This window comes from Calypte anna, chromosome Z (assembly GCF_003957555.1).
Source record: "Calypte anna isolate BGI_N300 chromosome Z, bCalAnn1_v1.p, whole genome shotgun sequence".
In the NCBI taxonomy this organism is placed as follows: domain Eukaryota; kingdom Metazoa; phylum Chordata; class Aves; order Apodiformes; family Trochilidae; genus Calypte; species Calypte anna.
This window is the reverse complement of record NC_044274.1, coordinates 38,579,625-38,645,357: the sequence shown is the minus strand read 5'-3', so window position 1 is coordinate 38,645,357 and position 65,733 is coordinate 38,579,625. Positions and strand designations below refer to the sequence as shown.

The 65,733-nt window shown below is 36.0% G+C and overlaps 1 protein-coding gene across 1 annotated transcript; it reads right to left on the bottom strand.

Annotated features, from left to right (window-relative positions):
* Window positions 1-7,707: 7,707 nt before the first annotated feature.
* TMC1 (transmembrane channel like 1) lies at window positions 7,708-60,042 on the bottom strand. The gene is made up of 20 exons (XM_030467671.1): window positions 60,003-60,042; window positions 53,579-53,644; window positions 53,087-53,450; window positions 49,304-49,444; window positions 40,373-40,463; window positions 39,033-39,114; window positions 35,628-35,734; window positions 34,413-34,511; window positions 28,423-28,565; window positions 26,295-26,439; window positions 24,350-24,544; window positions 17,529-17,708; window positions 17,143-17,295; window positions 15,451-15,579; window positions 15,119-15,186; window positions 12,575-12,814; window positions 10,725-10,850; window positions 9,147-9,225; window positions 8,920-9,055; window positions 7,708-7,976 (listed from the first exon to the last, which is right to left on the bottom strand). The coding sequence occupies exons 1-20, from the start codon at window positions 60,040-60,042 to the stop codon at window positions 7,708-7,710; spliced, it is 2,853 nt and encodes a 950-aa protein (XP_030323531.1).
* Between the last annotated feature and the right edge of the window lie 5,691 nt (window positions 60,043-65,733).

Genomic DNA, 65,733 nt, shown 5'->3' with positions numbered 1-65,733 from the left:
AGAGAAGTTCATCTGGGGAAAGGAAATACAGTCTGAGAATACCCATCTTCATGATGCTAATTCAGCACATAAGAAGCATTGGCTGTACCCGAGAGCTATAAACTGGCAACAATAATAGACCTTTACAATTGTGTAAGAGATTTCAGAAGCTTTCTGCCTTAGTTGTTTATAGGCAATAACAAGGCTTTTAAAGTATTTGGAAAAATGTCCTCAATGTTTTAATGTTTTTTACCACCTTTATGCAAAGTATCTGGAGCCATGGCTCAAAAAAAAAAAACAAAAAAGTGGGGAAAAAAGGAAATAAAAAACATCAGATACATTTGCTTTATCTTTATTGCAAAAAAGAAAATGGAAGGTTTTGGGTATTGGTGTTTTGTTGGAGATTTCGCCTTCATAATTTGAAAACCTTGTAAAGTATTTTAGATTTTTTTTCCTCCTACAATTCCTATGTAACACTTTTTTCTCATTCATTTATTAATTTTTCCACTTCTTTAAAGTAGTTTGAACTAGTGGAAAAATCACTCATCCTCTATCAGAGATGTAAATTTGTGGTTTTAATGCTCTATTAGCCATTTGACTATCTTTTGGTTAGCACATTTTATAAAAGTAGCTTTTAGTTGGTGAAGTCAAACACTTGGAGAAGCACAGATGAAGTTTTGTATTCAGAAAGATCAAAATTTTAAATTAGCAGTTTCATGAGTAAGAATTTATACTGACTGCAAACCATTTGCTTTAAGGATTAGGCAGTTTAAATATCTCCAATATAACTGGTTTGTTTCCTGCTCCCTTATTTTGAAACAATAGGTGGCAACTATTGTTGACTATAGATTGCATATTGGATTTATTTATTTTTTTTATGTAATTCAGAGAAAGAGAGAAAAAAGTATCCTGGTTCTATTTTTTTGTAAGTTCTTTACAATGGATTAAAAATTTGAGATACTAAAAGTTCTCCCCACAGTTGTGGAGAGCTGGCAAAGACACAGACAAAAGCATCTAATAGTAAGTAATAAACATAATTTACTTCAAACCTCATGATAGCAATGCAAACGTGACAAGAAAGAATAGATTGAAGTTGAAAGCTGAAAACAATTTTTGGAATTGTTTTCCGGGAAATTTCTTTTCTCCTCTGTGAGAGTGTGACCTCACTTATTTGTAATTGTCTCAAAAGAGCAATTTTAAGGTGAATAGCACTGGCAAGGGTGGAGGACCAGGCTGGGTAGAACAGAGCAGGGGGTGACACCTTGGGAAGAGATAAGAACTACTGGGTGGAGACTGCTCCCCTTTTCTGAGGGGCAGCCTGCAATGCTGGGACGTCCCTCCAGGCACAATTACCCTGGTCAGGGTAGAGGAAACCACCTTGATTGTACTGATGCTGATGTATCTGGCTGAGGGGGCTGGTACGGAGCGGGGAGTACCGCCAGGAAGGAGATAAGAGCTGATGAGTGGGTGGGAGACTGCACCCCTCTGCAGAAGCTCCCCCCATCCAGGCATCCTGCCTGCAATGGCTCTAATGCCAATGCCCCTGGCTTCTGTGGCAGCTGACTGACAGCTGCCCCTTTGGAACAAAAAGAACTCGGGGGTATATATGGCTGTCCATGTTGTGGCTGTTTTGTTGTCTCTTCACCCACTGCCATGTTGCATCAGACCCTGTCCAGGGTCAGCAACATCTTGAAGAAATTTGATGGACAGCTGGGCACCTGGTGGTGACTCTCACTCTCTCTCTCTCTAATTATTTCTTCCCACTTTTTTCCCACTTTTCTCTCTCTTTTATATCTTCTTTTCCTCTCTCCCTCTTTTGCCTGGCTCTATCTTTTTGCTTGTGTCAGTTGTCAAATACAGTCTGCTTGCACCTGGCCCTTCTGTGGTTGGACTTTGTTTCGCGGATTCAAAACAAAAATAAATTTTAATGTTACCCTAACATTCTCCGATTTCAGAATGAAATAATCAATAGTTTTCAAAATGTACGTAACTATGGCATTAGCTTCCCAGGTTGCAATGTGCAAATACATAAAATATCTTCCAATATAAAATCAAGGTCAAAAAAAAGGTCTCAAATAAAGTGTGAAATAATCTATTTCATTATTTTGCTAGCAGTTCAGCAGATGTGGTTCACAGGTTTCTATGATTGCACACTACAGCTGAGTTGTTATGTCCCAAAGGAAAGAAAAAATTTCTGATGTGAAATACAAGCTCGCTTCTTCAGATCTTAATGCTAAGCATCATAAAAGAATCAGACCCATGAAGTGCAGGTCAGTAAATTCAGGTAGAATGAATGTTCTCTTCCAGACATACAGGGAACTGATATTTACTCCTACCTTATATTATTATTAACACAAAACATCTTTCAGCTTTTTACACTAACCTAAGATCTTCTAATAGTGTAGATACAAGCAAATACATAGTGGCAATGTTCATGACCAAAGATGACGGATTTTTTTACCATGAGGACAGTTAAACATTAGTAAGTTTTAAGTCTCATCTCCACAGGGTGCTGAGACATCTCATATAAACTATAGTATTAGAAGAGCTGAACCAGATGATCCTCAAGGTCCCTTCCAACCTGATACCCCATGATTCTAGGATACTAGTAATACACCTGGGTCTTAACCTTACCAGCATTTCCATTTGCAAGTTGTCAATAGGATATGTAATTCCTCCCACTGTGTTTAAGCAATAAGATAAAACCTAACTGCCATAAAAATATCTTGGTCTTGTGCCTTTTATTAACTACTGGTCATGGTGGTCCTCAGATATATCAAAATCTTTCAAAAGTACTTTGTACTACTTATTACACTCCAAAAGGCTGGAAATGTGAAGATTCTTGTTGGATCCCAAAATGACAAAATAAAGATAACACATTATCAGGTGCAACTACACAATTTTATTGAACATAGGCAGAACAGGTGGTCAATAAAACTATAGTTGTTAGCCTCATCCTATAGAGAGAGACAGAAGAGAAAGGACAAAGTGAAAATACAGAATCACCCAAGAATAGAGGGAGAGAAAGAAGGGGGAGAGTTGGGGGAGGGGAGGGCAATCCCATCCTTGGGGAAGGCAAGGGATTAGTGTCTCTCTTCCTCTTATGCTGTTCATTTCTTGGTGCTCCTCAGACACTAGCCAATTGTTGCCTGTAGAATGGCCACTTCCCTTGTAGTTTGCAAGATTTGCCATCAGCTGCATCAGCAGAATTAATAGGTTTTGGCTCGGTGTTTTCCCTTATTTCTCTCTCCTAATTAACAGTCTCTCCTCCTGTCAAGGAGCTGTTTTTTCTCAAACTTTATTACTTCCTCTGTTGTTAAGGAAGTTTTATGGCCTCCCTCCTCCCTCCTTTCAAGGCCTTTGGACTCTTTGAGGAAAATACATAACTCACCCTGCCCTGTACAGAGTGAGAGAGATAAGAGCACCACCACCTGAGGATTCCATGCATTCTTCTTCCTGGGATGGCAGGCCAGTCCTATGGAGAGCTCCAGGAAACATTTCTTTCCCCCACCCACTTCCTCCCCTGTTGTATGCTATTTGTTGGGGGAAATAGTCCTTCCAGTTGCCAGTTATTGTGTGAGGCAAAGCCTCACTGGAACCTTACACCAGTATGCTAATGTAATGAAGTACACTTCTTTTACACAAAACAAAGTAGCATTAAATGCTCAGACAAACGTAATGAAGAATGAAAATTTTGAAGAGAAAAGTGTGGGACATGGTAAGGTGCACTGAACATTGATTTCACTGAAAGTAATTGTACAACAGAGCTCCGAGGTTCCCTAGCACTACTTTCAGGTTTAGCAACATAGAAGAATGAGAATGGTATATGTGACACCAATGTAAACAAAATATATTCTGTTTTTGTAAGCAAGATCACTTGCCATTATTTGAAGCAGAGAAAGTGTTATTCCTGCTGTCAGAAGTATTTGTTACCTGCTCAGCACTGCACAAGACTCAGAGGAGCAGATGTATGGGTAAGTGGATGAAGGTTGCTTGAGGTGCTTTTCAAAAAAAGCAGAGGCAAAAATTTTAACTTGAACGGCTCAAAATATAGGAGGGGTAGAGAAATGTTGTACAGAAAGGGAATGTGACTCAAAATATGATAATACAAAGCTATTGTAACAATCTCAGAATTGATTTTACCAAATAAGCATCATGTTTTCTTAAAGACAGAATTACTACAAAACATTTCAAGGTATAATAAAACACCTTGACTGCCAAGTCACAGAATCACAGAACTGCAGAATCACAGAATGCTAGGTTTTGGAAGAGAGCTCTGAAGATTATCTCGTCCAGCTTCCTGATAGGGAAAGATCATCTGGAGCTGATCACGTCGGGATTTGTCTATGTTATGTTATGGATAACACGGCAGGCAATTAAACAGAAGAACTAAGCCAGAAAGCATTGAAAGCACAATGAAACTTCATGAGTTTCATGAAACACAGTCCTGAAAGACCTTTACTTTAAAGTTCGAAAGACTAAGGGAAATATTTCAGTCACAGTAGTCTGATGTTGATCACAGGCATGAGCAGCATCTAATCTTGTCATTGTTATTCATGTTGTCTATATACTTTCTCATCACTGCATACACAGGTGCACCCACTTATTGTTGAAAATCAACACAGCATCTAGATCCAACAGAAAGTTCCTCAGAATTATTTCAGCTGTTGGATTCTTTGCTGTGTCTCTTATTCTTGATGTAAAGAAATCCCACAATGTGATATATTAAGCCTGCAGATAATGAAAAAGCCTTTAATACCCCAAAAAAAAAAATTCATTCTTCAGGGAACAAGGAATCTTTATTAAGATCTGTGTATGTAGCATTAATGTAAACACTTTGAAAATATGAAATATGTCTCTTGAATCAGTATTTTTTCTACTCTTTAACAAATACATCAAACATATTCTCAATTAACAGATTTTTACCCCAAACTTAACTGGTTTCTGTTTTTTATCATGCCTGACAGGCACCTAAAGATAAGACCGCTATTTAGAAGGTCTCCTGGTACGCTGTCAAGGCAAAGTTAATAAATTTAGCAAGGACTAAAGGATTACAATAATTTAAAGAGAAGTTGCTGGGATGGCTAATCTTTGCCAGTGTGTACCAGTGATTTATGAAAAGAGAGAACCTCTATTTTTTTTTTGCTGTATAAAAAATCAAAGAGAAAAGGAGAAGATGCAAGGAAAAGATGCTGTCTTTCTCTCCCCCCCCCCCCCCACCTCACCTTCTCTTGCCACTTTGGCTTCAGCTATGGGACAAAACCAGCAGAGGGAAAAAAAAGTGTAGAACATCAGCCAAGCAGGAACAGTGGATCCTACGCCACCACCCCTACACCCACCAGAGACCAGGGCCAGTGGACTGTGATAAAACTAAATTGCTCTCTTGTTTTTTCTTTCTTTTTCTTAGCAATTCTCTCCCCAGAGTGACTAATTTATGAAATATCTCTCCTCTTGTAAACTTTTCTTTTAAAGGTGGTGCTACTGTCTCCTTTCCCAGAAACAAATCTTTATATTTTGCTTAAAACATAAAGCCTGTTATTTTTGTAAATTCGTGTTATTCAATGTTTATGAATAGTGGCTGATTTTTCCTCTCAATCAAAACATAAAATAATAGCTTGAATCATAACAAGAATAAACCCTTTTCTGCATTTCAGGGAATCAAAAGCATCAAAACCATCATCAGCATGAAAACCAGTTTACAACTCGAATTTATTCCAACACCCCTTGAAAAATTAAGGCAAGTCACCATGACATAAGGCATTTTTAAAATCAGTGTCTTAGTATTTTCTACAAAAAATCTTCCTTTTTCCAAGAAATATCCAGCATTTTTCTTTGTGAAATGTTAACACTGAGTTAAGCCTCCATGCAACTTGGTGTTTTCCAACAGACCAATATTGGCTTGTTGGAAAATTTTTGTCTTAAAGCACGGAAGCCCCAGAGTATTTCATCCCATGTTTAAGTTCAATAAGGCTACCGACAATCTTAAAAGTTTCTGGGATCAGTTTGAAAGCTATTCATGCTAGAAGAAGAGTTCAGATTAAGACCATTGGGATTAATGTACTTTTTCCACCTGTCTGAAGTCTGAAGTTCATAAATTAGAAATCCTATCTGAGGCAGAAGAAACAACTTACACTGCACTTGGCTGTACTTTCTCTAACCAAAAATACAAAACTTGCTTCACCCCAGAAGCAGACATGTCTTGGGATCTAGTTTAAACTCATTTGATTTCTCACTTAATAACGATACCTTCTCAGTCTTTATGCCAGAAAGACCCTCCTTTATAGTTACTGCAACACATTTATGTCTTTATTTGGTTATCAGATCTTAGTGATTACATGCAAAACAGCCATACTGGTGCTCACTAAAGGTCTGATTGATGTAACATTATCTCAAGCTGATAGCAGCTGCTTGTAGAAGCAGCACAAGAGTCAAGTATAAAGTGACCTTTGCCTTGGTTCATCCTCCCAGGTTTTGGCTACCAATTTAAAGACTGCTTAAACTGGAAATTGGATTGGGATCATTGAGTTTTATGAGAATGCTGTTTTTCTTGGTCATCTTTTTTTTCAACTAGTTGCACAGTTAACTATGCAGAAGTTATTTTGTGATATCACAGACTTTTTTTTTTACTGAGGTATGGTTAATGTTTTTCTACTGCACAAAATGGACATATATTATCACAGAAAGCCCCCAGTGGAATGACATTTGATTTTTAAAAGGTGGTCACTTGGCTAATTTTGTTGTTGTTAATCTTGTGAGACTTACGATAGTTATCAAAGCCCAAATTCTGAAGGAGGAAATAAAATCCAAACATAGGAAAATAAATCTGTTTCTATGGAATGAACAACATCATCTCACACATGGTCTTTCATATATCCTGTGTTTCCTCAAGGCCAAGGAAACTAAAGACTCATTCCACCCTACACTGTTAAGAGGTCAGTACAAGTATACAACTATATATCTACAGAGAAGATAATATAGTACATAGTATCATGCAATAATAAGTGCCTCTGGGCCACAGCACAATCCTAGTGAGTATTTGGGGAAAATCATTGCACAGCTGTCTTACCTCTATTCCTCAAACATGGCTTTTTCTTCACCCCTTTGATTTTTCAAATTTAATTTTAATCTTCCAGAATGTGATAAAAGTATTATTAGTTAAATATTGTAGTGTAATAAGAGTTAAATTTTCTTCACAGCAGCACACAGAATAGTATTTTTTTACCTTTGTAATACTTTCCCAAAGGCTTTAGATGTAATCATCCAGCTTTTGAAAACACCTTAGTTGTCCCATGTACTATCTGAAATCTTTGAGTAAGCATACCTGATCTTCAGAAGACAAGCTATGTGCAGTGTTTAAATAGAACTGAGACAACTCTCATAGAATTTATACAAAACTGTTTTCAGTGAACTATGCTTCTAAGAAAAAGGAAAATATGTTAAGGCACACTATCAGGCTTCTGAGAAAACAATCAACTGACTGCAAAATGTTTTTCATTCTTCTATTAAATGTCTTCCAGTAAGTATCCCTAAGTTTAGTAACCTAGAAGTACAGAAGACATACACAATGTTTTCTTCTGAAGCCTCCCATCCTGCAAAAACTCGTGGACAGAGATAACTTCTATACACATGAAGATTTACAATGAGTACAGCAGGGTTCTGCACTTTCAGGAGTGTACACGGGGTTAGTACCACTCTTCCTCCATCATATCACAATGTGCCTGAGGCTTCTTATCTGTAGTTTGGAGGGCCCCTGGGCACTCCTGGCTGTGTCCCTGGGAATCGTGGGTTTCCAGGTGCATAGCCTGGCACTCCATACCCCCTGGGAGCTGGTGGCCTTGTCACAGCTATGGATGGGGGAGGGAGGTTTCCTCCTCTGTTTTGGGGGAGATAGTGTCCATTTGGGGCAGAACCTGGATGCCGGAGTGACTGAGAGGAGCTGACTTCTTGTTGCTGGCCTGTCTTCTTCACTTCATTGTCATTCTGTACTTTCTTGTTGTCTGAAATGTGTTTTGAAAAAAGAATTTAAAATAAACATGTAAAACAGAATCTCCCTGAGAGGTAAATCCTGCAGCTACCTGCCTACTCCAGATTGCAGTGGGAAGTGTGGAGCTTCCTTTGCCAATAGCCTGAAATTAGGGATAGTACACCTTCAGAATCTTTGCACCCTATTTTCCCTTCCATCCTTCCTGCAAGACCCTGAATGGAGAAAAGTTAAGGATTTTCCCAAGTAGATATCAACTATAAAGCGTGATGAAGGCAGAAATTTCAAAGTCAAGCAGAAAGGGTTTGAGGCTATAGACATGCATTGCCCAAAGACAATCATGTGTAATATCAGTTTCTCTGCTAGCTGTGGACCTGTAATGTCTGTAATGCATGCATGGATGACAGGGAAAGCAGTGTCCAGCAAAAGGTAAACAGCCTGCAAAATGCAACAGGACAGACTGAAACTTGCCTGATCAACATAGGCTTTCTGGTAAGGGTTGTTACTGTTCTGTTGTCTGACTATACATACTCCTAGTGAACCCAACACAGACGACAGAATTTTCCTGAGCAGTCGAGGATCAATTGAACAGTAGAATGCAAGATTTGGAACCAACAGGTTTGTGATAGGTAAGAAAGATCACTGACATGCAGACTGGTCTGCAAGTGGGTTTTTTTTCAGGACTAAGGTCTTTCAATTCATAAAAGGTCTATTAGACGTTTTTTTTCACTTGGGTGAAAAATTCACTTTAGCCTTGTCCATTGTGGAATAATATCACAGTATTTCTTAAAAGAGACCAAGAAAGAAAACAAAAATGGACTGGAGGTTAGGCTGATGCTTGTGATTCAGTGTTGTAAGTATCAGGAGATAATGGCAAAGGAAGCAATCAGGGCAATGGAGAAGAGTGTGGTCTGGCATATATTAATTCCTTATCCTGAGGTGTTCAAAACAGCCCTTACCTTGGTTTGCAGAGGATCCAGCTTGTTTGACTTCTTTTTCCTTTGGCTGTGATGATTCTGTCTCAAATGGATTTTCGTCTTGCTCATTTGACTTCTGAGCCCTTTGTTTATTCCTCCTTTTATTTTCTTCTGCTTGCTAATGAAGAGAGAAAGGGCATCTTTCAGTGACCCGAAGAGTTTCTCTAGTATTTTGTAAAGCAAAAAAATGATAATTCTCTATTCCTTACACTTTGTAGCTTCTTCTTAAGTTCCAAGTTAGCTTCCTTGTAGGATTTGGATGTAGCGTTGAGATAATAAATACTCAGGCTAAATTTAAAGAAAAAAATATATTTCTTGTTAGAAATATAAAGACTGTTAAACATTCGTATAGCAACCACTGAAGTTGTGAAAATATATAATCTGTATCTTTTCCTCATTTATCATGCCTCATCAGTAGTTGTATTTTGATGAAGAAAGATGCACTTCCCTGCAGTATGTAAGGAAGAAGGTAATGTTATATCAAGGGAAAAATAGCCAAAAGGAATTATTCTATAAATACTCTACATTCAACCTTATAGTAGTCAAGGAAGATGTTCAATAAATCTGCACCTCACAATATATTCTAAAGAATAACTTATTCAAGTTAATTAGGTTGTATGTTGTATCCTAAAAAAAGAATAAATCACACATAAAAATGTGAACTAACACAATAGTTCTCTTACTAAACAAAAACATAGCTGCCTAATGTAATTTTCTTTTTTTCAGTGTACTGCATTATTTTTGTGAAAACTTAGTGAAATTGGTATTTCTCACCATCCTGAAAAAAAGTTAGAGAAATTCTGATATGAAGCCCTTTATTGATGCAAGTAGTAAATAATCTGAATGTGCTGTTATCTCTTTTCTAGATTTTTCTTTATACTTTCCTTCTATTTTTTTCTTCTCTTTGTTTATGTTTAGTAACTTTTAGTATCTTTGATTTTTGCCTTGGAACTGAACACATATTTCAGAGGACAGCCTCAATACTTTGTTTTTCTAGCCAAAAGTTAAAATAGGATATGGTGTTAACCTTGAAAAGTTTTCATCTCAGAATTTCATGTGCTCATGTAAATATGTTCCATATTTATTTGAAGGTCTACAATGCAGAGTTACACTTCAGTTCATCTCATAGCATTAACTTCTGCTTCAGCAGTATGCTACATAATCCAACACATGTACACAACAATTCAAAATGCCTTTATAAAGCAGTATTCTATACAGTCTCTGGGAAAGTCATTATTTGTAACTAGGTATTGACTTAATGAAGTCTCCACTAGTTCTGTTTCATAAAGTCTCCCACACCCTGTTTCACATTCCTGTCCCAACAGCACATCATACATTCTTTGTCAAAAAAAGGCAAAGGTGAAGATCAGACTCACTGAAAGTTATTGAGAACTAACTCTGCTTCGTGATGATCAAGTTTCTATTAAACTTGCCAAGGATTTACGATGTGATATTCTGCCTGCTCAACAAGCTGATCAAAGCTATAGCACTTCAGATCCCTTATACACTTTTGCATTTTAATAACTTTTCCATTACCATGGCAAAAATTATATTTTTTAAAAGCAATAATAAAAAAAGAAAAAAAAATGCCATTGAATTAAAGACTAATTACCCTTTGTGCAAAGACACTTTAGATATGATAAAAGAAAAAGCTCATGAATTCTTCTAGTCCCTCACCATAGGGCAATCTGTACTGTGTTTAATTCAGTATTCAGAAAGTAAAGGTTCAGAGTGAAATAAAATAGGCCTTAGATTAAGCATGCTTTAAGTTAATATTCTATACCTACACCATCAGCAATATAAAAGGTAGGATGAGTCCAGGGTTAGAGGCATAACCAAATACCTTCCCAAACCATGAAGGGAAATCATGTTCCAGAGTTTCTGATATGACTTCAAACATTCTAGTCTTCCCACTGTTAAACAGAAAAGTTGACAATATATCATGTACAAATGTTACATTAATGTCAATTCAGTAGTATGGATATATAGTCTGGTTACATCCCCACAAACCCAAGAAAGGGACAATAAACTACTTGTTAACAGTATTTAAAATTTGCTACCTTAAAAGGAATATGATTTAAAATAGCATTTTGTATTTTAAGGGGGGGGGGGAGTAGATATCAATACTTTTATTGTATTCTAAGATATTTTGTCTGCAGTTACCACCAAGACTGTTCCCCATAGAATCAGTGTAGCAGATTTTGAATTCATATAGCTGATCAAAGAGTGAAATGTAATTTGTGCTCTATGAAGTGCTGGTGAAAAATTCAAATCCCATCTTTTTTGATAACAAAAAAATGCCCTGCTTGCAATTAGTTTCTGTTCAGCACTGTTGAGTCTAATTGCCCTTTCTGTTTGCTGTGTGCCAATGATATAGAAGACAGTAGCTGTGTGCTAGGATATTTTTACTATTTTTAAAGCAATCTAATAATCTTCATGCATGATTGTCCCATGGCCAGTTAATCTAGAAAGTATTTTCTCCCTAGATCATTAAAGTTAAGCTTTTCTCACATATGTATCTTAGTAGGTTTTCCAAAAGTCTCTTCTGGCTTATTTTGCTTTTGACTGTGCTTCACAATACAGATTTTGAAGTTTCTTACATGAAATGGGTCTTCATGTGTATTGAGACTAACTAGTAGTTTTAGTTGGTTGAATTGTCGCCAAGTTGTCACCTTATATTCCAGACATTGAGGTCTTATGTCACCCCTTTTCAGTTCTTGTAATGCATTTATGACAAATAGGTCTTTTCCTTAACTGTTTGTTCTCAACCTTTACAATTTTCTCAGTAATGTAAAAAGGTTTCAGGCAGAATTCCTCTTCACACCAGTTCTTTCTCTCCACTTCACTTCCATCCATTGTAGATGCCATTTTCTCACAACAGAACTGTACTAATCAAACCTGTCACTGGAATCAGGATGTCCCTTTTACTGCTTCTACTTTACTTTGCTAATACTTTGCTCAAAACTAAAGTCCTTTAAATTTTTTCAATTTCATATATTGACTGTCTTTGTGTATTCATGATTGGTTTACACTGAATGTAAAAATACTAAAATGGCCCTGGAATTTCTAAGTAGTGTGCACAGATAGGACCAAGTGTGCTGAAATCTAAGATAGCTTAAATACATGGCACATGTTTGCACCAGCAAGGCAGGCCTAAGTTTTCAGAAGGCACTAGTGAACTAATGAAGGTTTTAAAGCCAGAAACAGGTTCAGCTTCACAGCAGAAATACAGATGCATGAAATACTGTGGCAGCTGGAGAGAGTCAGAGCAGCCCAAGACTGCACCAGCACTATATTTAGCACACCATATGTCCTACAAAGCCTATATAGCAATTTCTGGAAAGCCATTACTAATAAGCCAGAAGACCAGAGATGAGTAACAGGTTACTGCACTACTCTTTAAAAATTATTTCTGACTTAATTACAACAGCAATGACATGTTTTGTGTCTTTTATATTAGTTTTCTAGGATTCTAGTTTCAGGAATTATCCACAATGATAAATGTGACACATTTAAACATCCAGCCTCTCAGGTGTTGATACTTATTATAGAATCCCTTTTTTCTTTACTGGAACATTCAGTGTGATGAAGCAGTTCATGACATCATTAACAAAAGATGGGTGTAAAATGTAAAAACCTGAAAGGACCACAGTCAAAAGATGGTGGGATGGAGACAATGGTGTACACAGCAGGCAGTGTGGATAGAAAGAGGATGAAAAGCAGCATGGCCATATAAAAGTTATTGGATCTAGAAGCCTTGAAGACCCTCTCCTGGGGGACATTGCAACACATCACTGCCCAGCACTGAAGGTACATGGAAGTGTGGAGGCGGAACACATTGATTGCTGGCAGACATGGAGCATAAAAAGATCCCATCCTAGAAAAGAAGGAAAGAAAATAATAACCTCTTTGCTGAAGGACTTCAGCTTTCCTAAGTATGCCACCCATAACCTCTTTGCTGAAGTACTTCAGCTTTCCTAAATATGCCACCCATTCCCTATGATATCTGCTTTGCAAAGACACACACTGTGCACTTTGAAATTTTGCAGTCAGAAATCAAGTTAATAAAACAGACTTTTTTTTTTTTTAACTGGTTTTGTCTCTTAATTCTTAAAGAAGAAATTATATATGTAGAGAATTCACAGTAAATTCAAAGTTACAAAGACATTTTTGTCAGCAAATTAAATAATCACCTGATGAAATGTTATCTACTCTTACTTTGGCTCTTCAGCTCAAGTATCCTGTTACTGTTGCTGCATAATAAAGGATAGCCCCAAAGCTAGGTATTACCAAATTAATCAGATTTATTCTTTCTTATTTTCCTTAATACACCAACACCATTTTAGGGAGGATATTTTTACTTAATATTGACATTTATATTACTTCAGCTGCCATGGTTAGTGCTTCATTTGAACAAATTCTTTGTTGACTCTGCTAAATACTGTTTTTCCTTACTATGTGTGGTTGCATGGTTATGACTGAAACTGTTGGGACAGTTTTATTTTTGTTGCATGTAATTTCTTGTGTCATGCTGACTGAGGAGAAATTATTTTCATTAGCCTCACCAAATGATACAGAGTGATCAGGAATTTTTTTTTTTCTTTAGTAGTTGTCCATATGAAAAGGTCTGAGTTACTTTCCTTTTCCATACTTCAGTTTGTATATACGAATTATATTAACATGTCTGCAAAGACCCACCAAGTACAGGAATATTACGATGGACTCATATTAGTATCACTCCGTCCAATTTTCATATATTTTCAATTAAAAGATAAGGGTTTGCTAGTCTACAGATGAAGGGACAGAGAACCTCGTGGCCCTGTTCCATACCCTCATCGAAACCAGTTGCAAAATACTCCTTAGTTTCAAGCATTTCTGATTCTGGGTGATTCATGGCTTTTATCATAGTATTTCAGTACAACTTTTGTTATAAGGCAGAAGAATTTTTGCCAAAGATTACTAATATGGAGGACACCTAAAAATTATTTGCATCTGACTTGATTTTTGAAAACAGAGAGAAAGAGAGTTGTCCTAACTGCATGATCTCTCGTACACAAAAATATATTCTCACCTACAACAAAGTGTAAAAATTATATGTAGGTATAGAAAATTTGTTGGAGAATAATAAAGAATCAACACACTGAACCAGTTCTCAATGTCTGTCAGGTAAAGAATGATTTCCCTACTGTCTTCCAGAGTGTTAACTATAGTAGTATAAAGTATTAGTGCTATCAATTGTGTATAAAATTTCAAGCAGGCTTTATGCTACAGCCTCATCGTTTTCAGCCTGAGAAATATTCCCTATCAGAAATTAGAATACCAGTCCAAAGGTAGATAGCAACACACCAATTGCAAACCTAAGCTGTTTTTCTAAGGTAGAGAATATGTGCCTCACATGTCAGCAGCAAGGATGGGCTCCTTCCAGCCCTAAGGCATGCCGTCCCTACAAGACTGTAAGCAGTGCCATGCCAACCTTTTGAACAAGCCCGTGGCTTGACATTCTCACAACACATAATCTTTGGACTTTACAGAAGTGGGGGCTTTCACCAAGCAAAGTCTGATCAGCAAAGTAATTTTAAAGGTGAAAAATAGCCCTTAACAGGAATTAACTTTGGTATATCGTCAGTGTTTGAAGAGGGCAGTTCCTGAGGAATACTAAGAATCTCTTACCAAGTATGCTGCCATTCTTTACTGCTCATGTTAAGTCCAAAAATGGGATGAAACATAGAGCTCTACTCTAGAGCAAAGGACTAATACTGCAGCAGTAACATGTTATGCACAGGTAAGTGTGCATTCATTTGTTTTAAGGCCTTTTTTTTTTTACAAGGCACACAAGTGGTAAGGTGATTTAAAAAGATGAATTTCAAAGCAAAACAGTACAGGCCAGATGTTTGTTCTAGTAAGCAGCAGTCAACAAAAGGATGAGATTTATCCACATAACTATTTCATGGTTTATCTTACCAGCTCATTGCAAAATTCTGATACATCTGTTCCCATAACCTTTGCCCAGAACTAGTTTTGAAGTGGTCCCACTCATTGCAGTGTACTAGAGATTGTTATTTCTTGCATTGCACTCCCATCCAATTAAAGTGATGGGTCAGGATGAGAATTTCATAATAATCTTTACAGGTACAGCTATATTTTATATTCCTGATGATGCAACATTCTTTGCCACACTTACCAGATCATACCTTGGTTAAAGATCAGTCCCAGCACATTTCCACTTATATCAAACTCAGAATATGATGGCTGAAAGAAGATATTTCCAGATATTATCATTTCCAGATATTTCCCAGCATATCCTAAAGTTAGTGAAGTCTAAAGTATAAGACAAATACTAAGGCAAAACAAATAATGAGAAAAATATAACATAATTCTGTATAGGGGTTTTGAAGGTGGTACACCTAGCCAACTGTTAACTCTGTAGGACTGAAAGGGAAATGTGTCTTACTACAAAAAAAGGTGAAGTGCTACTCTGCCAAAGACATTTAAAATAGGAAATCGTATACATACAAATCCATACTCCAAGTCCCAGCACCAGCAGTAGTTGAAAAACCTAACAAAGACAGCTCTCAAGAAATCTCCAATTAGAATAGTAACGTATGTTGTCATCGTGTCAGAGACTGTCAGTCGCACAAATTCCTGTTGGTGCAAAATTTTATGTTTAGAATATATTTAACAAATTAATACTTACAATATAATGAAATGGTGGACTAGATCCCTAATTGTGCTCACCCTGCTTTGACATGGAAAAAGACTCTGCATCTCCTCTGCATTTACTGCTTCTGAAAACTGTCTGGAGAAAACTGTCCCTTGTTTGTTAGAGGTATCCTTTTTTTTTAATTTTCAGTCATATTAACAGAGAAGACCTCCAGTGTGATTAGACTGGGAAAGGCTTCCCATGAAGTTCACTTTGGTAACAGATATCTGAACTAGTATCTTAAGCTGCTTTTGACACCTTTGACTTCAGCAAGAACAGCTTGATTTCTCATTTAAGCTGCTTTTGACACCTTTGACTTCAGCAAGAACAGCTTGATTTCTCAAGGAGCACCAACTCCCAGTGCATATTGAGAGGAAAGAAGAAAATTGTATCAGAAATCCTCATTCCTCTACTTCTATTTTAGTGACTCCCACTAAACCCTACTGTAACAAGCCTACCCCAAATGGCTCAAAAAGATATTATTATCTCTGGTTTGAAATAAGGACAAAATTAGTGCATAGATGACCTCTTGATGTTCTAAGCCTATTATTTAGCACCAGTGAAAAGAACAGAGAGGCAGTTTTTCCTGACTCTCTTTTCTCCATTGATGATTTATTTAGTCAGGAGTAGACGTATTGCAGATGATAATCTTGCTAGAGTAATAGAACAACAGCAGAAGTTGTGATTAAGTAGTTAATTCATTTCAATGCATAAAACAACAATGGGGTATAATGGAATAGAGGAAAGGAAAATGTCTGAAAATTCTTTCAAAATGATATTTTATATTACTAAGTAAATAAGTAAATAAGAAAATATGTTCAATTGAATCAAATAAAATGTTCGAGCAGATTTACCATTAAAATATAATTGTTCTTTTACAATATGTTTTGCCACAGTTGGTTAAAGATAGAGATGCCTTCTCAAAAGCACACTGCTATAAGCAATACCTTGCACATATATCTTTTCCTAAGCTACTTCTTTTTTTTTCCTCCTTTTCTGTAGGATTGTTGTAGTCAGAAAATGGTTTTGCCTGATTCTAATAGAATTATCAAATCTATTAAGAGTTGTGACTAATCCAGATTTTAAAAATTGCTAAACAGGTTTTGCAAGTGAAAGATAGGACAAAGAAGAAGAAGGTAAATGAACACAATAATGAAAAAGATGTAGGGGCTGTGCAACCTTTTCTAGTGAGAGGTGTACCTCTCCATGCAGGACGTTTAGATCTTGATGATCTTTAAGGTGCCTCCCAATCCAAACCATTCTACAATTCTCTGAGAATGCTTTCAGCTTTTTTGGCTACTTTAAGACAAAACTCCCTAGAGTGCAAAGAAAATCAAATTTTTTTTTCACAGCTTTTTAGCTCAGGAAAAACTCCCACATCAGCTTTTCCTGACATTTTTCCAACTTGATATCATTTATTAGCAGAAATAAAGAAGATTTAGATACAATATTGTGTAACAGGGTATAATCTGTTTTCAAATATGAATTCAAAGCAGTCACATTACCTGTCCTACCATTGTTTCCCAGCATGGCCCTCTGGGAACATCTGCAGGGTCCACCTGTATTGGAGGAGCAGTTGAATTTTCTGGAATAGTACCATTGTACAGACTGGCTTCCCATATTGTCATGTTATACTTGACTATCTTTTCTTCTTCCAACTAAGAAATACATAGAGACAAAAACCAACAACAACAACAACAACAAAATAATGAGCTTGTTACTAACTCTCAACCTTTTCTGCTCAAAGTTTTCCATTAGCAGCTCAGACATGGATGTGATTTACAGCACAATAAGAAAAGAATTCTTTCATTGACATGTCAGTAACTAGCTGGAAAACCTCATCCTTGTCCAGCCACATGTAAAAAATAATGAAGGAAAGTAAATAGCTTGCCTTGAGATTGATTTCATCCATTAAGGCGATAATGAAAGTGTAGAGATTGCCAAGGAAAAGAGCAAAGATTCGTCCCAGCTGCCATCTTAGAGCTATGCGAGGGTGGTAGTTTTCCAGAGAACTAATTACATCAAATAAAGTTGGACAGAACATTCCTAAAAGTGACATAACCATATTCACCTGAGAGGTGGGGAAAAAAAAAAAAAAAAGTTTACAGTGAAATGTTAGTATGTTAGTTGCAAGTTCTTTTATCATTATTGATTTGTGTAGCAGGTGTATTCCATTCCTACTTTTGATTTAGTTTTGATTTAATGAAAACCAAAATTCACTCTGGGAGTCACACGATACTTTCGCAGAGAAAGAAAGGGATTAAAAATCAGTTGTAATCTACTGAAGATATGACATATTTTATTAATTTTGCATTTCACTTAGACCTTCAAAAATAATCATATGTCAGTAATTCATTGTAGAACCTACATTTTAAACATTTTACCACTGGAGAACTTAGCAAAACCTATTTCCAGTACTGGTTTATGCTACATTTGTACCATGTTACCAATAGACACATAGATGCTTTCCTACAAAAATATTTAACTAAATTAAATTTCTCTCGGATCTTAACCAAAGTTATTTCTAGATGTCACAAAATGATAGAATATGTTGAGTTGGAAGGGACCCATAAGGATCATTGAGTCCAACTCGCTGCTCCATGCAGGACTGTCTAGAACTAAGCCATGTGACAGAGCATTATCCAGATGCCCCTTGAAATCTGCCATGACCAGTGCCCTGCAGAGCCTGTCCAGTGACCAGACACTCTCTCAGTGAAGAACCTTTTCTCCAAACTTCCCTTAACACAGCTTCATTCCATTTCCTCATGTTCTGTCAGTGTTCCTCAGAGAGAAAAAATCTGTATCTCCCTTCCTCCCATGAGGAACTTGCAGATGACCATGAAGCCACCCCTCATCCTTCTCTTCTCCAAGCTGGACAAATCCAGTGACCTTTTCAACTCCTTGGAAGTCTTGCCCCAGAGACCTTTCAACATCTTTACTGTCCTCCTCCGGACACCCTCTAATAGTTTTATGTCCACCCTATACTGAGGCACCCAAAACTGTACACAGTACTCAATTTTGGGCAGAACCAGTGCAGGGTAGAGTGAGACAATCACCTCTCTCCCTGTGCTGGCTCTGTTGTGCCCCAGGACAGAGTTGGCCCTTTTGGCTGCAAGGACACACTTTTGACTCATATTCAGCTTGCCACCAACCCAGATCCCCAGGATCTCTTTCCACAGGGCTGCTCTCCTCTCCCCAGATTTGTTCATACAACAAGGATAACCCCATTTTAGGTGGAGAATCTGGCACTTACTTTTGTTGAATTTCATGCAATTGGTGACCTCTCTAGTCAATATAAAGAGCTCATGGCCTCATTACATAAGCAAATTTAAATCAGCCCTGCTTCTTTCTCCCTGATTTTCTTAGAAGACATGAGTAAGATTAACTTATTTATCTTAGCAGTACGGAAATAGAAAATGCTTACTGAAAATAACCTGAGAAAACCAGGTAACTGTCTTGAAAAACAACATAGCTTATAAATTCTACAGACAAGAGAGGCATTCTAACATTTCTAAAAGATTGCTGAAAATTATTTAAAATCTGCTTGAACCTATTGGTTCTAATTCATTGTGTCAGCCAAAATTTGAAAAAAAAATAAAAATGAAAAGGTTTAATAGTGAGGTTATTAAATTTCAATTTAAAATAAAATGCCATTACAAATAATATGTTTTTAAGGGGCTAAAGATAAAAAAACAAGAAATGGAAAAACATTGTCTCCATCTGACTCCCAAATCTTGTGTGAAAAAGGAAAGATGTTTATTTGAGATAAAATAACTAATTACAATAATTTATTTATTCACAAAAAACGTAATTGTTCACCGAACTCTAGTCTTCCACTTGCTCTGAAACTAACATTTCTCAGTCATGCTGGAATACATTCTGATTGAACAACTATAAAATTTAAACACATATCTAACTTCCTGCTAACAAGAGATTTAGGACCACTTTTTCTTCTCAGATATAATATGGTAGCAAAAAGTATTATGCTAAAAAAAAAAAAATTCATTCACTTACAAATATATACATTCCCACTCTTAAGATGTTTCATCCATGATAACGGTGTTCTTAATAAAAATAAATAAATTGCTTTATTTTCACAGGGTTTTTTTTTTCTGTTCTTGGTTTTTAGTGCATTCTGGAGCTAATTATTGAATTTTGTAGTTGTATGCAAGTAGTAGTGCTTTCTGTGCTACTTATAGGAAATATGTAGATTATTTTGTAGGTTATATCTAACTGGGATTATTTTATTAAAATATTAAGAAGTCACTCTTACCTTACAACTCTCAAAAACAAACAATCAACCAGAAAACTTGTGGCTATTGTCTCTTGAAGCACTTGCATTTGAAATTAGGCAGAATTTATGTTTTAATCTCCTGCCATCTTTAAATTATTGCATTAACAGCTGTGTTGGGTTGCATACATTAATACTTTGAAAAAAATTTCCTCTTACGACAGCTGTGGATATTTCTGGTTTTTGGTACTTTTAGCTGGTGTTAAGTTGTTGGTGACCAAAATATTGGTTATATTTTTCTTCACAATGAACTTTGTAACCTTTTTCATCTTAAATTCTTTAAAGTATCTTACATAGTTTATAGCACATATTGTCTCAGTCACTTTAAATCAAAGAAGTTATGATCAACATGGCCCTAGATGGCAAAGCTGCAGGGGTCACCTGCAGCCACCACAACAAATCATGAATTCTAAGCATTCAAACTTATGGTGAAAGGCCGAATATTTTCTCTGTCAGCAGAATTGTTCAGTACCGTTGTGATGCTGCTGAATTTCATGTCAGCATCCTCACTGTCTCTGGTGTCGAGCATTTTCCTGTGGCAACAATTTCAAGGGCCAGATGTGTGTATAACAGGAGATGTCCTGGGTCACACCAAATTAGATACCCAGGGATGAGCAAAACCAGAGCAAACATATATGAATAATAAGTCCTAGACTCCAAATATATTGTCTGGTTACTTGTTCAGTCAGGTAATCTCTAGAGGGTTTCTCTTTGCTTTAACTTCCTTTGAACAGATGTAAATTTCAGCATTCATAGCCAAAGCTGACTTCTGTTCAACTCATTTCATGTGCCTTCATTCTTTTACTGGAACACATAAAAAATACATATTTTGCTAGAAAAGATATGTTCTTTGAGTGGTTTTATATGTAGTACTTCCTGACTTTTCAACATCCAATATTTTCTATATTAGATCACTTATCTGAAGTAACTGTATTTTTTCTCATTTACTTTCTAGCTGCATTTTTCCATGTCTGGACTCTTCATGAGAATATTTATCCCCATCTCAAGAGAATTTCTCATTCTGGAGATAAGATGAAGAGTAAAGTGAAGTATAGAAACTCATAAAGTGAAAAGTGAGAAATTATCAAAACCAAAAATACGATGTTTTACTGAGACAAAAGTAGCACACTGAGTTTTCAAAAATCAAGACCCTATGATGGGTTCTGTATTATAAAAGCATAAATATTCCATATATTTTCATGGATACCATATTATTATAATTTAAGTTTCTTGTAAGTAATTTTGCTGAACAAAGAAATCAGCCATTGAATTGTCTGTTGAATTTTAGCTACTCTAATATGGTTTGATTTCAGAAAGCATTTGATTTATATTCAGGAATTCTTATTCACTTGAAGCTCCAGTGCTGGGTCAGATTTTCTTCCACTTTTTAATTAAGGACAGTTTCAACACTCTGTGTGATTGAAAAATTGTAGAATTATATGCTAGAAGAGAGGCAGCATGCCGGCATACAGACATGGAAGACTTATGGTTGACAGCTGATGTGGTCTTATATTCACCGTCTCCTGAGTGAATCTCAAAAGCCCAGTCTGCTCATCTAAAATAGAAATTTCCCTAAGAAATGAACAACAACCAAGTCTCTGGATGACACTCTGAAAACTGTATACAAAGACTGCTGCTTACCCAAGCTTTTCAAGCTGCTGGGAATCTGGTGAAAAATACTGATACTGCAATCACATCTAAACACCAGCCCCCTAGCATAATAAATTGTGCCAAAGCAACATTAAATATTGAACACAGATTTTTTCTTGGTTAAATTTTAATTAAGAGCAACTAGTCTAGCTAAAATAAATCATAGCTTCCACTAAAATAAGTCAGAGTTTCTACCAATAATGACTGCATTAGCCAGAGATGTATCTAACTCCTTCTGCAGGAAGCACTAATAAAGATTTATTTTTGTAGTAAATACAGAACAGATTTTTTAAAATAAATAAAAATTAGAAATTATATTTCATACTAATAAAGCTGCCTGATGATTTCTACAATCAAATAGAGCATTAACAACAGTTCATTTAATTCAGACTAAATGTAATGCACATCTACAACTAGGAGCATTGAGGTAAATAGCAAAACATTTTTGGCTAAAGATCTATGGGATTTTTACAGCGTGCATGATCTAAAATTTTAAAGCTATACTTTTTTTGGCTGGAAAAAAAATAATGTGTAAAATTCTAGTTCAGAGAAATCAGTCTGTCTCCACTTAAGTTTTCTCTGCTTTTAAGTAGCTTTATTTTTAAAGACTACAGAAATCTATTTGAGAAAATAGAGTACTTCAGTACTTGAGTTCCATGGTCATATTTCCTTCTGTGCAAACTATCACAAACTATCTTCTATCAAATGAGAAAAATCAATTTTGTTTAGCAATTTTAATCCAACTCAGGCTTCCCAGGAAATCAGTGGCATTATTCTCCATTTTGCCAAAATTTCCACAGTCGTGAGGAAAATTTCACATAATTAAGAATAATTATTTATCTATGATTAACCATCAGGCCACAACCATGAATGAGGAGTATCAGTAAAGTCTGATGAAATCCCTCACCAATCCCAATATGCTTGCTTCCATTAATTTTCTGCTCTCTGTGAGTCACTAGGCAATTTTCTCCAAACTATGATCTGACAGAACTAGGTATTGCTCATATGACGAGAAAGTTTAAAAGCTTACAACATTATGACAGAGGAAGACAGCCAGGGGGAAAAGGTTTCATTCACAAAGTCACCAGTGACACTTCATGAGTTCATGAATAGATTATATGAAATGTATTTACCAAGGGCACAATAAGTATATGTAAATTTTTTAAAAACCTTTAATACATCCAATGTAATGAAAATAAATTTCTTACAGAAGGAGTTTAACATTTTTATGAAGAATGCCAATTTTTACATACTATTGCTTGAACTGTAAGAGCTTGTAAGAGTATTGTAAGAGCTGCAATGCATTGGCTCTGAGTAGTACATTAAGTGTTTATTGGGTTTTTTCCTGATCAAATCTCAGTACATTTTTAAATTATTCTAACATAAGAGAGCTTGATCTAGATAATAAGAAAAATGTTTGAATGGCTGTTACAAAGACAAATGTACCTAATTAAATATTCATATCCAATTAAAGGCAATAGTTTGTATGTCACAAATATGTTTATTACCTGCCCAAAGGAAAAAATCTTTAGCTGACTAATGGCAATATTGCTTTATCTGATCTCTTTTAGAGACACGTCTACTTCAGATCTTAGTTCAAAGTTTCCTTAGAAGTATTTTTTTGTAAAGCATATAAAAGAAAAAGTAATTGCTGTAAACATGCATATGTTTAACAACTTTCCAGATTGCAGAATAATCTAATATAGCAGCTTTCAGTAGCAAAATTCTTGTTAGTTCAGATCTGTTACCGCACCATTAAACTGAGACACAGATTAATTCCTCCTGAACTGTTTTCATCTGCTAGTCTGTTGACACATTTCCAGCTCGTGTTGCTTTAACCCAAGCAGTCATAGTGCATGGCTTTTTCTTTCCCAGCAGATCTAAATGATCTAACTTTATTAAGTAACTTAACCCAATCTCAACAACCCCAGTTTCCTGGGTTCAAGCCCTGGATTTTTTTATGTTATTTTCTCTGTCAGGTTTTGGTGTTGAAAAGTAGGGATTGATTTTCCTTTTTCCACTGTGTCTAGCAATTTTTTTGCCTTACTTTAAATCAGGCATCTACTTCATACTCCAGCTGAGGTGAACCTTAAGTAACAAACAGCTAGTTTTATAACATACACAACAGTGTATTTGCTAAGAGAGAGAAACCTGCCCAGGATTTCATACAGTAACACTGATCTCAGGGGCTTCCAGCACACTGTTTCAGCAAACATTATCGCTTTCATTAGGCATTTCTATCAGGCAGGGCTGTATCTGCTCTAGAAGAAAGCAAATTAAACAAACAAACAAAAAAATGCTACTGGGGCTATGGACTGGTCAGTTGCAACTGGAATGCATGAGTTCTGACTTAGTGATATACTGGATTTATATCCATGAAGCCCCAAATTACTCTGGGTGAGCCCCTGCAGCAGCCACTTTGCTTGACCCAGTCTCAGGAAAAAAGCAACAGGAGAGCAGGCACCTTGAGGAGATCTTCTGCGTCAAGGGAGTGGCTGAAAAACAATCCTAAGAGCACAGAGGGGTAAAGGTAAAGGTGTTGAATCAAAACTAAACACAAAGGGATATTTAGGGGAAAAAAAAGAAAAAGAGGAAAAAAAAAGATCATTTTAATTAAGCAGGAAGAAAAGATACAAGATCAGCTCTTTTCTTAGGCATTTACCACACACACTGTTGAATATTTAAATTTTCAGGAAAAAGAAAAAAGAACATGCATAGTACAAGAACAGAGTTTCAAACCACATCTATTTTAGAAATGTAATAGCACGAACTTCATTTCTTTCCCACCACCCGTAGTTCTCCAGGCCTTCCAGGGCAAATTTCTGGGATCTTCTGACAACAAAAAAGATGAGGTAACCACTCCCAGCAAGAGTGCAGAGGGCTAAGAAATTAGCAAGAACCCTCAGGAATCGGGTCAAGTGAATATTTTCCTCTTTTCGGCTTTCCTGCTCCTCCAGTATCGATTCCTGCACTTGTTAAAAAGAAAATAATTTTAGGAATACTTTGATGGTCAAGACTCCACATTACTTCATCAGTTGTTATAAGTCAGTTTAACAAACTACAAAGATTTAAAGATGTAATTACAAAGATGTAATTAATTACAAAGATGTAAATGCACCCCTGGGCACCGTTTTTGAGCTGAGCTTAAATTGTCTCATGAAATCTGGTTGTGACTGTGGCAGACCCTGCGTGTCTGGCTCCCAAGAGTTCAGTTTTATTCTGCTGACGGTGTCCCCACTGAGTCTTGAGATGCTTGTACTAATGTGCCAAAAAAGGATACAGCACATTCTGGGAGTTTACAAGGTGTTTGAGGCTGAATGACCCAGAATGATAAATTTGTGACCAGTTGCCAGAAACAAAATTGTCACTTTTTAAAGATGGGCATTTGTGAGAAAAGAGCAAAAAGTTTTATTCTGAAAGTCAGAAATTTGGAAGGAATTAAAACACTTTATGTGTAGGAATCCCAGAAAAGGCAAATAGGGCACAGTTAAGGCTGCAGAATAAAATGTTTGTTTCATATTTAGCCTTGGCCAGCACTGAGAGTTACTAAGATTCTTTTGTAGCTATAATATCCAGCTCCTGGTTTTCCAAATAAAAAAGCTTTTGTTCCGAAATGTCCTCTTTAAAAGGTAGTTTGGTTAGAGCTTCTCCCTCTGGTATGGAGATCAGTTTCTCAGAATGGAACCTGAGCTCCTGCATTGTAATAATTACTCTTAATAGTTCTTTTCTTCTAACTTTTATTTGTCATATAAATGAAAGGAGATTGTAACAACTTTTGAGAAAAACTCCCATGACCTCACCTAAGCCAGTACATCACCCTTTCTCTCTGAGATTCCTTAAGCATTTGCAAAGATCACAGAAAAGCTTCATGAGTTTATTTCTCAAAAATAAGTCTGTGTCTCACCTGGTTTTTATTCCTCTCCAAACAGCTTTCAGTAACTGACTTTTGTACACAGTCAGGAAAAGCTCACACAGTTTCAGTGCTTTCAGTCAGTATTTCTTCAATATTTGCTTTCCTGGGACCTTTTATTTCTATTGCTTTTGAGTGCTGTTATCTTTTGTGCCCACAGTTGGGAGAGTGGACAGAATATGGTGTTATATTTGTCATAACACCACTGCAGAAAGGAAGGGTGCTGAGTGAGACAGGGCAGCTGGTGCTTGGTCCTCCAGCTCCCATGTTGTGTTGCCAGTGTGACTTCAAGTCTAGCACCTTGCTCATTTCCACTCATCACAACTTTTCAGTATATTCCCTGCTCATTATTACACTGAAAATTAAGTATTCCTTTCAATGCTGCACTGGTGTGTTCCAGTGACCCCAGAATAGAAGCACACTTAACAGATAGAATATATTTCCCTCACTGTTTTCACAGCAGTATTTTAAAAAGAGGTTTTTCAGAGAAGCACCATAGAAATTGGAAGCCATCAGAGGTTAGAAAAAGATTATATTTATCTTAGAATATTTTCTCTAAAACCAGTACTGCAGTAACTGAGAACACAAAAAATTCCATTAAGGGTTGAGGGTTTTTTCCAAACCCAAAAAGAAAAAAATTAAGATGGCAAGGGACAAAAACCAGAAGCAGAATTGTTCAGTGCTGTCCAATTCTAGTTTAAGCTACTAGGCCCCAGGCACAGCTAATACTTGACTTGAGTTCCATCTGATTCACACCCATGTGAAAGACAAGTAAAATTACCTCCCCTTAGTGAGCTCTATTTTACCTTAAAGCTTGTTGTGATGGAGGCAAACTTGTTATCTGCTGTCTCAGGATTCCCAATCAAGTAGTCCCAGCTTGTGAACATTTTCCAGCTGAAACTAAAAGAATTATCATCCCCACCACCATCTTCATTTGCATTCTTTGCCATTCTATAAAAGCCAGAAAGAGAAGGGGAGACTTGTTATAACTAGTTCTGCTACGTGAGCACGACGTTTTAATTGTTCCTTAATTCTAATATTATTCTGAAAAACAATCTGGAAAGTTCTGCCTGAAATGAGAGAGAAGGATGAATTTTTCATATTCTGATGAGAAAGAATGAATTTATTTCATTAACACCCTGGAGCAATTCTGCAGGATAAGAAACTCAATTAAAAAGTATAAAGAAGATTTTTCAAACAGAAAGCTGCAGATTTTCTAATTTCTGTGTTTCTAAGTGTTGTCATTCATGTAATAGTAGTGGTCTTGCTTCTGCATTGGTAAAGGCAACTCATATTGTAAGGTTCACTAACACAGCAAAATAATGTTATTAATATCAATATATTTTACATACCACATTTTAAAAACTCCAGTAAAAGTACTCTTAAATCTAGGAAGAGAATAGTAAATAAGTAATATAGAAAATCCCTCTGAGCTGTCATAAAGTGACACCACAGTTGGGTGGAGTTTTTTTTAGTGTTCAGATACAGAAGGGACAGTGATTTTAGAATCATAGAATCATCATGGTTGTAAAGGACCTTCAAGATCATCAAGTCCAACTGTCAGTCATACAACACCTTAACCAACAAATCGTCCCCTGAAGCACCACAGAACTGAACAGAGTATTCCAGGTGCAGCCTCACCAGTGCCAGGCACAGGGGGACAATCACTTCCTTAGTCCTGGTGGCCACACTATTGCTGATACAAGCCAGGATGCTGTTGTCCTTCTTGGCCTTCTGGGTAGACTGATGGCTCATGTTCAGCCAGCTGTCAACCCACACTCCTAGGTCCTTTTTCCACCAGGAAATTTACATAAAACAACGTATAATTTGAGAAACAGAACATGAATCAATGTAGTGCTTGTGCAAATGAAAAACACTGGCTTCAGCACAATACAGTGGAAGGTTAACTGCATTTTTGTCTTTATTTTTGTCTATATTGTCTGCATTTTTGTCTATATTCACAAGTGTCCTTGAGTATTGACCTGTAAAGTGAAGTTTTTTCACCCTGGGGATCTTTAAAGCCACCATTATAGATAACTATTATTGTGGTAGGTAGTCACAATACTTGACTCAAGAGTATTAAGAAATGTATTCATTAGTGACCTATCTCCTTCAAAACTGTCAGAATAACCACACTTTTTTCAAATAGTGAATTTGATGATAAAATAATATTTTGGGTTTTCTAAAATACTGATCCTAAGACAAAATTCAGGTCCAGAATTTGAGACCCAAAAGACCAATTATCATCAGTTATATTGCCCAGGCCCTGTTTCACATACCCCTATGCTTTCTACTGTTAAAAGTTATGGGTTTTCATTATATGAAGCATAGTTTTCACACTGCTGGGGATTATTTTGCATTCCGCATGACATTAAACCCTTACCATTTCCAGTAGCATTAATTCTTCTACACCACTGGACAAATGTAACCTAACCCCTGTAATCTTGCTGATAATCATTTACTGCTGACTGTAAGATAACACACAGGAATTATTTGCCATCTGTTCCTGTCTTTCTTATCTTCTTCTTCAAAAATTTTAACTTACAAAAGGCATTATTAAAGGTAGAACAAGTGAATTTCCTAGATGTTACCTGACATTACATTAGATGCAGAGTATTATGAAAAGGTGGCATGACAGCTCTTGTCCCTTAGTTTCATTTTTCGCTTTGAAGTTGCAGGAAAGAAATGATTTGTGACTTCAGGATAGATTTTTCCCACTTCCACAACATGGCCACACAGTTGCTGACTAGAAAAACAGCTATATAAATACAGTATACAGTCTGAATGTACCCTACATGACTTTGACCTTGCCCTTGATCCTGCATCGTCCTGTCCTTATAATTATCATATTTTTAAAAAGATAGTATCAGTGATAAACAGAGTAACCATCTGCCTTTTTGAGTGCATTTTATTCCAGAGTCAAGGAGAACTTACGTTCGAATAACAATCATAAAGCTGTAGCCAATAGTTCCAACTCCAACAAGAAAATACGAAAGAGGCATCCTGAACTTGAGCCATCCAATAGTCCTCTGGTTGTTGTAATAACCATAAAAGAGTACAGAATACTGTGCAAAGCCCTGAAATGTCAGAAAAACAAAATATAAACTTACATCTGTTAAATATACACATGATGAAAAATTGTATCAGTAACAATGTCTTGAAACACTCATTTCAATCCAATCAAAGCAGTTGCAAGCATCAATAGAATAGGTCTCACAGGAGAGAAAAACCTGTTGTTTCATTTAAAAAGAAGATTTCAGTACAGGTTTCAAACCTCTTACCTATAAAATTCTCCATTCAGAGTTAGAACGTTTTCATTCATATGCTTTTAGTTGCAAAGACAATAACATTTTGAATCACAAAATTTGCTTTACAAATTACTTCCAGATAGAATGCCAGAATTAAAACTTACTTTTCATATTTCTATAGTTTATTTGCCTAGCATATTTAATATAAAAATCTCACAAGCCTTCTCTGTCTGACAATGTTTTCTGTTGTTCATTGCATGATTATTCAATATGCATGAATCAATAGTTAACGGTATTTTATAGACTGTTATTGAGCATTCAGGGTTTTTTAACACTAGGCTGTAAAAGATGCAATGAAAGTATGCCTTCTTTCTCAGCAATTCAAAATGTATCTCCTTGTCCAAATATCTTACTGAGAACTACCCTCTCTTCTATGGGTCTGATTGCCGATTTTGCCAAATAATTTTCTAGTTCATGGTTAACTGTAAGTAATTCCTGGTATTAAAATAACCCAAATAGTTAAAGCTTCCTGATAGTCATCGGGTTAGAGAAAGAACTGATGTCCTAGAAGGCTCTATCAGGAGCCTCTACAAGGACAGATCAGCACATGCACAGCACTGGCAAGGCTCTGGGTAGATGTAGTCATTTAAAGTCAAATAGAGTATTTGACCATGAAACTAGTGAATAGACCATGGCTTATTTTGACACTTATACAGTAAGATGAGGGTATTGTGATTTAAAAGTCCATTTACTTACTTTTTCCATTTCCGCCGCTCATTTACTTAAAATAAAAATTCTTTTTTATTTATTTAAATATTTATTTTATTTAAAAATAAAAATAAAAAACTTTCTCATATTTATAGCAGTGCAAAACATATTTTTTATTTATTGTATCTCTTAATATATATGAAATGAGTCAGTGTTATCTGGAAAACTTAATGCACAATTCTAAGCTGAAAATGAAATACTGTGTGAAATAAACATGTGATAAACAGAAATATTATTCCAATTTTTGATTTGGTAATCCACATAACTCATTTTTCACCATATCAAACTAGGTTTGAGACATGAGCTCACACAGGACAGACATTATGTACTTCTATGATAAGGGAAAGACTGTGTTGAACATATTTATTACTACTACTACTACTACTACTACTACTACTACTACTACTACTACTACTAATAATAATAATAATAATAATAATAATAATAATTTACACCAGTCAGGACACATTTCAAATTCCATAGTATGTCTTTTGCATTGCTTTGCTCATTAATACATTCTATACTTTCATTTTAGGCCAGATTTCAATGCAGCCTACTGAGGTTCTGTCGGGCCTTTTGGATCTCTCAGACTATTAAAATGCTATTTAAGTCACTGTGTTCAGCAGAGTCAGAGTTAATTTCTCACACATTTTGTGTAACTTAGCATGTTGTTGCCTGGGCTTCACCTGCTGCATTTCAACATAAGAATTAAAAAATCTTTAGCTGTGTAAAGGCAAGCATGCATAGAAGGTTTCTTTCACTCATTTCTGAGCTTAAAACAGAAGAGGGGTGAGATAAGAGTATTGGTCAAATGCTTTATCGAAATGAGCCTGAAATGTCTCATCAATTTTAAAATATACAGTGTTAAAACTGAATTCCAAGTAAAATATATCAAAATACAAACCAGTTTCTCTTTACATGTCAGTAAAATGAAAAAAATTTCAAGTCCAAAAATGCAAAAATTTAACTTGATCTAATTAATCTCTTCTTTACTGTCTTAATGATTGGTAGAGTTTAGAAATTCTTTTTGGATGAAATAATGTTTGCTGATGTGTGTTCACTTATTTGTAACTTCCTTTGGACCAAAAGAGAACTACTAGTAAATGAAAGTTACTGTTACCCATGCTGTTTTCTTACAATTGTCCTTGTCTTCAGGGGATTATTTGGCAATCTGACCTGTCTCAAGAAAATGCTTTTTGTCCTTAACTCTTTCACTAACCTATTCCGTGTTTATTACCTTTGCATTTGCTTTTTGTGTTAATTGTTACTCTGTTATTTACTATACATTCATTTTCAGGGCTATCAGATCCTGACATTGTCAGTTTTTACAGAATCACAGAATTGCCATGGTTGACAAAGACCACTAAGATCAGAGTGTCCAACCTTCAACATCTCCTCCCAACAAAGTAAGTAAAATGCATGTATCAGTCTGTATCACCATGCCCACTAGAGCACATCCTGAAGTGCCTCATCTACATGGATTTTAAATACTGTCAGGGATGGTGATGCCACCACTTACCTGTACAGTCCACTCCAGTGCCTGACTACTCTCTCAGGAAAGAAATTCTTCCTAATATCTAGTCTAAACCTCCCCTGGTGCAACTTCAGGCCATTTCCTCTGGTCCTATCATTATTCACTTGAGAGAAGAGGCCAGCACCCACCTCGCTATAACCTCCTTTCAGGTAGCTGTAGAGAGTGATAAGGTCTCCTCCCAGCCTCCTCTTCTCCAAACCAAACATTCCCAGTTCCCTCAGCCTCTCTTCACAGGAATTGCTCTCCAGACCCTTCACCAGCTTGGTTGCTGTCCTGGTTTGAGAAGGCTAGGACAGAAAACCTGCCTGGAACACCTCCAGCAGCTGCAAGACTGTTGCTGCTACTCAGCTCCTGCTGCTACCGCTCTTCCTTGTTTCCACACCAGAGAAGAACAGCATTTACCAAGACAGGTCACCTCGGCTTTCTCAAGGCTTTTCAACTTTAAAGTCTCTCTCCCTTATTCCCTTCTTCCCTCTGGGAAGGAAGTGGGGACAACAGAGAGAGTCTGTCACTGCCCATTCACTTTCCAAACCATGACACTTTCCTCACCCCCTTTCTTTTTGCAAGCATTTAACAAAAAAGAGCATAATATTAAAAATGGAGATTATTTTTGGCTTTTTGAGAAGGTAACAGCAGGGCACTAGTGATGAAACAGCCGCCTGGAGGAGCCAGGGCTTTCATTACCATGCACTGTTTAGAAGCCAAGGGAAAGTTGCCCTTCTCTGAACTCACTCCATCACCTCAATGTCTGTCTTGTAGTGAAGGGCCCAGACCTGGACACAGCACTTGAGGTGCAGCCTCACCAGTGCTGAGTACAGGGGCACCATCACTTCCTTCATCCTGCTGGCCACACTATTGCTGATACAGGCCAGGATGCTGTTGTCCTTCTTGGCCACCTGGGCACACTGCAGCCTCATCTTCAGCCAGCTGCCAACTCACAGCCCCAGATCCATTTCTTCGAGGCAGCTCACAGGAAACAACATAGCACTTGTAAAACAGTAAGGTATTTCTCATGCAAGTAAGAAATAATGTCTTCATTCATTTTTTCTTATGTACATTTATTTTAAAACCTTGATTTTCATTTGCTGTCTAAAGCTCTTCTAATCTTTATTCTGCTAGCTGCTATGCTTTCTTTTTTTTTACTAGCTAAATTATGGGCTTTTTTTTTTCATTGTCATCATTTTTAACTTTCCAACTAAAAGTCTACATGTATTCTTCCTGTAACTCTGATAAAAAGCTCATGATTAACTAAATGTAATGCCATTTTATTCTGGAATCATTGCAAAACATTACAGATGTGGCTTTTAAAATGGATCTGTAATTTTGTCCATCACTTCATGTGGCGAAGTAAATCACATTTAATCTATTCAATTCACAGACTTTTATATTCAAAAGACAAACACTGTAATTTCTAGATATTACTTATTTTTTAAAAATTCAGTTGTATGCAGTTAATTAGCCTGAAAGATTGGCTTGTAAATGAGAAAATGGGTATATCCAGTGTTCTTTTGATCTTACATAGGTTCTTTCTCCACTGATAGCTGAATTCACTGAAACGTGAATATAGACCAAGCAGCTAAATAAAGGATAAAAATGTCACAAGATTAGGGATCTCTCCACACCTGAACCATACTAGAAATTACAGTACCAGTAAGCATAGACACTGTACCCTTTTGTTTTTGTTTTGTGAAGAGAGATCAGATCTGACTTCCTGTTGGGGCAGGGTCAGGTATCTGCCAGTGCAGCTCCTGGCATTTCCTGTGTCAGCTCCTCAGCCTACACAATTCTCCCTTGCTTGGGCCAAACCTACATGCAGAGGCCACTTGCAGGTGAGTCATTCTGCATGCAGCTGGAGAACCAGAGCTGTAAACTGGAGGAACCTGCACCTGAGTTTATTCTTCCAGGAAACATGTCTGCTTCCAACAATATATTCATGCTTGCTGTTGCTAAAACAACTCAAGTGATAAAAGATACATATATGCATAACTCTAAAAAAGTCTTTGTACTTCTTGCAGAAAGGGACCAGTGCTTTGGATTGAGGGGAAATCACACTTAGTTCCAGGGGTGCTGCTTCCATTAATCTGAAGGAAATCTTTAAATAGATGGCTGCATCCTTTTGCAGGTGAAAAGTTCCTTTTTATGACAAGGAGAAACCTGACAGCTAAATTTATCATCAGCTGATTTTTTGCGAAGTTGTATCATCTTTATATAAAGAATACATGAGCACTATACAAAGAATACATATACGGGAAGATGACGTGCAAAATTAGGTAAAACTGTTGTGAAAGAAAGAAGAAAGATGAAAAGAAAGAAAGAAGAAAAATAAAAAAAAAAAGAAAAGAAGAAGGAAAAAAGAAAGAAAGAAAGAAGAAAGAAAGAAAGAAAGAAAGAAAGAAAGAAAGAAAGAAAGAAGAAAGAAAGAAAGAAAGAAAGAAAGAAAAGAAAGAAAGAAAGAAAGAAAGAAAGAAAGAAAGAAAGAAAGAAAGAAAGAAAGAAAGAAAGAAAGAAAGAAAGAAAGAAAAGAAAGAAAGAAAGAAAGAAAGAAAGAAAGAAAGAAAGAAAGAAGAAAGAAAGAAAGAAAGAAAGAAAGAAAGAAAGAAAGAAAGAAAGAAGAAAGAAAGAAAAGAAAGAAAGAAAGAAAGAAGAAAGAAAGAAAGAAAGAAAGAAAGAAAGAAGAAAGGAAAGAAAGAAAGAAAGAAAGAAAGAAAGAAAGAAAGAAAGAAGAAAGAAAGAAAGAAAGAAAAGAAAGAAAGAAAGAAAGAAAAGAAGTATGACATGTTTAGGAAGGCACCATTATCCTATCAGTAGAGAAAATATAGCTCTTCAGGTTATACTGGGTATCACATCAGCAGCAGAGAATAAAGACATGTTTCTCACTTAAGCTAAAATAGCTGCATAAGGCAGAGAAAGACTAAAAATGTCATTCTTTGTTGTAGAAAAAAGCCTACAGTGCATATTATCGTAATATCTTTTATTTTTTCTAATTTACAGTGGATCTTCACACTTCTTAGTCATATAAAAATCCTTAGTCATATAAAAAAGAGGACCAAATAGAGGACCAAATTCTCCCATAAGTAAAGGAAAGGCAGGAGCCATCATGTGCATCCAGTTTTGAGACTTTTTCCCACATGTCTTTGGATTGCTGCATACACTGAAATGTGCATGTGGACATTAAGCTTCATTATATGTATTATCTGAAGGAAACATCTATGCACAGAACTTGAGGAAAAAAAATGTAAGTCCATTATATTGCCATTTTGTCCTGAAGAATTTCATATTAAATATCTGAATGTTCATTAACTAAAAAAACCAAAACCAAACAAAACAATAATAATCAGAGAGTAATGTCCAGTATTGCAAGTTCATGCACTTACACTAAAATCCCAGAGAGTAGCAAAGTTCATAGCAGTTGCTTCTTCAGCCCTTGGAACAGTTTTTCTAGGTAAAGAGCCATATGGCTTCCCCATCAAAGCCTAGAACCAAAAACAAGGACAGCAATTTACATTTTAAACCAAAATACCAGCAATGGGATTCTTTTCCTTGTTCCTTATGTAAGTCATTGAAACTATGCTTAAAGTATGCAATAATAGTGGTTTCAGAATTTAAAGCTATGTTCCACTAGTGTCAATGACTTGTCAAGCCTATTACAACCAAAGGCAACACAGAAGTCCAAATTCCTCTGATGGGTGGTGTTTGTCCTACAAACTACAACAGAAGATTTTTTTCTTGCATTATGGATTTTTTTTTTTTTGGTTTCTGATAATCCCACGGCTGCTGGTGAGATGCTTGCTCAGCCACACAGTATGTCCTCACTAAAAAAATGTTGGGCTATTTTCTCTCTTTTGGCTTCAGAGGAAGTGGAATCTTGCTACAAAACTGCTGTTGGAAATTTCTACCTGACTCTTTCCCATATGCTTACTAGAAGATAAGAGATGTAGAACAGTGAAATCAGGGATACAGGACAATACTTTGAATTCCATATAAACCCTCATTTTAGGAAAACAACATGCTGGCTCAAAGGAACTGGGGAAATATTACATTTCACAGAAGTTATTTCTGCCTGAATTACATCTTTTCTGAGCAGAATTTTTGAAAGTGATGCTGCTCACAGTGCAAAACATGAGGGGACTCTCTCATGACTTTACAGCCCTATTGGCCCTTATCATCATCTGGGTATTAAGGCAACCTGAAAGGATCCATGATCTCTCAGAGGCCTGGAACATATCTTTTTATCACAATGAGCATTTTAGTCAAGATGCTCAACCTGAAGACTTCTTAGTTTCAGCTCTTTCCTTGGTTCTCCTAACCAAAAAATAGAAGTTTTTCCAGACAATGTGGAAACCATTTCAGAACACAACCCTATATACACTTATCAGTCATGACTATTTCAAGACATCTTCTTCTAGAAGAGAAAGTAGAGAATACCGTTCACACAAAGACTACATGTTTACACCCTTAGTACATCTTAACACTTTTAAATGGAGCATAAAGAGTTTACAAATATATTTAAAGGTCCAGTCCTACAAAATCTCACTGTAAAAACAAACATTCACATAACAGTTCTTGATGATAATTGAAAAGATTCCCACCTCAGGGACCATTACAAGTCCAAAAGTCAGCCCAAAGAGAATCATGTTTATTCCATACATCCAGCGCAAGAATATGAAATAAGATGCCACTGATGAGCCAAAGTGACCTATGAAAACATGATATATGAAAAAAAGGCAGGTAATTAAGTCCTCATATTATTTTTCTTACGATGAAGTTGCTCAATAATTATTTAACATGCATAAAAGCAGGGGAGGTTAAATTTTCTAATAACTTTTTTACAGATAATGTATACTACCATTCATTTACCTGGCAGAGAAAACAGAAACAAAAAGTATTAACATGTTGTTTATAAAGAGCGTTTAGCATCATGTAATGTCTGGAATATTTATTCATATAAAATCCCCCAGCAGTGGAATTCAAACCCTGACCTAGACCTTTTCCAAGCAGGAGAGACTGCAGGGGAAGCAGAAAGCACTAAGGGTCTGATTTGCACATCACTCTTCACATCAGACAAAATATCAATAACAGGTCAAATTCAGCCCCAGGTTGCTGCAGCACTGCCCTGCTGGAGGTAGGACAGATGGCAGTCATGTTTGCCCATGTGTCAGAGCTAGCAAGATACCAGATTTCAGTTGTTACCAATCCTTCACAGGAAGAAAACTGACCATTTAACAGATTTTTTTTTTTCACATACAGAGTAGTTAAGGAGCCTGGTGCACTCAGACGGCAAATATTGAGAAGTAAATCCCTCTGTGGGCTCACTGGAGGGGCAGCTGTGGGCTCACTTGCAAAGGAACTCTTGTCTGAGCAGCTGAAGTCTCAGGTGGTGTCTGTGTGATTCTCCAAATGGTGCATGAATGAATGATCAGTCAGCAGTTTCTACTTAACAGAACTGAGCCAGCCCATTTTGCATTGTCAGGTTTCTAAAAGTGGCCCAAACAGCCAACTTTAATTATCATAGTTTGCTACCATTTGCTGCCAGTTTTACTATACTGTGTCCTCCAAAAGTAAGCTGCCGTGTAGACAGTGCTCCCTCCAGCTTCCTTTATGCAACCATGATTTGCCATGAGACTGCAGCCAATGGGACATAACATGACTAAAGAACTCACCACAGACAATGCTGTCCAACAACTGTATCTTAAAATATTGGTCCTGGTGCTCAAGCCTACTGATTGACCACTTAGTTCAATCACTCCTCAGTAATGTTGGTGGACTGAAGGATGCAGTCATTATATGCAACATTTCATATGCCTATAAGGTTCTCAAAGGTGTTCCATGTGCTGTATTTGGCAAGTCTAATGTGAAATACTAAACAACTAAAGATATTTTTCTGCTAAATTCTTTATAAGCGCTATCAGGCACATCCCGTTCATTGCCTAATGCCACGTGCTTAAGTCAGTAGTTTTATTGTCATTTTACAAGGGGCTGAAATGAGCCTGAGAAGTCAAAGCCATTGGTGCTATGGGTTAAGGAGGAACCAGATTCTCACTCTGTTTGGACCTATCTTGAAACTCAATTTCCCTTGGAGAGCTGTTTCTGCTGCTTCTTTAACACAACTGCACATCTGGAGAGAAAAATTCCTTGAGTTCACAAAGACAAGCTCAAAGCTGACTGCTGTAAAGGTGGCTGCTGCTCCACTATGTTCTGTATTTGATCTCTAATTGAATCTGGATATTTTTATTAGAGTTTTATATAAAAAATGGTTTTAAATGTTATCCCATACTGACTATACTAATCTAAAGTATGGAGATGGCAGTGCAATCCTTGATGTAGCACGAAGAGTTTAACCATTTATTAAATGCCATGAAATACAGAACTCTTTCATTTTTACTAAACTTGGTACCACATGAACAGTGTAGTAACAGAGTAGGACAGTGTACGTCCCATCTACATATAAATTCAGATGACAGTAAGGTCCCTAGAAAAAGCTGAACAGCAGTTTTTTGGCCTCTGTGACTCAATAGCACCTTCATCTCTACTCTTCCCTTGTACATAGACTTTTCTTGCATTTTGGTTTCTCTTCTCCTTTTTAATATCTAAACCTTCCTTTTTTCCTGGGACTTGTTTTATCAGCATCATCATTAATATAACCTCAATCTTAGTACTAAAAGTACACTAATGTGAGGTACATGCTGAGTGCTGCTTCTTGGCTTTACCGGAATCAAAAATTGTGCCTTAGAATAATTTTCTTTAGCAATATTTCAGAGCTGTTCCCTTAAAATCAAGCTTTATTCTGTACTGTAGATTTTTAAACCAAACCATACCATGGTTTAACTGTACTCCTTAATGATCAATATTCAGACCCAGGACTGTTTCTGAAAGTAAAAGCAATTGCAGGTTGCTTTACCAATACGCTGAACAGAAAAAAAAAAAAAAAAAAAAAAAAAAAAAAGAAAATTACCCTGTTCTGATTTTACAAGGAAAGTAATGTCTGTTGGAAATTATTACTAGCAGAACAGCTTGTTCCAGGACTACTCTGTTATGGAAATATTGCAGAACATTGCTCCCACAAATCCTTAAGAAATTTTTATGTTTCCTGTCCAGTACGAGACCATGTGCATCTTGCTTCTGAGCTTGACTTTAACCACACATATGCAGCAGCTTCTTTCTAATTTCCACCTCAAGTGAATAATCTGTTTAGCAGTCTGTATACCATATGTTTAAGGACAGTATATAAACTCTACTCAATGTTATTTTGCAGTCAAACATACCACAAAACTAACAATTTGTCATTTTTCTGTTATTATCCTGTTCTGTGCACTGTCTTTTGATGCAACACACAGCATCTTCCAGAGGCAACTTCTATAAAATCAGTTTATATTGTCTGCATTCCATTAGGGCAGAGCCTCTGATGCTCTGTCAGGTACCCGTGCAGGTAAGCCAGATCTCCTTCAAAGAGAGGGCATAGTTTACATTCATCATTGGAACTGAAACACAAAACTAATTTGTATCTAAAACCTACTCTCAAACATACTTGTGGTACTAACTACACTGTTTTGTTTATTTTTATGCCTAATATATGTAGACATCCAAGACCACTATTGTTTTTTCTGTATTGTATTATATTATTGAAAATGAGAGAAATAATGCCCAAAATCATCCTGTTGTAAGGCTCTGGAGGGTGAAAAAAACATCACAGAAATAATTATAGTATAAATACAGACAAAACAAAGTGAAGGTAGACAGTAGCTTATTCCTAATTTCACTTTTCCAGTATTAACTTCAACCCTATCTCCTGAACTGTTGCTTGTGTATTGATGATTTTTAACTCTAAGGTGACAATTAGTTATAATTTCAAGCTCAATAAATATTAATGAGAAATACTCATTGATTTTATGCTACACATTTAATACAGACATGTATTCCTAAAGTATCAGGAAGTAATTTATCATTTCTGCATGCATCAGGAATATGCTACTTCATTACCTTCCATAAGTACTTACTTTCAATCTCCTTAATTTTCATTTCCCAGGGTATGCAGGCTGTCTTAAAATTCTCAAAATCTCTTTGAAATTTCATCCATTTCTGAAAAGAGTCACAGATAAAAAAAACCCACAATCATTTCAGTGCCCAGATGGTCAATTTCCTTTTGATCTAATATAAACGCTTAATTATCCAGGGTATCCTATGACAGAGCCCACTACAACAGAAGCACTAGATTATGAAAAACTGTCTTTTTGTTTATTCTGGTTTTGTGTCCTACTGACTTTGTGGAAAGTCTCTAATTTCTTCCACAAGAAGAATGATTAATTGGTCCCTACCTTTCATACTAGTCCCTCTTTTTTTTCAGATTTTTTTCTGATAAATTAATTTGTATTTCATTTACTATTCAAAAATAAGTTCTGCAGTTCAAGCTGTGTCATTTAATGAAAATTACTCTACCCAGTAGTTTATCTGTTTGATAGATTCTGTAATTGACCTGCCTTTGCCTAACTGAGTTTGAAAAACTATTTTTTTTTTGTGAACATTAATGCTTATGAGATATGAGATGTAATTACACAACTGCTTGCAGAAAATCCAGTCTAAGAACGACAGCAAGTAGTCCTTAGCAAATACCCTTAGCATGATTCTACATCAGCATTTTAGTCTGGCGTGTCGTCTTGAAGTGAATCTCCCAAATCATCCCAATTTACCACACCTACCTTTGCACTGTAAAGTGGTGTAAGAGCATAAAACTGAATCAGAAGTTGTACTTGAGGAATGTACTTGAGGTGCTTGCCAGTCCAGATTCACTTCTACTGGGTGCCTAAGCCTTGGGACCAAATAGAACTTAGCCCAAAGAAAGATCTGCTTGAATGCATATTGTGTGGACACTGGTTCCTCAACAACCACTCTTAGGCCTTTCACTCACAATCCTACGAGGTTCTCTTGCTTCCTATGATATATGTGGCCCTAGAGCCTTGGCTCAGAAGAAATGCCTCCAATAATTTTACTGCGGGGCAGAAAGACAGTATTTGATCCTTCACAGAAGGCTGTCTCAAGGAAAAGATGGAGCTTTGGATTTAATCACAGAAAAAACCAATCTACATCAATAAAAATTAATTTTCACAAGTTTCACAAGCTATCGTAAACTCTTGCAAAATAGTTGATTTTCTTCTTGATGAAAAGTCTCAGCCAAACTGAGCTTGCATGGGAAACGTTTCCATACAAGAGCAGCAGAAATAAAGTGCTAAAATGCAAAGAGAAACAAGGAACTCTGTTTTGGAAGATGGACACATAGGGCAATAATTTGCAGAAGTCTCCTTACTTGGATTATGGGAAGTTATTGAAACAATAAATTTACCTTGGTCATCATCACTTTGTATGCATAGAATTTTTTTCCTTTGCCTTTTCCAAGGGCACCTTCAAACTTTTCCACAAAAAGCTGGGCTTCCCTGGAAAAAGAGGGTAAAAGAGAGATGTAGATGACACTAAGACAAATATGATATTTTGTCTATGATAGCAATTTACATTTTTATGTTTTAATTCTTTATAGATTTTTGTATAATCTTGTTCCTTTGGTATATTTAGAAAGAAAAGGTCTAATATTTTCTATTCCACAGAAGACTAATCAACAGAACTAGCAACTTCACACGTCCACTCTAACCCAAGTGTATTTGGAGCTCTGATATCTGTCTACATCCATTTAATGCTACCAAACATTTTTAGTCACTGTGACTTTTTTTGCAGTTCACCTGCTGCCTGTTTGTGCCATTTACAAACTGTTATTCCTTCTGATTCCACTTAATACAAACTCTTGTCCAATTCTCTCAGGGAAATTTATTTTCATATTTTATTTTGGAGATGTTTATTCATTAGAGCCTTGGTTCCACTCTATTTACTCAAGACTATATTTAATTCAGCTCTTCAAGATTTCTGCACATTTCATCTCTAACTGTAATTTTTTTTTAATAATTTCTTAGAAGTGTAGCATCTGTGATACACAAAAGAATAAAATTTTGCTCATAAAAGATATAGAAGTTAAATAAAATTCTTCTGATACAAATATGAAAGAAATATTCTTAAATTGTTCTAAAAAGGCATCATGTCCATGGATTAAAATAATAACCAGAATAGATCAAGATCATACATGTATTTCCTCCATTTCACCTAACTTGCGTTTATAAATAACAATTTCAAGTGTGTTTTAATTAAGAAAATGTGCCCTAAAGGCCAAGTGTCCTGATCTAAACCACCGGAAAACAGAGAAAGAATTTTATCATTGCACTAGATGACTGCAAACAACTGTATATTGTATCAAGCACCTACAGAAAAGGCAGATTACTGGGAAGATGTTAATTTTGACATCTCTCCAGAATCATTACAGATTAATTCACTGAGCAAAATTAATTATCATGCTTGTATTTTCTGCTCATATACTTTATGTAAATTAGAAAAAAGTCTCTGCTAAATCACAAAATCTGATAATGGCTTTAGCAGGACAGGGATGCAGCTGCAATAAAGGATGTCAAGACATTAAAAGGATTTAAAGCAATTTTTAACAGCAGATGTCTTCTTCCTCATAAACTCAGCAGCCAGTGCTGGAGCTGTACCATAAAAGGAGCCAGGATCAATAAACTGAACTTGTACTTATCTCCCAAGTCAGCATATCACATTTTGGACTTCCACAGAAAACCTTATACCACTAGGTAGTTCAAATATTGGAGCTTTTTCATGAAAAATTACTGAAATCAAAACCTACGAAACTGTAGAATATCTGCACTTTCAGTCACTAATTACATGCATTTATGCAGCATTATATGAAGATTTAAAAAAATAATTCAGTTTTACTTTTTTTTACAGTAAAGTTAAAATTTTAATGAGTGAATTGAAAATAATCATTAGCATTTAAAAATTCAGTCATGGAGGATATGAATATATATTACATCTATAGGTGAAGAGAAAATTTCTTCAAACAAGTTCTGCTATACAATTAGCTAAATCAAAATAAAAAGGAACATTCCACATTGAAAATCATACAAAATTGTTATTTTAAAATCTTAATCTAACCCTTCTGTTCACTTGTTTGAAATGTATCTTTGCAATATTTTCTAACAAAAATAGTCTTTCTTGCCTCTGTCTACTTCCTGGACTCTCCATCAAGTAAATCTTCATGTTAGAGTGTTAGCAGTATTTAAGCTTTTTATTCCCCTGGGACAAAAAACCCCATAGCTTTTTGAAGGTAGTGATCTGGATCTCAGGTTAAATGCTGCTTCCTCTCCTGAATGCTTCTCTAGGTTTTACTTTCTAGCAGCTGAAGTTTCCTTTCTCCTTGCACTCCTTCTTCCCCAAAACTTCCCCACTCAAGTGTGTGCTGGTTACAGAAGTGGTATAAACTGCCCCTAAGTGTTTCTGCTTTGTAATCTCTTTTTTTAAGATTTTCACTCCATTGGCCTGCATTGGACTAAGTACCACACTGTAGCACATACAAATTAGATGATGATCTGATACCAGTTAAACTTCCTACTGTGTGGGAAGTTTAGCTTAGCAGTCGAGTTACACATGCAACAGTGAAACACAAAACCAGTTGGATCCATGCATGCATAATATTTGTAAAGATACTTCCATGTTTCATTAAAAAACTATGAAGCACCTCCTGTCTTTTTTCTAGATGCTGTTTTTCTGTACTTACAGATTTATTGTATATACCTGGGAAAAATCAACTAAGTGGTTTACAGTATTATTTCAGTTTTCCCTTTACCCTGTGTTTGCATTCGAGGACTCTGAGGTCCTAGGCAAGTTTAGAGAAGGGCAATAAAGCTGGAGAAGGGTCTGGAGAACAAGCCTTATGAGGATCTTCTGAGGAACTGGGGATGTTTAGCATGGACAAAAGGTGACTGAGGGGAAACCTTATTGCAGTCTTATCAGTTGTGGTGAGGTGGGTGTTGGTCTCTTCTCCAAAGTTACAAGAGTTAGGATGAGAGGAAACAGCCTCCAGTTGTGCCAGAGGAGGCTTAGTTTGGAGATTAAGTAACATTTATTCATTAAAAGGTCTGTCAAGCGTTGGAACAGGCTCTCCAGGAAAGTCCTGGAGTCACCTGGAGTCCACTGGGTTACTCTGACCTCTGTGATTTGTGGTTAAGGAGATGTTTCCCTAAACTCTGCTTAAGCTTCCTGACTTCAAAATTTCAGCAACAACTTGGTACCTTTCAGTCAAGGAACAGGCTCACAATGTCTGTAACATATGGTCTATTTTGTTAAATATAATCCAATATATTATTAACTCAGGTTTCTACCTGGATATCTAAAAAGTACCTCATTGAAAGACTTCTCTTTGTACATTCCTGCAGACTTCTGCCACCCTTTGTGCTGCCCTTCATTTCTTTTGTGGTAATAATAAAATGTGAGTACACAAAGAACAATTAAGCAACAAAAAGTAGCCCCAAACCCAAATAACCCTTTTAGAAACCACAACAAGAACCAAAACCACATACATATAAATATGTGTGCCTACTTGGAAGTAAAGCAACTTCACTAACATGAGGACGTGTCAGAAACAACACAGAGTGACAAAACTGAGCTTTGTAATCACTGGTATCGTGTTATAGGTAAATTATCTATATCACAAGATAGGCCAAAGTGTGCCCTGTTAGCTAACTGTGAATTTAAAGAAGCTTCAGAGAAACCTTATTAATTGAATTACAGACACAAGGAACTAATAAATGTTGAATGGGGCTGAGCATTATTGTCCCAGAGAAGACCGAGTTAATTATTAATACTAGGTTTGGAGTTACAGCTTCCAAAGTGCTAGATGTACAGTACTTGGGGCACTTCAGTGTTGCAGGGAGAGGATGAATTACAGCTCTCAGAGGTTCTTGCTAATGAATAGGATTCAAGTAGATTGCTCACATTTTTCAGTAACAGTTCAGGAAGGTTTCAGACTACAAGATCTAAAAACACAATGAAAAATTATGTCATATTAATACTGAACACTCAGGACTTCAAGTCTTAAAAGGGTTGTCTAAAACCTGACTGCAAAGCAACTGTTGTCAGGCACAGTTCACATTAAAAGCATTTTTGCAGGAAGAAAGGGCAAATTATAGTGTTATTTAATACCCAGCTGGCCTCCAGGCCTGCCACTATGTCCATAGTAAGAAAGGTGAAATACTGATTTACTGGAGCACAAAGAATGCAGGCAAACATGAGAAAATTCCACCATCCCACATATGCACCTTACATATCTTTGCATTTTGTGTAATTATAAAATATGTAATACATCTGTCTTGATGGATAATCTATGTCCTGAAATAAAATAAAGAATACTAAAGAAACCTGAAAATCACCACATTATACTGTGTCCCTGACACATGAAGAGGAGACTGCTCTGTTGTTTTTCTTAGAATGAACAAGAAGTTCTCATGGCTCCTTTTGCAGTGAGTAATTGGAAGTCCTCTAAAAAAACTAAGCTTAACATTTGACTGCCTTGTAAAAATGTATTGTCATTTCACTTGTTTTGATTTCACTTGTTTGCTGTCTTATGGTGCAGCATTAAAGTGAGACCACTGTTTCAGATTCTTCTGCTGAATTCTGTGATTATATAGTACTACAGTAGGCTTTGCATTGGATATAAAAGAGAGCTGTTAATAGTCTTTGCTATGTATAGCACAAAATTTTGGCTGGTTTAAGTATTATGTGTTCCAACAAGGGGAGTTAAATTAATATATCAGAGGGTAACACAGTAAAAGCTTTTTCTTAAGCTTCCACATTCCATCATATCTGTGCAAACTTCAGTCAGGAGAAAGCAAAGACAGGGATGCAATACTCAAAGTCAGTCCCTCAGAGCAAGTCAAGATAACTTTCCCTGCCAGTTCTCCAATTTGGTATAGCTGAAGCTGTGGCCTGTGATTTCTACTTTTTTTGTACCTTTTTCTAATCAAACATCTTTTAGAAAGTTTAACTGCCTCTCTAAATCTTAGTTTCATGGATAATGATTTATGCTCGTCATCGCAGGCAATTTTGTGCCGTCCTGAGTAGGCAGAGTCAAGAGGATAAGTGCACAAATTATCTCCCACAGAAAAGGCACGACATAGTTCATACACTCTAAACCAGTGGAAGAACAATTAAAAGAACTAGAAAACTTTTCTGAAGGAGAATATTTCTTGGAAAATATAAAAAGCCTGGACTTCAGCCACACTCATGTTGTCAATAGCATTGACCACTATGACCCCAGCCCACAGCCTAACATGTCTAATGCTTAGGACCAGGGAGAGTGCTGATGATGTTTCTTTTTTAAAAAAATTAAATTCTTCTCTGTGGCTCCTTCTTCACTTTTGTTCACATCTCCAAATGGGTCAAGATGCCACCATGACAACTGAAGATGAGGTCTGAAAGTGCCAGTCCAGCTTAACTACAGTCTGCAGAGGCACACTACAGCAAAGAAGGATCATCAGTTGTGTTTTTTCAGAAAATAATCAGGGATTATTTGAAATGCAATTTTCTAGACACAGGGATGTAAATTAGAAATTAGAGATGATCTAATTTACTACTACAATTCAATTAAGAATACCATTTCAGCAATGAGTATCTCAGCCAGATTTTTACAGAAGATAATTTCTGCAGAGCACCTAGTTCTGCAGCTCTGTCCTCAAGATATTGTTCATGCCTTCACTTTCAGAACAAAAGAATGAAGAAAGATATTAACTATTTTACAAAGTATTCACCACAGATAAGCAGAAATCATCTTTCCCACACAATACCTCTTTAAGCTATGGAAAAACAGTCCCTTAGGAGACACCGGTCATCAAAGCAAGCACATTGCTTGATTATGAAAATGCTTAAATAAAATGATCCAAAAATTTAAATTTTATCACTTTTTTTAAAACACAAAATTTAGTGGAAATTAAATCTTACTTCCAAAAGGCTTTGTTCTAACACTTTAAAAATATGTATTGCAGTGAAACGTCCTAATCAACCCTGACACATACTTTTCAAAATAATATGAGTATAATTTTCAGTCTTATCTTGTGACAAATACGTAAGAAATCCTTGAGCTTTCCTGGAGAGTGTTTTATTTCCATTCCTGGAAAAACATGGGTGCTAATGCAAAACAAAGATGAAAGTGGCCTCTTGTCAGTGTAACAAACATTTCTGATGATTCTGAGAAAACATCTCCAATGAAGTACCTCTCTACTGCGGAAGCGGGAAGAAAAAGAATAGGGAAATTTCTTCTTTTGTCTTTTCTAATAACATAGACCTATTTTTTTCCCCTACACACATCCCACAGTATTCTAAAACTTGCAAAGTAAAAGAAGTAAAAGATATAAAGAAATAAAAATTAATAATAACTGTTGCTCAAAAGTTTCAAGAGCAAAAGATATCATAGTATTGATTTCCAGGAGTAAGGCATTTAAAGCCAGTGTATATCCATTTTTATCACATGCAAGAATAATGCAGATTTTTCAAATTAATTGCTTTGATATAAATCTTAAGTAGCTTACTGAAATAAAAAACAAATGCATAGATACCGTAAGATGTGCTGACATAGACACCTCTATGTTGTTATAACTACAATTATAACAGAGCACCCACTGCTAAGATATTACTCCTTATTTAAAGCAGAATAATAACACTAGGTCTTCCATTGCAGTGCATCGACTCCAAAGAGCCAATTACAAAAACAAAACTGTAGAAAACTAAAGGTACTGAGTGCTTCCAAATTCCAGCCTTTTCATATAAGATCGTGAACACAGATTTAAGTACCTGATTCTCAGCTTATTCAAACATTTAAAAATGTAATCAAATATTAGGTTTTTTGCTTTCACTTTTAATTCCAACTGTTTGCTGGATTTGTGTGTTTTGTTTGCTGAGATATGCATTATTCTGTACAGAATTGTGACAATTTAGACGAGATTGCCTGAAATAAATCGTGACTATTTTAGAAATCTTATTTGACAGAGAAATTTAGCAGCAAAAGTCATTCTTCACTCAACAAAATGGATTCAAAATAAATAAGCTAATCTGAAGAACTACGATTTAAACTATGATTCACTTTTGGAATACTGTTTTCTAGGGCAAACAAGCTGGTAACATGGTTCCAAGCCTTCTTCAAGAAGGCTGTAAAAAAGCATAGAAAAAATATTGCTACCAACTGCCATCAGAGCACACTGATGTGTATTTTTTGCCAAAATAAACCTCAAGATGTCAGCAAATAAAAGTGAATGTATGTGTAGTCTGCCAGTCTAGATTTCATAAATACAAGGATTTAAAAGTTGCTGAACTACTGGACTTTCAGGTAGAATAGCTGCCCATGTTGAATATACAAGAACCACTTCACCCTGGCTACTAAAAGAAATTGTTAAGACAAAAAAGATAGATAAAAAAGGCGAGATTTTGAAATCTGACTGTTACCACAGTTGAGAAAGCCCACCTCAGAGAATACAAAAAGTGCAGTAATTTATCATGCACTGAGGATTATTTGAACCACTCCTTCTTTTACACACATTTCATAGTAACAGATTATGAAGGTGGGAAGGGACTAATATTTCCATTCTTCTGATGTGGATAGCATGATACAGGCTACAGATGTTCACTGAGGATCTTCTCATTAGAACCCCAAACTAGTCACTGAGATAGAACATACGGTGTAAAAAACTACACATCTGACTTATAGGCTTCTAGATTTAGCTAATTTTCATTTACTCATACTGCAAATATGTGTCCCACTTGTCTTCAAATGTATCTTTTTTATAACGTCATCTAATTAGAGTGGGAGAACCTGCTGAAATTAATTTGGCTCATAGAATAGTTTGGGTAGGAAAGAACCTTAAAAGGTCATCTAGTCCAACCCACTGCAATAAGCAGGGACATGCTCAACTCGATCAGGATGTTCAGAGCTCCATCCAACCTGACCTTGAATGTTCCCAGGGATGGGGATTCTACCACCTCCCTGGGCAAACTGTTACAGTGTTTCACCACCTCATATCAAAAAAATATCTTCCTTACATACAATCATAAAATTACAGAGTCATGGAGTCAAGAATGGCTTGAGTTGGAAGGGACCTTAAAGATCATCTAGATCTAACCTCACTCCACAGGCAGGGAGACCTCCCACTGAACTGCACTGTTCAAAACCCCATGCAATCTGACCTTGAACACTTTGGTCAATGGGGCATCCACAGGTTCTCTGGGCAAACTGTTCCAATGTCTCACCACGCTCACAGTAAATGATTTCTTTCTAATGTGTACTCTAAATCTATCTTCTATCTTCTTCCAGCTTAAAACCATTACTCCTTTGGCTTTCTGGCCACACAGACAGCACATGTTGAGTTTTTTATCAGCCAACACACCCAAATTATTCTCCCCAGGACTACTGTCAATCCATTCATCTCTCAGCCTGTGTTTGTGTTTGGGATTGCCCTGAGCCAGGTGCAAGACCTTACTCCCCAGAATAACCTTACCTTCTAGAAGAAAAAATATGTAGACCTTCCATGCTACATTTCATGTTCTCTCTCCTACCATCATGTCCACATTTTCTAGCCATACAAAAAATTATATTCAGGAGAGACCATCTTTTCTTTGTGTTATATGTGTCTTAACATACCATGAGTTTTGATGTTTTGGTGGTACTACTGAGAATGAGCTATTCAAACCAGAAGGAGCATAACAATTTTGGCAGAAGAATAAAGTTCTCTGTGTTTACCCAACTCCCTGTGCTTGATAGAAGTTTAACTGTAAGGAAAGTATTAACTTTTGTCCTTAATGAAAATGTAGCTATAGGTTTGCCAGGGCAAAATACAATTTTATACATTTCATCCCTTAAAAAGCATGCAAAAGTGAGCTCCATTTTAAATCAGTTTTCTTTTTCATAAGTTAAAAAAAAAATTTATTTTGCTTTCAAGATTTTAGGATAGAAAAATAAATCCCCTCTCCCAACCCCAGTGTTCTTGAGGTATTCCTGAAATTGCATAATACTAACATTATTTTGGTATTAAAAATACTAAGGTTATCACATTAATCTAACGGAAGAAAATGAAAGATTTTGCAGGGGAGTGTAATGGAAACTTAAAAAAGAAAAAAATATAAGTTTTCAATGTTTGATTTAAGGTCCACATAGAAAGCACTTATCTGCCATGTCATTTACTTCCACTTTCTGTGATAGCACATCTTGTGAAAGAGAGATTAGAGACAGTTTGAAGTTGATGGTGTCACTAGGTCTAGAAATAAAGTGAAAGTTCAGAAAAACAGTGCAAAGTCCAAACTACGATGGCAAATATTCACTATGTAAACCAAACCATACTTTAGAACAGACAACTTCTTTTTCATCTTCCATGGTTTGTTTCGTAGTGTGGCAATCAGTTTCTTTTTTTCTTCTACCTCTTCTTTCAGCTTAGCCAGTTCCTCCTCTGTAATTGGCTCCTCCTCAGAGTCAGAATCAGAGCTTCAAACAAAAGCAGAAGAAAGACCCATTTTCAAAACACAAAAATGACAAAAGTTTTCACTGAAAAATATACTTCATATTAATTCTTGTTAACTTTGAGACCCAGATAAATGCCTCCAATCCTGCACAGAAGGGAAAACACAATTTCCTTAGAGTTGTTATTTAGCATGAAAGGCAAAGCCTGCACACAAAGTGCAAAGCCACTGCTGAACAAGCAAGAGCATCCCATGGAGAGAGGGCAGCACTCCTGGCAAAGTGTCCAACAGACACTGCTTGGTCCTACAGGAATAAACAGCCTCAAACACAAACTTACAATGGGCAAGTGAGGACAGTTTAACCTTAGCCATAAAAATCAACTTCTTCACCCTCTTCAGTGTGCCACAGGAGATAGAAGAGACACTACAGCCACAGCAAAGAGGCATTATAATGCAAAAACAGTCATGTCTTGAAGAAGAACAGATGAATTAAAGAAGTCTGGTTTTCAGAGAACTTTAAATCTTTAGTTGTTACAATAAGCTGTTTTACATTTTACGAATCAGAAAGCAACATGCCCAGTTTTGAGGATTTCCTTTGACAGACGATTGCTGTGTTATTCAAAATTGAAATATGCAGGCTTACAAGACTGCATTGAGAGCAGTGGGAAATAAAAGAGGTAGATACTAATGTAGTGAGATAACTGAGGAAAGGAAGCTGAGCAGAACAGAAGAAGTAGGGATAATATTGTCTCTTTTGCACATTGCCACTAATGCTTTATTTGTCTTTGAAAACACACTTCATCTTTCATTTGCACTTTCCTTTGGAGCCAGGAAAATAATTCAGATTCTCGAAGCATCCCTAGTAAATCAGTATTTTCCCTATGCATTCAAATATTGTGATGAAGTTACAGCATAATTTTCCTTTTGTTTGAGTGGCTGAACAGCATGAGATTCAAGCCAGGAAAAAAGAATTCTTTCTTCTGCAACCAAAAGTCTTATCTTTTCTTGAAAGGCTGTGATTCATATATTTGAAAGCCAGAAAGGTTATTGTGGCATTCAGACTAACACAGAGCATAAGGCATAACTAAATATTTTCACATCAGGTTGACACCTTTCTTGTCTCCAATTCAATGCACACAATGCATCTTTTCCTAAGTCAGTAGAGATTACTCATCATTTCAATGATGGGGTATATGGAGATATGTCCATATGGGTGTATGTCCATATTACTCATCTGCATTTTGGCTTTAGTTTCATCTTTTTTGGATGAAATCTACTTTTATCATTGCTTTTGTATAAGTTATGTTATAAAGGTAAAAATTAAGATGAAAATGGGTTGTTTCTTTTTAATTTCAATGTTTCCAGGGAAAAGATGAGAAGAACTTTAGGAGCTTAGAGTGGCAAGTGAAAAAATCTGACTGTTTTTCTTAGGTTTTTTTGGTAAAAAATTCTACTTATTGACAATTTCTGTAACATTCCTTGGCATTTAGTTGTTTTCAGCAATCTTCCTGCTAGCAAAAAGGTGCAGTGCCTGTACTATCTTCACTTTCCATCTACCTCTGGACTTTTGTATAACTTTTATATTCTTGAGTAATCATACTAAATATCCATTCACTTGCTCACATATAGACATATACAGTAAAAAAAGAAAGTGCAAGGACTAAGCAGAGTACAGGATTCCTTCTCTGATTTGTAGCCAAGTGACTGCATATGGTTGCTATGCAGGACCAGTCACAGTTAGACAAGCAAGTTTTTTTAAAAAATAGGTTTCCAGCCTAGGAATATCCCAGATCTTCACAGTGAGACTACAAGGAGAAACCCATCATTAATATTTTGGGGATTTTGATTATGAACAGTGTAGAGAAGGCCCTCCTCACAACCTCATTAATAAGTAAGGGTCAACCATATCAACAGCCAGTTGCATCTAAGAGAAAAGATTTAAAATTCACCTATAAACTATTTCTTTCACCGTGAAATTACCCTGTTCTCAACCATAAATTAGCTGAGATCAAAATAATAATGTTAAAAGAAAAATAGGATCAACACAGAGTTCATCTAGGTTTCCTCTATGTCCTCTATGTAAAACAGGGCATAAAGAGGTTTTCCTAATTTGTGTGAAAAGTAGGGATGAGGACGACAGCAACAGACTCTACCAGTTTGTACTGTGACCTAGCCAAAAAGGGCAGCATTTGTAGAGTTTAGCAAAATCCACAATGTCAGCAGTAAATACAGTATTATCTCCCTGTAAAATAATGTCATATTTTTTTTTTCTTTTCTTTTTTGTTTTTTTTTTTTTCTTTTTTTTTTTTTTTTTCTCAACTTATTATTTTACTCTTATCATGCTTTTCCATGTTGAAAGGTCTTGGCAATTAGAACCACATCAGCAAATGCACTGTAGCATTTGTTGTGATAGGTCCTTACAGACTTGCTAGACAGGCTATATTTGTACAGTTCACCCTTCTGTTATGCCCTGAAGGTTTGCAAATACTGTATCTGAATCACAGCTGAGCTGATCGGCAACCTATTTTAGTTTGTTCTTACATAATTATTTTTAAAATAAATCTTTTAAAATATTATTGTATTTATTACTCTGTAGTCTTTTCAGCTGGTCTACTAAAAGCCTAAATATATGATGTTCTTGAAGTATCTTCTAGAGCATCCTCACTTTTTTCACAACTATTATGTTTATCATTTAGGGAACAATGTCTCAGTCCTAATAGCTATTTCTAATTATTTAGCCCAAACATATGTACGTTTATATTAAAATACTGGGTGACAATTAAAAATTTTTTATCCTCATTCATTACTTTTTACAGTGGTCTTTTTTTTTTAATTAACACTCAATAAATGTTTACTGTGGAAGACAATAATAAGCAAAGAAACATGGATTTACACAGTCAGGACTGTGGTTATGTGAGTATTAGAAATTGCACAGAGCGGTGTAATTAGCACCACAGTGAAAAGACAGCACAAAGAAAGATTTTATGCATTCTTGTAAGGAAGGGTAATAAGTAAAATACATTAAAATGGTATCATGGACAAATTAATGCAATAGTATATCTTACTGTATTTTTTTCTTTCCTTTGACTCCTGCTGTGCTTTTCAGTGATGCCTTTGGGAAAAACAAACAGCAGCAGCAAATGCTGAATGCAGGAAGGGGAATCTCTCTCTCCACTGACATAAACATGTTACGACTCCATTTGTTCCACTATACCTCATTTCCAGGACTTGTTTTCTTTCAATACCAGGAGAGGGAACAAGGAGCAGTGTTTAGATTTTAATACTGCACTGTCACCTCTCATTTACTGCTCTCCACTGTCACTTCCACTCCTTTTCTCCAAAGAAGAACTCATAAACTTATGATATGTAACTGCAATGACTGTGACTCTGGCTTGAGTTCATGTTCTGCCTGATCAGATTTGATCTACACCTCAGGGTATCTGCTGTCCAGACGGGTCTGGCTGGTCATTTTCCAAGATCTGACCCTGAATCTCCAAGATACTTTTTATTTCATTCCACCAAGGTGGATATGGCTTTGTGGAAAGTTTCCATTGCACTCACCCAGCATTTCCTCATAGCAAGAAAAACAAAAATCTGTAAATAAAAGCAGGTTTTATATAAGATAGTCAAGTTTCTACACCAAAAAAATAAATAATTATTGAATTACCCAGATCCTGACTTCTTTTTATCTTTTTTCTTCTTGTTGGCCTTCTCTTTTTTCCCTTTCTTATCAGGCTTTTTGTTCTGTTTCTTTTCATTTTTGCCTTTCCCACCTTTACCCCCTTTCTCATCTCCTTCATCTTCATCATCTTCCTTGGATTTCTGATTTTCCTGGTTCTTCTTAGCTTTCGTAGGGTCCCCCTCTGAATCACTGCCCTCATTTCCAGATGCTCGTCCCCTTCTACGGTTTCTGTTCCTTCGCTGCCCAGCTCTCCTTGTCCCATCTTCATCATCCTCATCCTCCTCACCACCACGTCTGGCTCTCCCTCTGGCATGTCCCCTTCTGGTTCTTGGGGTTGCTCTCTTCCGCTCTTTGACACAGGACAAAAAACACACATGAGACAAGTCAGAATGTTAGAGAGAGGCATTTCCCCCTCCTTCATTCATACAGGTAACAGAAAACACCTGAGTGCGCCTTGAAATAGTCCACACTACTGACCTGTTCCTTTCACATTTTTGTCAATCTCAGCTGCATTGCCTTCTTCACTGTCAACATCACTGCCATCTGCAGAGTGAAAACAAAGGCCAGTATGTTTGAACTGTGGATTAGTCATTAGGAATGTAGGGGATTTAAGAAATTCTTGGCAATTACTGCATGGAAATTCCTTACACCTTTTCTCCAGCCCAGATTTTTTTAATATGGCAAGTAGTTTTCAGGACAGAAAAAACCTGTTACACTTGTCTTCAGCACTAAAATGCGTAATCACCAAAGTTATGTCATGAGGGACTTCTTCTCATGGAAGAAATAGTACAGGAGGACCTTCAGTAAGAAACATGATACCAGCTTCCTAAAATCTGAGGAAAAGTATATGGAAAATGAAAATTCTTCTAAGGAGATTCTCTGAGATTTTCTTAAACATGAGAAAGGTAAGCACTAGCTGAAACTGAAACAGATTAAAAGAATCATTTTCTACTCTGACTGGCTAGAGAGTACACTTTGAATCTAGGATCATGTACATATATAGAAAAGAAAGAAAAATAATTCTCTCTTTCATATGCATTGAATACATCATAATTTTTCAGTAATGGTTTTTTTACAAATATTGGTATAAACATATTATTTAACAGGTCACTTCAGAAACTCCTATTAGGAGTCACTAGCAATGTTTCTTTAGAGCCACTCCAACTAACACCTGAGAATCCGTGCTGCTCTCTTGAGGTATCTTTGAGCTTTTACATGTGGGATGGCACTTGACACACAATAGTGAAATATATATAGAAATACACGGTAGCAGGAGATTAATGAGAAGATGAAGTATTACAATTAATAGAAATAGACAGCTGTAATTCCACTCCTATATACCTTGTATGTTTCAAATGTATGGTGTCTAATTTCCCCTCTCTAAAAACAGAACAGGTGATATGTCATGATCATATTTTTCAGGTAAGAAGAAACTACAGTTATCTTCCTTCTTCATTCATCCATAAAACTTTAGACTTTTTCTTTACATTCTGTCTGTCTCCACTCTTTCCCTAATTCTCTAGTTCATTTATAAATTTTATAAAGCCACTACTGATTCATTGAAAAGTTAGAAAAAATTAATCTAGGGACTGATGTAGTTACCATAATGCACAGCTTCTTCAGTTATCCATTATCAAGGAAAAGCAGTAAAATATGAATGGTTTCAAGCAATAAGGAATCTAATGTCTTGTTTCACTGTGTGAAGTAATGAGTAAAGAGTTATTATCACGAATTTGACAATCATTTTAAAACTGGGATATATGTAGGGAGTTTATCTTCCCTCCACAAAACATTTCATTGTAATTGTATTTTGTATCTTTTCCAAAGAATCTGCACAATAATTTTTTAAGACTATTCGAAATGTCCATACAATATCACCAGTGGAATGCTAAATAAGTATTCTTGTGTTCCATTTGGACATATGCCTTCTGCTGCTGGCAGTAACAAGATCTCCATTTGACAAAGATTATTACATTGCTACTGAAAGCTTGCAAAGATGGAGACAGACAGCTCAAAAGAGATACTTTGCATGCAACAATAGAGCACCATCTTTTATTGACAATAATGCTTTTGCTGATCTCTCAGTGAAGGACTTCAGTGGTACAAGATTGGCCTCACTTCAGACTCCCATAAAAGCATACAACAAACACCTGGAGGTTTATTATACGAACAGAAACAATCCTTAGCAGAGAAAGTGTATGGCGCTCAAGTTGCCATATTGACATAACAGTGAAAGTGACAGTATTGCACTCACTGCAACACAGAGGCTTAAGCAGGGATGATAGCTCTTGGGGTTAAATTAATTCTACTAGTGTGAGGGTAACAAATGCAGTAGCCTGAAGCCAACACTACAAGTGAAAAAAAAAAAAAAAGTTGAATTAATTAATACATTTCAAGCTGCTTGAAGAAAGTACTGGGAAAATTACTAGAGTGGAGTATATCTGAATAATGATTTCTGTGTGTTTATGTATTCTCTTCATCTAAATGTTCAGGCACAAAAGTAATAAAGTTTTTTAAGAAATTAAGAAAAAGTACAAAATCAAACAGTAGTATATCTTGCCACAAAACAAATGCAGAAAATGTGACTAGTGATTACATGGAAATTATGCAGGTAGAAGAATAGTAAGTGCTACAGACACATCCAACAAGTACAAGTATACTTTCAGAAGTTATTTCTGTAAAAGTCTAACAGTTCAAGAACATTCAGAACTTCAGAGCATTCCCTCCTCCACAACCTCATGTTCCTATATAGATGAAAAATGTGATGAGAATAATGTTAGAGGTTTGTTCTTCTCATTCAGGTATGTTCACAGAAAAAGAGTTCTCTGCTAGGTCTTGGTGTATGATGCAAAAAACATTGTACTAGAATTTATTTTAAAATAAGCTGGAAGCCAAGGACGATGCTCTGATGCTTCACTTTCCCTGCACTCCATGTTATGATTTTTGTTACTAGTATAAACGCTGAAGCTCAGAGTAGAACTAAAAGTTATTCATTTGCATCAACAGTGATAGTAGTTGGTGATGTTTAGGCAGAAAAATATCTTTTGTCTTTTTGTGTTTGGGACTTCTGCACACGTCATTAAAAGACCAGAGTTGCTACTTGGCTGGGTATTTGAGCAAAAATAGAGATAAATAATCATTAATGTGTTTAACATTATTATTATTAAGCTATTTCAGGTCATTCACTCTAATACTTTTCAAAGGGGAAAGTGAAAGACTGGGCATATTGTAGCTTATCACTTTAGGTATTTGTGGAAAACCCTGTCTTATTGAATTATGGGAGAAGCATGTCAATGATATACAAATTACACTTGATGGTATTCTAAATCTAAATGCAGTCTAGTACTAAACTTAAATGTTCTATTATAAACCACAGCATAGAGAAACAATAGAATACAGTCCTCAGGCACTGTATTATCCTGTAGAAAAACTCAAGAGCATTTTTGATGCTCTGATATATCAACAGAGAAACAGCCCTTGAATCTAGAACATAATCATCACTATGTGGGATCCTTTTAGGTCTATACACTTGTCTTCTGCTTTTTCAAACGGATCTTCATGTAATCCCACTTATCAGAAGTCCAGAAAATTCTCCACTAATATTGACTAAGTCTCACTAAAGCACTGTCTAGAATTATTCATTGATCTAGAAAACACTTGATATGACCTCATTTCTTCAGGTTTTTAATATTCACAGGGCTACTATCAGGTTATAAGGCTTTGACTCAGCTACCTGGAGTTAATTCAGTACAGAGCAAACTGTTGCTCAGATGTTACATTTTCCAGGATACATCATCCTGCCCTAATGATACAAATATCATGAAGTATATTTGGAGCTATAGTCCATAACTCCTTATATTCTAGAAAACCAAATCCCTTTCTCTCTCTCTCTCTTTTTTTTTTTTTTTTTTTTTTTTTTCCACAGTAGTTTATGGGAAACTTTCTCATCTTTCTAGACTAAGTGCAGGGAAAGTGTAATCTGAGTAAGCTATCATTTTACTTGGAGTCTTATTTATGTTTTAGACTACAGCCTCAAATGAGCCAAGACTGAAGGAGGGCATCCTGAATGTGGACTCAAACTAACTTAAAAGTCAGAGGCTTCAATGAAGACAAAATATCAGATACCTCAGAAGAGAGCTCATAATGTTGGTATATTGAGAAAATTAAGTACAGAAAAAAATGCATAAAACCATAGGAGTTTTTGCTATATGTTAGACATTTAGCAGACTGTTTGGGGTCTTGTATCCTTACCTTATTTTCCTACATTGTTTGTACACCATTTATCAGAGGGTACTACTCAGATTTCAAAGGTTTTCTTGGTTTTTTTAAAACTTGGTTTATACTTACAAATTTTCCTTCAGTTCTCACTGTAAGAGGCATAATAGTTCTTGGAACAATTCCATAAAATATGGGCCACTGTTGCAATATTACTGCTCCCATTACTACTATTTAAAACTCTCTGCTCTTAATTCTTGGTGCTGGTTCCAGAAAAAAATTCAGTGGTATGTAAAGTATTCTGTAATTCAAACAATACTATAAGACTTTTGGTATACCTTATAAAAGAAATATCTACTTTATTAATTAATTACCCAGTCAATTAACTGAATCATATGCAGATAGAGCCTTGCATACAATTATTGCATCTTCCTATGCACTGGACCATGTTAGAAAGACATCAGGCTAAATAGCTAATAAACTGGGTTCACCAAACAAGTGGAAATGTCAACAATGCAAGACCATATGAGACAACAAATGCATGTGACTTATTAGTCAAAAAGAATAGGAAGAGTTTTATGATATTCAATTCTAGGTATTTACCTACGTTTCCATACTATTCATTCTGATCCTGTAAATATGAGAGTATCGTACAACTCTTCTGTGAGGATAAATATCACTAGAAGTAATAACAGTGAAACACACCAGAAATGACATATTAACACCTCATATGAACTCTATGTCAAGAGTGAGTTGGTGCAGATTTCAACACCCAAGATATGAGACCTTAACAGTATGGGCCCCATCCTTGTAGTTTTTCCAAATATTGAGAAAAAAAGCTCAGCCCACCTTGCACACAGAAGAGGACACAAAAATTATAAATAAATATTGCATTTATAGCACAACCAATATGCTTGGTGACCAAGCATGCATTTGAGACTATGGACGGTTTTTCTTCAAACTTTCCCTCTCTACAGATGGCCACTAAGGAGAATTATCCAAATCAATTGCAGGCCAGTCAACATTTGAAAATTAGAGATGGGGATCACTATTCAATTTAATTACCTTTTAATTCACATCCATAAATTGTTCATTCATTTTCCACCTGCATAGAAAAATTACAAATGTTCAGAGTATGAGTTTGCACAGATCAAATAAGCACTGTGGCTGCCATTGGGCACATAATCTGATTACACTCTCCTCTTTCCACTTTCCTTCTGGATGTGCTTAAACACCATGAGGTTTGAGTGTCACCTCTAAGTTAGTATGTCAGACACAAACAGGCACATTGTCTTAGGCAAAGTTCCCTTTCAGGGACAAATAAGTTTATTGCACAATTTCAGAATTTTAGGCCAAATCTAATTTTGCTACTGTGAAACTAACAGAAGGCAGTGGAAAAAGATGATCTAGTGAGAAACCACCGGTGTTTCATCCTTCTCAGGAAAACATAGGTACAAGTTTCCAGACCACTTGCACTGCCTCTTGGAAAATGCTCGATTTCTCTACTTATGCCAGACAAAGACCTAACCAAGATTAGAGATCTGGCAAGCTTCCAGGACACATTAATCAGAACGTAAGTCAATTCAGCCAGATTATCTGAAAGCAAAAAGCAGATGTTTACGGTAAAATATGATATTCTTGATATTTTAAGAATTTGCTCATCAAAATTGTTTATAAAAATGTTTCCATTCTATGGTCATGCATATTTTGTTTTTTACTCACATGAAGATTCTGCTAAAGCTAGTAAGTATTTTGCCATAGCTATGTTGAATTTCATTCTTCTCTCATGTTAAAATGAAGTCCACTAGCATGTACTGCTTGAAAATTAAATTGGTCAGTAAAAGGACTTGTAGAAAAAAAGGAAAGAAAAGTAATAAAGCTCTTTAGACAATAAAAGAAAAAAATAAAGATGGACTTTTAAGATAAGCCACATGTTATATTCTGCCAAAATGCTGATAAGTCCCTTCTGATGTTCTCTACAGAAGCAGAACTCATTTTATTACTATTCCACATTACACATGCGGGTTTAAAAAGAAAGAAAATAAAAAGGAATGTTTAGTGGTACCGGCCCTGCCACCCAACAAGATTTAATTAATTCATTCTGCAACTAGTCTAGATCTCTGACAATGTTTTTTTATGCTGAAAATCAGAAATATAATGCCTGTTCCATAAATATATATATATTTTTGTTTTTGGAAAGAGAAGCATTGTCCATGAGAGCTGGAAGCCCTTCTCTGTCAGAGTTGCTTTGCACTTTGCCAAAATAAGCCATTAGGCTTTATCATCCTCAAAAGCTTTTCTTACATCTAGAACACTGCAGTATCAATACAGAAAAAAAGCAAAACAAAAATGAAGAATTTTCTTTGTACAGCTTACAGGAGACACAAAATACCCTTGTTTTCTTAATCTTCCCTACAAACTACATATAAAAGTAATAGGGTTGTGATTGTACTCTTTTGATTTACTAACCAGTGGAATGCCACAATGTCATGCCACAACGAGCTAACTTACACAGTAAAGCTGCTTTCAAAAGCAAAGTAAAATACATTTCTAAGCAAAAGATAATGCATCGTAACAAAGGAGATTTTGTGTTAGGGACAAAAAGGAGAAAACAAACCTTGCACACTGCTGAGCTACAAACAGAAAATAATATGTGTTTAAGATGCATAATTATAGTTGTAATTACCATTTCCTTCAATGGTGGTTGGCTCTTCATGTTTAGGCATCGTGACTGTATTTCACAAGGCTGCTCCAGCTGCTAACTATATAGGAGATCATCTGAAGGTTGAATGGTTCAAACTGAAGTGTAGTACATCAGCACCATCCTGTCTGTCACTGAACGGATGGTGCTGGTGAAGTTTCACGGACTGAAATATAAGAAGATACTAATTTCCTAACGGATTAATTTTTCATGAATGTTTAGCTTACTATTTAGAGTTGGCATGCTAGGGTCAAAAGAATGGAAGTTGTTTACCTTCTTTATTAGTATCACTGGAAAACAAAAATGAAAACAAAACAAAACAAAACAAAAAAGAAAACACAAAACCAAAACAAACAAAAAAAATCCTAAAACACTCCTGCAATATTTTTATGATTAATTAACACTAATGTTTAAATTCTCAAAGTGACTTGTTGAGCAAGGATGTTATACATTATCCACAGGGACACATTTTTGATGGTGTATACAGATCTATACGTTAGCATACAAAGGATGTTAAATGGATGCTTTTTTTCCCATGAATGACATCAGTTTATATTTGCATTTGCATTTGCTTGGAGTTCCATTAAGATTCCCTGCTTTTGCCTTTATGCAGGTATTACATTCTAAATTTATCAGTTTCATCTTAATTCTTCTTATACATACACCACCAAACAAGCTAAAATTTCATTAACAAGACAGGTCAGGCTTGGAAGTAAAAGATTTGAAACAACATTTATAAGAAATAAAACAGCAAGTTACAAATAAAACAACATAAAACACAATCCTTCATTTGGATCATCTCTGAAAATCCAGTTATACCATTTCTAATAAACCATGGTGTTAAGATCACAGAATAGGAATGTGTTCTAAAAATTCAGTTGTTAGACTTCTGTACTTCTCTAATAATAGAAAGAAGAACTCCTTGGGAGAAGCAATGAGCATAGTATTCAAGGTAAGGATTATGCACCTATTTGCAAAAAGAGGCAGAGAAATCACTGTAACATCATAACAAGATGTTCCAAAGTTGCAGTCAAACCAAGACCACAGTTTTGGTGAAACTGTCTCTTCCTCAAAAAATTAAGTTAGTAATACCTCTCTTTCATTTATTAGCCATGTAGGAAAATAGTTGACTGGATACAAGAAAAGGAAAGGGACATATATTGAGGGATGATTTATGAATCTTGTCTACAAAAAATGACATGACATGAATATCAAAGATGGAAAAGTAATATTAAAAAAAAGATGAATAAATTAATTAAGGTCATATATGCAGCCTGAATGTGGTCTCTGGATGAACATTGACTATGATATAGGTGAACTTCAACACCATTTTATTTGCTTCTCAAGGTCTTGCTTTGACATTAATCAGATTTAGTTGAATACTTTTACCACAAAGCAATCTTTTAGCATAGACAAGGCAGATCCTGTCTGCTTTGTGGTTTCCTTTGTGGAGTACATTATGGAGTCCATAAGGCTGCCTGGTAAACTAGGTCACTAATTAAAGCAAAAAATAATTTTCTTAAATTAGCTTAGTGCAATGACCCCATCCCCAGAACGGTCCCACAAACAATTGTATTAGCACGGAAGGGGGAGCCAAAGTGTGACATGATATGGAAAGAGGCAGCCAGAGCAGGGAGGCAGAAAGCAGATGGAGACCTTTGAAGAATGATTCTCACCTGTAGATGACATAGCACAGAGCTATGTCCTGTGTTTCTGTGCACCCTTCGACACAAAATACTCAGCAGAAAATTAGGACAAACTGTATCAATTTACCTTCATATGCATCCTACTGCTCCTCTAGCACAAATATAAATGACTGCATAGAGAGCATGGGAACAGTTTTCATTTACACAAGATTCTCTTTACAGCCTTGTAAGTCTGAAAAAAAAAATCCCTTTAATTTAGATCTGTTTAATAGCAATAAAATCAGAACATGGGGTGGTTTTAATAAATAACAGGCCCAGCATAAAAAGCCTTCAAAGAACAGGGTTCTTCATAAATTACCTTGTTGAACACTACAAATATTTCTATGGTGCATTTTAATTTCTATGTTCAGATCTGTATCTCCACATCAGAGAAACTAAGTATTTGAAGTGTTGAAGTATGCACAGTATATAAAGGATGGAGATGGAAATGCATTACTATCTCATTACCACAGCTATAACTCAAAAAAAACAACCCTGAAATGAAGGAGAACTAAAAAGCAGTGGTCTGTATACCCTTCCTGATAAAGTTAAACTGATAGACATTTGCCAACTAGATAAATCCATCCAAGTAAATAAAGATAACACTAAAGAACAATGACAGAACTATGTTTGGTACAAACGTAAGTGCTTCAGTAAAACTGCAAGCATCAGTTTTGCTTACAACCAGCATTTAGGTTACAGTGTCACAATCTATTCACAAAGAATTAACCACTGTAATTTCCTCCTTGTCACTTCTTTTGTGCACCCTTTCTACCACAATGAAATGCTCTGAGTGTTGATTTTTCCGTGTTTCAAGGTGCTTTTTTCATCTATTTCTAAAAATATCACAAAAAGGGGCAATAGATCATTTGCTGTTAGACTCTGTTGCTATAGGTGACTCTTTTCAAGACGGGATTTTAAAATACTATTTTGCTTTGTAGCACACAAAATGCATATACTTCCCTGCTGAGGCCTATGGTAAAATGAAGCACTCCTGGAAGAAGATACAAAACCATCTTAAGTCCTAGAACTGTACCTATTCCAATTAAAATACATTTTTCTATTTAATATAATAATTGATGTTGATCTTCCCTTAGCCTGCTGCATCTAAACAAGTCAGGTGAGCCTGAACAGCATTAACTGGTAAGTCAGTTCATCCTGTCCTCATTATCCCACATCTTTTTTCAGCAAAGTGGATGATTATGTTGATCGTGTCTAGGAGCAGCAGGAAGCTTCACCAGGAGGGGCCTGAGGGACCAGGGTCAGAACCCCACCAGGATGTACCATCCCACAGAATTGCAAGCAGCATTGGGTGGTAAAAGCAGCACTGGGGGAGGGACCCTGGTGACGACGGGCAGGCATAGGAAAGTGACAAGTCAGATTGCTCAATTTCATGCAAGAAATTTTCCGAAGCGAACTCACTCACATCTTTTTTGAGTATTAATTTACAAATCAACAAATTCACCTTTTGAACACTGATCAGTGAATGCATTGAAATAGAAACACAAGTAACCTTCTTCTGGTGCTGCATGGGTATTCATAGAGAAAACACCTACAGCTCAAAATTGCTCTTCATCACTGACTCTATTTGTCTCCATCATTAACCAGAATGTTCTATGAAAATGTCAAAAACAACTTTAACTTTAGAAATCTGCTGAATTATTTTTTTGTTCCTGTTGTTAGAAGGGGAAATATTCAGCAGAGTTTCTACATGTGCATTTGCTTTGTTCTTTAAACCACTTATGAAAATTTGTAGCTGCAAGCATTTGGGAAGTTCATCTGCATATACATGTATATATATTTCCTTTAATGACAATGCTACTTGGAATTAGGTAATTCTGCTTTGATTCACATTCTTATCTTTATCCTGTCCAAAATGAATGTCTGACTGAATTGTTGTTAATACAGCTGCTTTCTTCAGTTACATCTGATACCACACGCTGCCAGCTATGGCTGATTGCTCACAGCACCTGCTATGCTGGCAAATGGGCACACTGTTCAGATAATTGCATTTGCTGCTTAGCTGTGGCTGCATTCAATGGAGGGGCTCCAGATTTACTTCTTGGCACAAGAATTTATTGTTCATTTGTTATAAAATAAGATTTTCAAAAACTACTGACTGTTACATGTCTGAAGTATTTATTTGTATAGCAAGTGCAGCTGGAAGCTCCAAAAAGGGTTGAACAGAAGTCAGCCTCCATAGACTAATTGAGGCAGAATGTACTTGGGAGAACTAAAATCCTGAGATTTTATGTCTCAACACCCACAAATGCTGCATGTAAATCACAGATCAGTTAATGCTGAATACCATGTCCACTTTAATGTACTCTATTACACCAGATAATACGTGCATAAGACATTATAACTCAGAGAACATAATATTCAATAGTCACTACTTTCCACTCCAACGTTGCATTGCACTTTTCAGGCAGCCTGATTACAAAGGACTAAGCAGGCACAGCTGACACCTCTCAAAAACTGTCCTTAGCATGTTAGAGGAACTTTGAAAGAAAATTGAAATAACCTTCAGGAACTACTCTCTTTGGACCTTTACCATTGCATATTCTTGGAGCAGACCTGTCTATATCTCATGAAGGCATTATGATCATAATAAGCTCCACATATTCCCTACTCATCATCTGTATCCTGCTGTGATTCCTCTGGTCTCATGGGAAGTGGCAAAAAAACCCGACAATGACACCTCCTTTTTCTTTTTTTTTTTTTTTTTTTTTCCTAAGAATTGATGGAACAAAGAACATCAGACCCATATCACATCACAGTCAGAGGCTGGAAAATAAAATCTTTAATGTGAAGCTTCAGCAAATAAAAAAAACTGAGTTAAATAAATAAATAACTTTAAAAAATATATCGAGAATGACTGAGGACATGGTGCCTTTAACCAGAGAAACCAGTCTATTCAGATCTCTCTGTTTCACATTGCCTGTAAGATCAAGAAAATACAATACAAATGAAAGGCTGGAGTTCAGGGATTAACAGTCCAACAGGTAGTCAATTTGATGACAAATTCTTCAGTGCATTAATAACCCTGCCTTTAGTTCTCCAATGCAATCAGTGTCTGCTCCCAGGAGCTAATAAGTATTCTGACAGATCAAGGTCAAACAAACTAAGTACATCAGCAGTCTTTATTTTAATACCAGGAAAAGCCTAGTACTGGAAGAACAGAAAGAAAATTGTTTCCACGAAGTGGAAAAAAACCAAATGCATACTTAAAGTCTTTTCAACTTTTTTGTTTTTTTCAACTGCTCACATGGCAAGTTTTCCATAATACCTTTTGCCTCATATTTGTTATAGGATATTAAATTCTGAGTAAAAAGTTATTTTTTAACAAATTCAGCTTTGTTAGATGATGTGCCAGGATAGATTCCAATCTGTGCTAGTGATTGTATCAGTCTTCTACACATGGATGTCCCTTTTTTTAAAACTATAACTTCATTCCCCACTGACCTCTTGAACATCTGCTAGGTGGTGATAAGTTTATTATTTGGAAATCCTGGACAGCTTCATATAAGAGGTTAAAGTTTTAACAAGTTAAGTGCAGGCTAACATTTCCTAAATTATTAATAATCTCTTGAGAAACAAAAACAGAAATTCAAATGAAGTAGGAAGTAAATATTCTTGCACCAAGTGAGCACGGGCCAAACCAAGAACAAAACAAGATAAAATGTTTTGAAAACAAAACTTGAAGGCCTGCAAAAATACATGCATATATGCAAGCAACAATAAATGGAAAAATACTAGTATGCTCCAACCTTGAACACACAAAACAAGACTTGAAATATATGCCTGAAGCCATAAAGTCACATTCTCGTTAAAACCAAAGATATAAAGCTAAGCACTCTTGAAGGAATTATTTGCAACTTTGAAAAAATATCACTAAATACATCAGAAACTAACATTTGCCTTAAAATTACTGTGATTTGGCCAAAATGCAATATTTGAACATTTACAGAAAACTACACCATTATCAGGGAATTATAGAATGTTCAGGGTGGAAGGGACCTCTAAGGATC

Excerpts from the sequence above, each read along its gene's own strand:
- TMC1 (XM_030467671.1), bottom strand. The coding sequence starts at position 60,042 with ATGCCTAAACATGAAGAGCCAACCACCATTGAAGGAAATG. Across the intron at positions 24,545-26,294 it reads CCATCACAACAAGCTTTAAG|GAATCGATACTGGAGGAGCA; the intron begins GTAAAATAGAGC and ends TAACAAGTGCAG. Across the intron at positions 9,226-10,724 it reads CCTTTTATATTGCTGATGGT|CCTGAGTATTTATTATCTCA; the intron begins GTAGGTATAGAA and ends CTTTAAATTTAG.